Source organism: Oncorhynchus mykiss, chromosome 26, assembly GCF_013265735.2.
Source record: "Oncorhynchus mykiss isolate Arlee chromosome 26, USDA_OmykA_1.1, whole genome shotgun sequence".
NCBI lineage: Eukaryota > Metazoa > Chordata > Actinopteri > Salmoniformes > Salmonidae > Oncorhynchus > Oncorhynchus mykiss.
The window spans coordinates 28,170,655-28,242,743 of record NC_048590.1 but is presented as its reverse complement, the minus strand read 5'-3'; the positions used below and the strand labels follow the sequence as shown (position 1 = coordinate 28,242,743).

General features: G+C 42.4%; 3 protein-coding genes across 5 annotated transcripts in view; all 3 read left to right on the top strand.

The window, feature by feature from the left end:
- The window catches only part of LOC110506540 (cingulin-like protein 1), a 42,983-nt gene extending 20,413 nt beyond the window's left edge, over positions 1–22,570 (top strand). Inside the window, exons 9-19 of the mRNA XM_021586228.2 lie at positions 925–1,131; positions 3,476–3,580; positions 5,504–5,656; positions 5,794–5,964; positions 7,776–7,937; positions 16,952–17,041; positions 19,288–19,371; positions 19,601–19,725; positions 20,063–20,171; positions 20,261–20,424; positions 20,821–22,570. Of these exons, the coding sequence (XP_021441903.2) occupies positions 925–1,131; positions 3,476–3,580; positions 5,504–5,656; positions 5,794–5,964; positions 7,776–7,937; positions 16,952–17,041; positions 19,288–19,371; positions 19,601–19,725; positions 20,063–20,171; positions 20,261–20,424; positions 20,821–20,962 (1,512 nt within the window). The 3' untranslated portion in view covers positions 20,963–22,570. The remainder of the gene's footprint in view (positions 1–924; positions 1,132–3,475; positions 3,581–5,503; positions 5,657–5,793; positions 5,965–7,775; positions 7,938–16,951; positions 17,042–19,287; positions 19,372–19,600; positions 19,726–20,062; positions 20,172–20,260; positions 20,425–20,820) is intronic.
- A 7,095-nt stretch (positions 22,571–29,665) lies between these two features.
- Positions 29,666–66,177, top strand: LOC110506539 (myocardial zonula adherens protein). Of its 3 annotated transcripts, none has more exons than XM_021586227.2 (14): positions 29,666–30,147; positions 31,232–31,312; positions 51,253–51,339; positions 52,740–52,907; positions 53,117–53,209; positions 53,340–53,453; positions 54,015–54,167; positions 63,270–63,395; positions 63,897–64,025; positions 64,152–64,246; positions 64,338–64,443; positions 64,579–64,662; positions 64,993–65,054; positions 65,153–66,177. In XM_021586227.2, exons 1-14 carry the CDS (start codon positions 30,082–30,084, stop codon positions 65,565–65,567), a joined length of 1,779 nt encoding a protein of 592 aa, XP_021441902.2. In that variant the 5' UTR covers positions 29,666–30,081; the 3' UTR covers positions 65,568–66,177. The 3 variants fall into 3 exon arrangements, with proteins under 3 accessions (XP_021441902.2, XP_021441901.2, XP_021441900.2); XM_021586226.2 differs by having other exon boundaries at positions 29,667–30,147; positions 52,743–52,907; positions 64,948–65,054; XM_021586225.2 differs by having other exon boundaries at positions 29,667–30,147; positions 64,948–65,054.
- Positions 66,178–69,012: 2,835 nt separating this feature from the next.
- Positions 69,013–71,649, top strand: polr2m (RNA polymerase II subunit M). The gene is made up of 4 exons (XM_036964365.1): positions 69,013–69,365; positions 69,690–70,256; positions 70,385–70,616; positions 70,958–71,649. The coding sequence occupies exons 2-4, from the start codon at positions 70,228–70,230 to the stop codon at positions 71,099–71,101; spliced, it is 405 nt and encodes a 134-aa protein (XP_036820260.1). The 5' UTR covers positions 69,013–69,365; positions 69,690–70,227; the 3' UTR covers positions 71,102–71,649.
- The last annotated feature ends 440 nt before the right edge of the window (positions 71,650–72,089 follow it).

Genomic DNA, 72,089 nt, shown 5'->3' with positions numbered 1-72,089 from the left:
CAAGAAACTGTCAAACCTGTCATCTGGCATTCTGTCAAGCATTGCCTCATTTCCAGATATTCTCGTTTCTGAACAAATATTTGGGAGCCTGGCTGCTACAATATCTTCTTAAACGGTCACTTTCAGGATATAAAGTAAATTCCTCTCTGACAGCGTCATCACAGCAAAACCTGCTATCTGTTTTTCTATGCAAAACTTAATGCGGGCCTAGATAGAGTGCTGTGTGTTGTTGTCAGCTAAGAGGTTACATGAAGACAGAATTCAGGTTTCCCAGAGTGCATTGACTGCTCTCCCTTAGGACAGCAGCAGCCCAGACAGGCTAGCCAGGGCAGGCTCTCCATTGATAAAACTGGGCAGAGGCAAAGCACACAGGGACCTCCTTTCACACTGTCCTGCCACAGCAGCCAAGTTCATACAAAGACAGGCTGCCACCAACAGTGGGTCATCTAATTATGGAATTTGGTCATGTTTAGTGACAAGCGGTGAACAAGCGAGAGCCATGAGGCTTAAGCAGCAGCCCCACAACTGTACAACTCTGGCAGATAAAGCCATTGAGACATTGATGTTGGTCACGCTCAGGGGACTCAGAATGAAGTGGACGGATTTACTGGACTGGACCATTCACCTCAATCTCCCCAGCCTTTTGCGGGTGACATGCTGTCTTTGTGTGGGTCAAGCTACAGCAGTAGAGGCAGTTCAATGGGAGGTGAATGGAGGCTTAGAGTTATTGTCATGCATCCACCTCTTAAATCCCCTTGAGCTTGTCATGAAGGAGCTGTGAAGGAATTTGAGTTGCCTTGTAAATAAGACCGTAGACTTTTGTTTTTAACCAGTTGTCAAGCCAATATTGTGTCCTTTTCTGTACAACATTGCATCTTTCTACCCTGTATTTACTTTGCACTGACCATTCTGTCTGCTCTCCAGAGCAGTGCTGCAGTGGGCAAGGAGAAGGCTGAAGTGGAGGCAGCCAAGGGGGCAGTGGAGGGCCAGGCGGGACGTCTTAGCCAGGAGGCCGAGAAGCTGAGAAAGCGGGCACAGGAGCTGGAGAACGAAGTGGCCAAACTCAACCGTATCGTTGATGATGCCAAGCTACAGGAGAGCAAGCTGGGGGACAGAGTCGGCCGGCTTGAGGTGAGGAACAGAGAAACCTAATGTACTGTAACTACTGTAGCAACGGTCATAGAAATTGTTCAAATGTTTTTTAAACAATTTGCATAATTGCAACTGTTGGACAGTGGATGAAGATACTCCAAACTTTTAGAATATGTATAATCCATCACATGAATTACAGCGCATTAAACATTTACTGGCATGGACAAAGGGATTTTGGTGGGGATTCAGGTATTCAATTTATTGTCAAATAAAGAAAGAAAAACATAAATCCACTCATACTGTATATACATTATCTTATTGTATCAGTTTTTGTAGATATATACAGTTGAAGTCAGAAGTTTACATACATTTAGGTTTTAGTCATTAAAACTCATTTTTCAACAACTCCACAAATGTCTTGTTAACAAACTATAGTTTTGGCAAGTCGGTTAGGACATCTACTTTGTGCATGACACAAGTAATTTTTACAACAATTGTTTACAGACAGATTATTCCACCTATAAGGTTCATCCTTGGGTGCAATTTCCAAATGCCTGAAGGTGAAATGTTCATCTGTACAAACAATAGTACACAAGTATAAACACCATGGGACCACGCAGCCGTCATACCTCTCAGGAAGGAGACGCGTTCTGTCTCCTAGAGATGAACGTACTTTGGTGCGAAAGTGCAAATCAATCCTAGAACAACAGCAAAGGACCTTGTGAAGATGCTGGAGGAAACAGGTACAAAAGTATCTATATCCACAGTAAAACAAGTCCTATATCGACATAACCTGAAAGGCCGCTCAGCAAGGAAGAAGCCACTGCTCCAAAACCACCATAAAAAAGCCAGATTACAGTTTGCAACTGCACATGGGGACAAAGATCGTACTTTTTGGAGAAATGGTGGGACTGGTGCACTTCATAAAATAGATGGCCTCATGAGAAAGGTAAATGATGTGGATATATTGAAGCAACATCTCAAGACATCAGCCAGGAAGTTAAAGTTTGGTCACGAATGGGTCTTCCAAATGGAAAATGACCCCAAGCATACTTCCAAAGTTGTGTCAAAATGGCTTAAGGACAACAAAGTCAAGCTATTGGAATGGCCATCACAAAGCCCTGACCTCAATCCTATAGAGCATTTGTGGGCAGAACTGAAAAAGCGTGTGCAAGCAAGGAGGCCTACAAACCTGACTCAGTTACACCAGCTCTGTCAGGAGGAATGGGACAGAATTCATCCAACTTATTGTGGGAAGCTTGTGGAAGGCTACCTGAAACGTTTGACCCAAGTTAAACAATTTAAAGGCAATCCTACCAAATACTAATTGAGTGTATGTAAACTTCTGACCCACTGGGAATGTGATGAAAGAAATAAAAGCTGAAAGAAATAATTATCTCTACTATTATTCTGACATTTCACATTCGTAAAATAAAGTGGTGATCCTAGCTGACCTAAAACAGGGGATTTTTACTAGGATTAAATGTCAGGAATTGTGAAAAACATAGTTTAAATGTATTTGGTGTATGTAAACTTCCGACTTCAACTGTATATATATTTATATATTTTATGTGCCTCATTTGCATAAACACACAGGGTGTATTTGCATATATGGATACATTAACATAACAGGGCTTCAACTACCAAATTCTTTCTCTGTCTACCCTACCCTCACTCTGATGCGCTGTCTAGACTGGCTCATTAATTACTGTTGTTGTCAAGTTCTCTTGCATAATTAAACAAGTGTATCAATAGCAGGATATCCTTGGATTAAAAATCAACACACTTTGCTCTAGATTAAACATATCTAAAGATACTTTACATTGTTTATGAGATCAGACATAATATCACCATAATCATTTCAGTGCATGTAATTTGTAAACATTTCAACTGTATTCAATTCTTTCTTTCTTCTCTTTCTTGTGATGTAAGTGTCGAGGCGGTGCGTTAAATCCCTGATGAAGCTTTAGCATAATTATAGATTCAACTGAAAGACATTGTATTCCATTGACCCCATTTCAGACGTTACCAGGGTGTGTTTGACAGGTCATTACAAGCATTTCCGCGGTCGTAATGTTAACAAATAAAAAAGACAGGCACAAGCAAAGCATGAATCAGTCGCTAGAGTAAAATGAAAGCAATCAATTCAGCAAGATTTAAGTTACAAGTGTATTTTGCGTCCCTCTTCCACAGGAAATAGATGGCTGAAAAAGACAGAACCTCGGGTGTAACATGAGCTGCTAGTTATATAAAGGAGAGCCACTGTAAACTGCACAGGAGTGTCAATCAGATTGACAGCAATACAACTTTTCACATTGAAGATCAGATCTGTTACCTATTGTCTTATGCTGGTGTATGTTAATGTGTATGTGTAAACTCACAGATAGAGAAGAGGCAGCTGGAAGAGTCTTTGGAAGAAATCAAGGAGCAGGAGGAGGAGATGTCACGTGCCAACCGTGCTCTGACCACGCGGTTAGAGGATGTACAGGTAAGATTGACCAGGCTTTGACCACATGGTTAGAGGATGTACAGGTAAGATTGACCAGGCTTTGACCACATGGTTAGATGATGTACAGGTTAGATTGACCAGGCTCTGACCACATGGTTAGAGGATGTACAGGTAAGATTGACCAGGCTCTGACCACACGGTTAGAGGATGTACAGCTAAGATTGACCAGGCTTTGACCACATGGTTAGAGGATGTACAGGTAAGATTGACCAGGCTTTGACCACATGGTTAGAGGATGTACAGGTAAGATTGACCAGGCTCTGACCACATGGTTAGAGGATGTACAGGTTAGATTGACCAGGCTTTGACCACATGGTTAGATGATGTACAGGTAAGATTGACCAGGCTTTGACCACATGGTTAGAGGATGTACAGGTAAGATTGACCAGGCTTTGACCACATGGTTAGAGGATGTACAGGTTAGATTGACCAGGCTCTGACCACACGGTTAGAGGATGTACAGGTAAGATTGACCAGGCTCTGACCACATGGTTAGATGATGTACAGGTTAGATTGACCAGGCTCTGACCACATGGTTAGATGATGTACAGGTTAGATTGACCAGGCTTTGACCACATGGTTAGAGGATGTACAGGTAAGATTGACCAGGCTTTGACCACATGGTTAGAGGATGTACAGGTAAGATTGACCAGGCTTTGACCACATGGTTAGAGGATGTACAGGTTAGATTGACCAGGCTCTGACCACACGGTTAGAGGATGTACAGGTAAGATTGACCAGGCTCTGACCACACGGTTAGAGGATGTACAGGTAAGATTGACCAGGCTCTGACCACACGGTTAGAGGATGTACAGGTAAGATTGACCAGGCTTTGACCACATGGTTAGATGATGTACAGGTAAGATTGACCAGGCTCTGACCACATGGTTAGATGATGTACAGGTTAGATTGACCAGGCTTTGACCACATGGTTAGAGGATGTACAGGTAAGATTGACCAGGCTTTGACCACATGGTTAGAGGATGTACAGGTAAGATTGACCAGGCTTTGACCACATGGTTAGAGGATGTACAGGTAAGATTGACCAGGCTTTGACCACATGGTTAGAGGATGTACAGGTTAGATTGACCAGGCTTTGACCACATGGTTAGAGGATGTACAGGTAAGATTGACCAGGCTTTGACCACATGGTTAGAGGATGTACAGGTAAGATTGACCAGGCTTTGACCACATGGTTAGAGGATGTACAGGTAAGATTGACCAGGCTTTGACCACATGGTTAGAGGATGTACAGGTAAGATTGACCAGGCTTTGACCACATGGTTAGAGGATATACAGGTAAGATTGACCAGGCTTTGACCACATGGTTAGAGGATGTACAGGTAAGATTGACCAGGCTTTGACCACATGGTTAGATGATGTACAGCTAAGATTGACCAGGCTCTGACCACACGGTTAGAGGATGTACAGGTAAGATTGACCAGGCTTTGACCACATGGTTAGAGGTTGTACAGGTTAGATTGACCAGGCTTTGACCACATGGTTAGAGGATGTACAGGTAAGATTGACCAGGCTTTGACCACATGGTTAGAGGATGTACAGGTTAGATTGACCAGGCTTTGACCACATGGTTAGAGGATGTACAGGTTAGATTGACCAGGCTTTGACCACATGGTTAGAGGATGTACAGGTAAGATTGACCAGGCTTTGACCACATGGTTAGAGGATGTACAGGTAAGATTGACCAGGCTTTGACCACATGGTTAGAGGATGTACAGGTAAGATTGACCAGGCTTTGACCACATGGTTAGAGGATGTACAGGTAAGATTGACCAGGCTTTGACCACAAACTCGGGAGAATTTACTGGTGAGAATAATAAAGCATAAGTGCTGGTCCTCCTTACCATTCTGACCCATCTTTCTAAACTCTTTCTGTTACAGAGGAACTTGACCAAGCTGAACCATGACCACAGAGAGCTGGAGGAGAGGCTGAAGGAGGAGAGGAGTCAAAAAGAACAGTTCAAGAACACTAAGAATGAGATAGAGGACGAGAGGAGTCTGCTGGACCGCACAGTGGAGAAACTACAGAGGGAGGTGAGTGGACCAACTAAAGGCCTTCGGGCATCCTTGTTTTAGTCAATCAAATATCACACCACATGCATGTGTCAATGTGTGCATGCATGTCTGTTTGTTAGCAAGGCTAACTATACATTCTCCCTCTCTCCCTGTAGATGAGTGAGATCGTGGAGGCCTCTCAGTCGTCCACCCAGGAGCTGCAGGAGCAGATAGACGTGTACAAGGAGAAGAACCGTCGGGAGCTGGCTGAGCTTCAGAGGCAGCTGAGGGAACGGGGTGTGGAGCTGGACAAGTCTCGTCTGGCTTCTAAGTCCCTACAGGAGGAGGTGGGTTGGCCAGTGCTCCCCATGACAATGGAGGATGACCCATTGTCCTGACTCAGTGTGTTGTAAACCCCCACTCAGGGTCTGTACAGTGAGGTCATGGCTTTGGAATGTGTCCTCTCCCCTCTTATACTTCCCCTTTGCCCTGAACTGGACCAGAAGGCCACAGCTGTAGATGCCTGGTGGCCTGGTGGTATTACAGGGTTAAAGAGGTTAGATAATGTATATTTTCATAGATATCTGTGGTTTAGCATGAAGAGTTGGAGTTGTGGAGGGTGGTAAAATAAATCTCATTGTTTTTCTATTGGTGAAGCATCAGAATGTTTTAGCAATCTAGAACTTCAGACACTAGGAGGAATTTATGAACCTCTTTTAATTGAACAATATCAAATTATTAGCTGTGACTATCTTACATTACATCCATTGTTCTCATACATTAAGGGAGTTGTAGCTAGGTAGGCTTATGGAATTTGGATTGAGCCTCTGTTAAGTTCTTCATGGCATTTTGCCTCATTTAGGATTTCTCCAGCTAATATTTTTCCAATTACTGTGGTTCATTTTCACAATCTAGCTATAACTCCTTAGTAGCTGTGATCTGCACCACATAATGTTGTTATAACCCAGGGCCACTGCTCATTGGGTATGGTTTGACCTACTAAACACTTTGGAATTTTTGGAATGTTTTTGTTGAATATGGGATAAGCATTGTTTATTTGATCTAATAATGTCCTCCCTCATTGTGTGTCTGAGTTACTAACCCCTGCAGAATGTCATTAAAGAAAACCTATTTCCTACAGTAGGTTAAAGACAGGTGGCCAGACTCAGTCCAACACAGTTCAAACACCATTGGAATTGTGAGCCATAACATGCTCACTTTTTCCATAGAAATGTGTCCGTTTTACAGAAGAGAGAGGACTTGCTGCTAATGGTTCATCTTTGTGTTGTAGTCTACCCAGTGTAATGTATATGCACAGATGGGATAGGCTAATGTATCTTTGTCCAGCTGGTCTACAGGAAGAGGGGGATGTAGTGTCATTGTTGTGAGAGCAGGAATGACTGACCCCACATCCTCCTCCCGACCGACACACTCCTCTAAAGCCTGGTGATGAGGTCACTGTTTCATCTGCTTCAGATCTCCAGTCTGTCCCAACCCCCGACATCCATCTTATAAGCATGCCTATTAAGACCTGCTAAAGACAAATGTATTTTCTTCTTTCATCTTCTCCACTCACCAGGCTAGTGTTTGTGAAAGTTTCTCTTAAGTCACTATTGTTAAAGGAACAGATGGCATCTTGTGGCCACTGCTGAAATTGCATTGCTAAAGCATGCATGACAGGTATGGATGTTACTGTAACAGTATGACACGTGTGGTTTATTGTTCGCTGTGGTGTTGTAACGGCTTTCTTCGGTAGAAGGAGAGTCGGACCAAAATGCAGCGTGGCTATTGCGATCCATGTTTATTTAACAATGATGAAACATGAACTGTACAAAAACAATAAACGTAATGTGAAAACCGAAACAGCCTAAACTGGTGCAAACTAAACACAAAGGACAATCACCCACAAACACACAGTGAAACCCAGGCTATCTAAATATGGTTCCCAATCAGAGACAATGACTAACACCTGCCTCTGATTGAGAACCATATCAGGCCAGACATAGAAATAGACAAACAAGACACTAAAACAAGGAAAACACACACGAACGATGGTCAGAACGTGACAGGTGTACTGGTAAATGAGTAGGAGGCATTCACAAAACTTGTTTTCCATTCCCATTCTGTTTTAAAAGTATGTGTGGTGTGTGTCCTGCAGCTGAGCCATGTGGAGGAAGACCTGAGGCAGTGTAAGAGGGAGAGGGATGATTCGGTGCTCAAGGAGAAGGCCCTGGAGCAGAAAGTCTATGACCTGGAGGTGGAGGCAGAGACCAAAGCCCACTCCAAGGATGACAAAATCCGACAGGTCAAACTCATGGAGGTATTTCTTAATTATTCATTTCACATTGTCTCTAAACTATACATGTGTTCATGGAGACTTTTTGGGCTGTATTAATTGGTTATCTTTGAGTCTTCAGTCAGTGTATGCTAGTCCTTCCATTTCGTCTCTGTTTGTTTGTACTCCAGTCCTGAGAAAGGAACAGTTCCCAGCTAGCACATAACGTTCTGAGAACCATATGTTTCTTAGAGCTTGGTGAGAGCAGCGTTGTCCTATGGTTATTTTGCATACAACAACTTTCTGGGAATGGTGCAAGATAGTTACTTGGTTTTAGAACATTCCTGGCATATTTAAGGAATTTGACAAAATAACATTTTCTTGGGATTTCATTACTTGAACAGAATGTTTCCTAAAAGTTCAAACATGGTTACATTCAATAACATTTTTTGTAATGTTCTAGGAACATTCTCCAACTGGTTTGACATTGGGCATGTTCTTAAATAGTTCAAAGAACAGTACTTGTTGAGTGGACTAATTCCATGGATAGAGAACATAAGATTGTAGTTTGAGAGATAAGGAGCATGTTATTATGCACATCTGGTTAAAATGGTGTGCACGTGTTCAGTGTGTGATATTGGAAATATGGATCTGATTGGATGCGCCTAGTTTAATTGGCAGGCCCTCATTGGTTGTTGGCCAGGGTATTCAAGTGTGCAACCTTTGAGCGGGTGCAGATGAACTCACCTTGGAACCGGCTATGTTGTATCCGCTGTCATGTTAGAAATAAACCGTCTTCATGATGTTAATGTTTTATACTGTCAAGTTTCTCTTTGCAATAACTAAAAATAATCTGCTTCCTTTAACCGGGGATGCAACAGATTGGCAACAAGGTACGAGTTTTTGTCTGAAGGAGAACAGAGCGAGCAAGAAAGTGCAAGCTCCGTCGAGACAGTCTGTGTAGAAAAGCTAGCACCGACGATGATGTTCGGCAAGGCCGAGGATTTTCACTGAGGAAAGTGTCGAACAGATTTGAAGTTAATGGGCTCAAGTACCAGGATAAGTCAAAAGCCATTTTTCTTATTCTTGGCAGAAAGTCTCAATTTGTTAATGGACTTGTGCTCCACAGAAACCAAGTGAGAAAAAAAGTGATTGTCGGTCACACTGTTGAAAAGTCACTACGTACCGAGGACAAATTTAATTACTGAAAGATGAAAGTTTCAGTCAAGGAGTCAACTCAAGGGAGAGTCTATTAGTGAGTACTTGGCTAGTTTAAGAAAAGCATTAGCCACATGTAAATTTTGTCAGTTTGAGTCATTACGTGATAGATGTGTGCGGTGTTTAAAATGCAGAGCTGAGAAACTGTTTACTAAACGTAGATCACACAAAATACTTTTGAATTAAAGAAAGTGCACAGCAGTTCTCACAAAATACTTTTAAAGCAAATGCAGTCGCGAAGGTAAACCATGTTACCATTGCGCGGGAAAAGGGCACAAGCCAAATGAGTGCCGCTACAAGGATTGAGTGTCGGGAGTGCAAGAAGAACACATAGCCAGGGCATGTCGGGAGTGCAAGAAGAACACATAGCCAGGGCATGTCGGGAGTGCAAGAAGAACACATAGCCAGGGCATGTCGGGAGTGCAAGAAGAACACATAGCCAGGGCATGTCGGGAGTGCAAGAAGAACACATAGCCAGGGCATGTCGGGAGTGCAATAAGAACACATAGCCAGGGCATGTCGGGAGTGCAATAAGAACACATAGCCAGGGCATGTCGGGAGTGCAAGAAGAACACATAGCCAGGGCATGTCGGGAGTGCAAGAAGAACACATAGCCAGGGCATGTCGGGAGTGCAAGAAGAACACATAGCCAGGGCATGTCGGGAGTGCAAGAAGAACACATAGCCAGGGCATGTCGGGAGTGCAAGAAGAACACATAGCCAGGGCATGTCGGGAGTGCAAGAAGAACACATAGCCAGGGCATGTCGGGAGTGCAAGAAGAACACATAGCCAGGGCATGTCGGGAGTGCAAGAAGAACACATAGCCAGGGCATGTCGGGAGTGTCAAGTGAGAAAACAAATGACGAAGCAAACTAAATGGAACAAGCACCTGGATGCTACGGAGAGAGAGGCCTCCTTACTTCGAGTGCAGGAAGACTAGAGGCGCAACGATGATCAGCACCAGGGCAACGAACACCAGCGAGAGAGAGGCAAGAACGTCATTGCAACAGAGATGAGCATTACAACTCACATGAGCCAGACATCTGATAAAGGGACATCAGCTGTTTGCCACTGACTGAGTTGGGTAACGTAAAAGGAATTGAACTGTTTGCATTAAATACAGGTAAAGATATTACTAAACCGTACTGTGTATGTAAGGGTAGATGTGAGACCCAAAATGGAAGTTGATACAGGTGCAGCAGTTTCTATGATAGAGGTTGTATAACCGCAGGTTCAAGAAGGTGAAATTGAGCCCTGCTGTTACATACACCTTTGAGGGAACGCAACACCCGGCTACAACTCAACTCCCCGTGGAGTGGGGAAAAAAGGTACGTGATTGTAAGTGCGGATGACAGAGGCAAAGAATATTACCGTTTACAAGGAATTTATTCTTCCTTCACACGGTAAGGTGGGGAAAAGGGGCTGGATGGAACCAAAGAAAAGTTCATGTTCCCTCTCCTACCTTACCTGCCTACCCACTGGTTACCTATTCTTAGCACCACCTGGCGCACTAACCAAAATACGTGCTTCACGGTTGGGATTGTGTTCCTTGGCTTGCAAGCCTCCCTCTTTTCCCTCCAAACATAACGATGGTCATTATGGCCAAACAGTTCTATTTTTGTTTCATCAGACCAGAGGACATTTCTCCAAAAAGTATGATCTTTGTCCCCATGTGCAGTTGCAAACTGTAGTCTGGCTTTTTTATGGCGGTTTTGGAGCAGTGGCTTCTTCCTTACTGAGCGGCCTTTCAGGTTATGTCGATATAGGACTTGTTTTACTGTGGATATAGATACTTTTGTACCTGTTTCCTCCAGCATAATCACAAGGTCCTTTGCTGTTGTTCTGCGATTCTGGGATTGATTCGCACTCTCTAGGAGACAGAACGCGTCTCCTTCCTGAGCGGTATGACGGCTGCGTGGTCCCATCGTGTTCATACTTGTGTACTATTGTTTGTACAGATGAACGTGGTACCTTCAGGCGTTTGGAAATTGCTCCCAAGGATGAACCAGACTTGTGGAGGTCTTGGCTGTTTTCATTTAATTTTCCCATGATGTCAAGCAAAGAGGCACTGAGTTTGAAGGTAGGCCTTGAAATACATCCACAGGTACACCTCCAATTGACTCAAATTATGTCAATTAGCCTATCAGAAGCTTCTAAAGCCATGGCATCATTTTATGGAATTTTACAAGCTGTTTAAAGGCACAGTCAACTTAGTGTATGTAAACTTCTGACCCACTGGAATTGTGATACAGTGAATTATAAGTGAAATAATCTGTCTCTAAACAATTGTTGGAAACATTTCTTGTGTCATGCACAAGTAGATGGACCTAACCGACTTGCCAAAACTATAGTTTGTTAACAAGACATTTGTGGAGTTGTTGAAAAACGAGTTTTAATGTCTCCAACCTAAGTGTATGTAAACTTCTGACTTCAACTGTACAAACACACAACAACACGGAAACTGGGGAACATAACACCTGCAAACTTTGTGTTTAAAAACGTACAGTAAAGAGTCACAAGTTCTAAGAGGGAAAATCTCTGCACTTAGAGAAGCTGTTGAAAAACAGCTTGTCAAATTGGAGTCAGAAGGGGTCCTTACTCTAGTTAACTACACTGAATGGGCAGCTCCAATTGTGTGTATACTGAAAACAGACAATACAGGTAACTATCAATCCGTGGCTGGAAGTAGATCAGTATCCGTTACCAAAAACGCAGGACTCATTCACCAAGCTGACGGGGTGAGAAGTTCACAAAGCTGGATTTGTCACAGGCATACCATCCAGTACAACTAGAGGAGAGCTCTAAGCACTATCTCACCATGAATATGCATAAGGGGTTGTTTAAGGTCAACATGCTTCCTTATGGTGTTGCCTGTGCTCCAGCTATTTTTCAGAAAATAATGGATCTGATCCTACAAGGTATAAATGGGGTAATCTACTATCTTGATGATATACTTATCACATGGCGTAACACAGTAGAGCACATGAGAAATCTTGAAGAAGTGCTAAAAAGACTGAAATCTGAAGGTTAAAAGATTATTTCTTCCAGAACAGCATAGCCTATCTAGGTCATGTGATAGATGCAGAGGGGATGCACCCCATGAAACAGACAACTGAAGCTATTAGGCTCACATTCCTACAAACACCACTGAGCTCAGGTCTTTTCTTTTGTTACTTAACTATTATGGAAAATTAATTCAAAATCTGTCTACCATAATTAAGGCTGTGACCGCTCAACTGCAGAAAGGTGTCAAATGGGAATGGTCACAGAAAAGCCAAAGTACTTTTGAGGAAGCTAAGAGACATCTAAACTCAGCAAAAAAAGAAACGTCCCTTTATCAGGACCCTGTCTTTCAAAGATAATTCGTAAAAATCCAAAAAACTTCACAGATCTTCATTGTAAAGTGTTTAAACACTGTTTTCCATGCTTGTTCAATGAACCATAAAACATTTATGAACATGCGCCTGTGGAACGGTCATTAAGACACTAACAGCTTACAGATGGTAGGCAATTAAAGTCACAGTTATGAAAACTTTGGACACTGAAGAGGCCTTTCTAAAAAACACCAAAAGAAAGACGCCCAGGGTCCCTGCTCATCTGCGTGAATATGCCTTAGGCATGCTGCAAGGAGGCATGAGGACTGCAGATGTGGCCAGGGCAATAAATTGCAATGTCTGTACTGTGAGATGCCTAAGACAGCACTATTGGGAGACAGGATGGACAGCTGATCGTCCTCGCAGTGGCAGACAACGTGTAACCACACCGGCACAGGATCGGTACATCCGAACATCACACCTGCGGGACAGGTACAGGATGGCAACAACAACTGCCCGAGTTACACCAGGAACGCACAATCCCTCCATCAGTGCTCAGACTGTCTGCAAGAGGCTGAGAGAGGCTGGACTGAGGGCTTGTAGGCCTGTTGTAAGGCAGGTCCTCACCAGACATCACCGGCAACAACTTTGCCTATGGGCACAAACCCACCGTCACTGGACCAGACAGGACTGTCAAAAAGTGCTCTTCACTGATGAGTCGCGGTTTTGTCTCACCAGGGGTGATGGTCGGATTTGCGTTTATTGTCGAAGGAATGAGCGTTACACCAAGGCCTGTACTCTGGAGCGGGATCGATTTGGAGGTGGAGGGTCCGTCATGGTCTGGGGCGGTGTGTCACAGCATCATCTGACTGAGCTTGTTGTCATTGCAGGCAATCTCAACGCTGTGCATTACAGGGAAGACATCCTCCTCCCTTGTGTGGTACCCTTCCTGCAGGCTCATTCTGACATGACCCTCCAGCATGACAATGCCACCAGCCATACTGCTCGTTCTGTGCGTGATTTCCTGCAAGTCAGGAATGTCAGTGTTCTGCCATGGCCAGCAAAGAGCCCGGATCTTAATCCCATTGAGCACGTCTGGGACCTGTTGGGGTGGGTGAGGGTGAGGGCCATTCCCACCAGAAATGTCCGGGAACTTGCATGTGCCTTGGTGGAAGGGTGGGTTAACATCTCACAGCAAGAACTGGCATATCTGGTGCAGTCCATGAGGAGATGCACTACAGTACTTAATGCAGCTGGTGGCCACACCAGATACTGACTGTTACTTTTGATTTTGACCTCCCCTTTGTTCAGGGACACATTTTTCAATTTCTGTTAGTTGCATGTCTGTGGAACTTGTTCAGTTTATGTCTCAGTTGTTGAATCTTGTTATGTTCATACAAATATTTACACATGTTAAGTTTGCTGAAAATAAACACAGTTGACAGTGAGAGGATGTTTCTTTTTTTGCTGAGTTTACTTACTAGCCAGGTGTTAGCTCACTACAACCCGGAGCTACAGCTCATACTAGCCTGTAATGCTTCAGTGGTAGGTGTAGGTGCTGTGATTTCTCACTAAATGAAGGATGGTTCTGAGAAACCTATAGCAATTGCCTATAGGATGCTTCCCAAACAGAAAGGAACTATTCTCAAATAGAGAAAGTAGCAATAGGACTGGTGTTTGGAGTTTCATGAAATTTCATGAGTATCTGTATGGTAGGAAATGTACCATGCTGACAGACCATAAGCCTCTTCTTATGATTCTTGGTCCTAAGACAGGTGTCCCAACACTTGCAGCAGCTAGAATGCAGCGATGGTCTTTTATTTTAGAAACATGGCAGCATGGTAATGCAGATGCGTTGTCCAGACTCCAACTGGGTGATTGTAGGGGTCCTACACCAAATCCAGTGTATAGAGTGAAAATGGTTAAGCAGTATGTATTCTTTGGGGTTTCAGGGTGGTGATTCCACAAAGCCTGCAAAGCAGACTATTGGCAGAACTACATGAGTGATTGGGGTGTAGTTAAGATGAAATCCTTAGCTAGAAGTCTTCTCTGGTGGCCCACTCTTGATGAAAATATTGAAACTGAAGTAAGTCTCTGTGACATATGCAAGCAGAAGTGTAGCATGCCTGCGAAATTGCCAGTACATGGCAATGGGCATCAGGTCAATGGGAGAGAATTCACTTAGACCTTGCAGAAGACCACAAGCAATTGTTTTTGATTGTTATGGATGCTTATGCTAAATGGCCAGAAATTGTACACATGCAGAGTACTACTTCAGCTAAAACTGTTGAGGTACTCAGAAATCTGTTTGCTTCCTATGGTCTGCCCCAGGAAGTAGTCACAGATAATGGCCCACAATTCACTTCCTGTGAAATGAAAACGTACTTAAAATTGAATGGCATCAAGCATACCACGCCACCTGCATATCACCCAGCTTCAAATGGGTTAGCTGAAAGGCTAGTGCAAAATCTTAAGAAGTCGCTAGCTAAGAACAGAGCAGTAGGTGGTATGACGTTACAGTATTGTGTTGCTAACTTCCTATATGGCTACCACAACACACCACATACTAGAACACGCAAAACGCCAGCAGAGCTGTTCTTAAAGAGACAGGTTTGTACACGACTGTCCCTGATTAAACCATAGTTCTCGCCGAGTGAACAGACTGAGGGGTCAGTGGCAAACCACAGAAGGTCAGATCCTTCTCTGTTTTTCAAGAGGTCTTGGTAAAGAATTACAGGGGAGGGGAAATATGGTTGAATGGTTTGATAACTAAGGTTCTGGTTCTTGCTACATACATGGTTAATGTTGAGGGTAACTGTGTGAAAAGACGTGAATCAGATGTTGAACATCAAGCCAAGGAGACAAGGTGATGCTCTTGCACAGGGAGATGGTTCTCTTTATGTAGGAGGATCTTAGAACTATGATGTTGATGACATTGATATGGACAATGCGATCAATGTGCCTCAGAGCACAGCTGCTGAAACAGTTGAGATGCGCCTTGGTGGAAGCCTCAGAATGTTGTTCTGAGACCCCGTCCTGTCCGTAACAAACGCCCACCACAGAACCTGGACTTGTAAAAGGACTACTGGGAATAATTTTATTTTATTTTTTAACAAAGAAATGTGTAACAACTTGTTTTGAAGAATCCTGGAATGTTAACGCAGTAAATTGGTTATGTACTTAGGAGTTGTTAAAATAAACGTTGTTAAAGTTAAAATAAGAGAGTTGTCACGGCTTTCGTCGGAAGAAGAAGAGGAGTCATTGGACCAAAATGCAGCGGGGTACGTGTTCATCTTTATTAGCTCAACTGACTGAACACTGAATACAAAATAACACAAACATAGCCGAAACAGTTCTGCAATGTGCAACCAACACTAAACACGAAAATAACCACCCACAACTAACAGTGGGAAAACAGGCTACCTAAGTATGGTTCTCAATCAGAGACAACGAAAGACAGCTGTCCCTGATTGAGAACCATACCCGGCCAAAACATAGAAATGCAAAACCTAGGCTAGAATACCCACCCACATCACACCCTGACCAAACAAAAAATATAAACATATAAAACAATCTACGGTCAGGGCGTGACAAGAGTAAGGTTCTCAACTAGTTGAAGTGTAGTGTTTGAGCGATGTGCATAATAACATGTTGCTTCTGGTTAAAATGGTATGCACATGTTCAGTGCGTGATATCGGAAGAATGTATCTGATTGGATGCGCATAGCTTAATTGGCAGGCCCTCACTCAACTGGCTATGTTGTATCTGTTGTCATGTTGGAAATAAACCGTTTCCATGATGTTAATGCTTTATACTGTCGAGTTTCTCTTTGCAATAACTAAAAAGAACATCCTTCCTTTAACTGGGGATGCAACAATTTATAGGTTTGAATCTCACTGATGCCGTGTCACAATAAAAAATAAATGTGTTTGCATGATTAATGTCTAAGGAAATTCATTTCTATGTGTCCTATCTGTGCTAAAGAGTTAAAGCAAAATAAGATGTCAGTGTTATTAAAAGTCTTATTAAATAATTCAGTCAACATTTTTATGAAATTATTTAAAAACCTTCAAATAACCTATAAATTCTGTTCTCAGACCGTTAATAAAACCTCCCAGGAAAAAATTCAAGGAACCAGAATAAAACATTCTCAGAACCTCCCTGCAACCAAAAAATGCACGTTCCCAGAAAAGGCAACATTTTTACTTCTGTTCTCAAAACGTTTAAATAAAACGTTCAGTTTTATCGGTCAGGAAATGTATAGCTTCCCATAACCAATGTGAAATCAAAAACATACAATCCCACAACTTCCAAGGAACCAAATGTGCTAGCTGGGATCTTTCCTGAGTTTGTTATAGACACAAGTCATGTGTACTGCAGGCCTCTGGTGTTGACAGTGCTGTGATGGCAAACACGGCAGAAGGAAATCTAAAGCTGTCGTTCAGAAAAGCAACCCCATGTTTACAGCAAGGTCAAATGATAATGTCATTGGTATTACCATGTCAATGTTGATGCTGTGTACTGCAGGACAGGATCAATCAGCTGGAGCTGGATCTGGATGAAGAAAAGCAAAGTGGAGACCTGCTGATTGTCAGGATAGACCGAGGCAGAGAACAGGTGAGTCCCTTACCACTATCCCTGACTGACCACTCTAACTGACCTCCAGTCAGTGGGGCATTCTAACATTCATTAACCATGGTTCACCAATTTGTCTCTGACTCTATTGTGACCGGGAGTCACACTCCTAAACTTCATGACCTTCATTATCATCTGCAAAAGACAGAAAGCATTTCAAGTACAGTCATTCCAGAGCAGCTTGGCATAATGTGACATCTAAGCTTACACCCCGTATCAGTTCTTTGTGCTTGTCTGCCATCCCCTCCCGCCATCGACAGCTCAAATACCCACACACACAGACCTACACACCAAGCCATTCTTCATTGCGTGTGTGTGTGGAACAGCCACCCAAAAATCCCACTATCCTAGTTAATTTGTGTTCTGGAGAGAGCAGAGGGGTTATTGCCATGTAAGAGGATCTTGCATAATCGTTCAGTTTGGCAGGCTGCCTGCTCGGTGTAAAAGCGCCAATCCAATTTTCATGCATCAGTCACAAAATACCCCTTTTAATGCACCACCTCAGCCAAAATATGCACACTGCCAAACGTATCAAGTTTACGGCAATGGAGTTCACTTAGCTGTGACTGCGTCTCAGGGACAAATCCATTTCTTGTGGCTGATCATAGTTCTCACATCCTGAGGGAGTCAGACCTAAACACTGCAGCTTTCCTTCCCCTCTGATAAACCTGCTGATGTTGCCATTATAAACTCAGATTGAGATAAGAGTACATACTTCCTGGAGAAAGAGTTGTTGTCAGAAAGTGTTGCTAACTCAGATCAGGAGACTGTTGGTCCGGTGCTTTTTCATGAGGAAGTGACATTATTCCAGATACAATTCATGTACAGAACAAGCTTTTTCTTCTAGGATGTGTTTGTATTATTCAACACGTTCTAAGTGCATTTACCTCCAAGGATCTAGCCTGTTGCAATACCTCTGCAATTCACTGTGCTCTCATTGATTTACATACTGCCAATGCAATCATGATGCATTCTTCATGTCTAACAAAGATAGGACTAGTTATTTTACAGTCAGGTTCATTGTCCCGCAGTAGTAAGATTAAAGGGCTAAGTCTGCACAGTCCTCCAACATTGAAATGGATGAACATGTAAAGACCTGAACAAAGTATGAGAGGCCTAAAAGGAATGAACAAGTACTTACATTTCCTTAAAGGCAAGAAACTCCTGGCACAGAGAAAAGAGTAGCACTAGACAAAGTGACATTACCGCAACACTGGGCCAAGGTGAGTTGCCAAGGCAACAATGGAGTGGTGTACAGTCCTCGTGAAGTAGATGAGGTTAGGATAGGAGGATGTGGTGGTGGTGGTCAGGGGGAGAGGGGGACGGAGAGAGTGGGGTCTGCATGGCCATGATGGCTTGGAGTGAGGGAGGGGCCAGGGGTGGTAGGAAGAACACCTGCGTCTCTCCTGGCACCAGGTGCTCTTCTCCTGTCTAAATGAGAGTAATCTCTCCTCTCTCCTCCCGCCGTCTCTCACAAAGCAGATTAGTTTCTGCTGTATGTTCCAGTCTGCTGAATCAGCTCCCTCAAGCACTGAACTGGGCACACCAGTTATGTGGCCCATCGTTCATCAGAGCAGCCCACCTTCACACACTAATTGGCATAAAATATCACCCATACTAAGCTTCCCTCGCAAAAACAATTGTTGATTAGTTGTCTTTTTCCCATCCACATCTGTATTCCCTTCTCTTGAACTAGTCTGTCTGTCTCTCTCGCTCTCTCTCACTCTTTCTCATTCTCTCTTTCTCTCTGAGACAATGAAGTAGTTTGACAGTTTGAGTTTGTAAGTTTGAGTCAAAAGTTGTTTATTATTCTCAGTTTCTAATCTTTCACAGAAATAGTCAAGCTTAAAAGCTAACATTTACATTTTTCTCTGTCTGGCTTTTGGAAGAAGTTCAACTCCCTGAGGAATTGAGAGGCTTCAGTGCATTCCCAGCACTAGCTATGATAGGTTAATCTAAATATGACTGATTTATTACTCTGAGTCTATCTGAATGTAGATTACTGAGAGCTGACGTGAGATCAGTTCAGGGGAATGCAACCGAAATAAGAATATCCAAACCCCCAATTAGCTACAGGAAGGCTCCTTCCACCTTGAGTAAGACACTACAACAACTGCACACCTACACATACAGGAAGGGTTCTTCCTACCAACACATGAGCAGCCTCTCATAATAGTGTTCTCAGGTTGTGTAACTATTGAGATGAAGGTCTCCTCTCTGATTGACAGGTGGAGCAGATGAGGAATGAACTCCTGCAGGAGAGGGCAGGCAGACAGGACCTGGAATGTGACAAGATGACTCTGGAGAGACAGGTACACACGGCCCTGTTCTTCCCGCTCCTTCTTCCCTTCCTGTCTGGGGGGAAACAACAGCAGTCTATCTGTAAAAAGTCCCTCTAAAAAATCTCTGTCTTCTATCTGTCCTTCTCTGTCTCCATCTCTATACTCCTGCTCTGAAAATGTTATTGTTGACCAAAACATTACCTAATAAAGTAGAACTAAGACTGTGTATCAAAGTTGTTTCTCACACTGTTTCTAACAGAACAAGGACCTGAAGAGTAGAATAGCCCATCAGGAGGGCTCCCAGAAGTCTAACAAGGAGGGCCTGGTGAGCCAGCTGGAGAGCCGGATCCAGGAGCTGGAGGAGAGGCTGGAGGGAGAGGAGCGGTATGGTTAGGGTTGGGGTTGGTTTGGGTTCCTAGGGAGAGGTGGGATTGGGGTGGGGGTTGGAGGGAGAAGAGAGGTCCTGCTATAGGGACCAGTGCTGCCTACAGACTCATTACATAAGCTGTCTGGCTCTAATTAGGTCACATTGCACTTAACCTTGGTTCTTTGGGTTGGTTAGTTTAGTTTTACATTCTTTAGGTTATACTGCATACTATGTGTAGATGCAGTATGTGGCATATGGCCAATTAACTTGTGGTTTCCAGAGTGTTTTATGCACTGCTACAGTATGTGACATGTAGCAGATCGGTAGTCTTACCCATGATGCTGTGTTTTCTAGGGACCGTGCCAACCTGCAGCTGGTGAACCGGAGGCTGGAGAGAAAGGTGAAGGAGATGATGATGCAAGTTGATGAAGAGCACCACTCACTGCAGGATCAGAAGGACCAGGTCAGGATGCAACATACACACATATATACACACACACACACACACACACACACACAAAGCTGTTTTAACCCTCGGTGTTCCTCTTGCAGCTGAACCTGCGTCTGAAGGCCCTGAAGAGGCAGATGGACGAGGCGGAGGAGGAGATTGACCGGCTGGAACACGGCAAGAAGAAGCTGCAGAGAGACCTGGATGAACAGCAGGAGGCCAACGAGCAGCTCCAGAGCCAGCTCAAATCCCTGCGCAGCGAAATGAGGTAAAAATGCTAAATACACACGGCTAACAGAAGACGCTAAGAACATGCTCATTCTGCTTTGGCATTTGTTTACCTAATTAATTATAATGCAGCTCTAGCCAGCTGAAGCTAACAGCATGCACCAAGAAATTCCACAGTGTAAAGCACATGTTTATGAAGTTTCACAGTTGCACACACATTATGTGAACCCACTATAATTGATCTGAACACATTCCCTACCACTGTCCTGGGGGATTTATCACACCTTCCTGAGCAATGTAGTCTAACACGAACATAGTAAAATGCAATGTGTGTAGGCTTTAGCCCACTTTCTATCAAACTGTAACTCTTTCATACTGTGTAAACTACCTCACCCAGCCCTCCACCCAGAATAACACTAGTTTCCCCTCCCTGAAGGCGTAAGACCAACTCTGCTCCACTGGACGACGATGATGATGAGGATGACATCAGCACGGACGGAGAGACCTACTTCCGCTCTTCATCTGGCTATAAACGCTCCTCTAGCCAAGACAACATCCTGTCAACATTCTCTTTGTGAACCAACACAATGAAGAGAATGTTACTAAAACTACAGAAGGACCAAGTGGAGTGACTCCTATTCAGAGAGACCACTTTCAGGTCACGACGTGCTTTTGGAAAACCGGTCAAATAGCATAGGGATGTGTGTTTGCTTTTCCTTTTACAGTACATAGATTGAGAGGGAATGGCTGGATAATAGTTATTGATTAATTGCAATGTCTTGTAAATTATTGATTATAATTTAGCAATAGTTTAATTATCAGCACAATTTCTAAGTTTGTAGATAATCATTGCATGTGTCTTCTTACATCTCATGAATGATCCAGCAAAGAGATGTAAAGGGAATCCAATAATTCACCTTGTAATGCAATCTAAAGGACAGCATTCTGTAACCTCTTATGCCTTATTGAAATGTATCAATGTATTAATCCCACACTAGATTTTATATCTTTAATCAAATATGTTAAGCCGCTTATCAAGTCTGATAGCAACAAATTTCATTTGAAACATTCATTTTTGTATTGTGCATTAGAATATCAATTCAATTTTGTAATGAAGTCAGGCAGAGTGTAAGGCCTTAAATTGATTTGAGTGAAATATTAGCTATTTATTTACTTTTGAATATATGAAGAAATGGCTGAATGAAGGGCAATATGTTTTTAGGGAAATTTGTATGAGGGATTCTTCTTTATACAGATGCTTTTTTTGTATATTTTTTTTACCTGAATAAGGAATAGTAATCCATCCATAATGTTAGCGTGGTCTACAGAACACATCTCTGTTTTATCACTTCTGTTTTCAGGTTTATGACTCCTGACTTATTGCAGTATTCAACCCTGCCTTTATTAAAATTAGATACAGTAGAACTTTTATAAAGACTGGTTAGATCACCGTTCTCAAATCAAGGTTCTACTGTGTATTTTTAGTTGGGCTTTTCCACTAACTACTGGGACTGCGCTGTTACTCCTGAGATTATTGTTTAAATCGTCAATAATCAATTTTTTTGTATTATAGTAACAAACACATTCCTTACTTTTGTTTAAAATGATTCATCTCTGTATTTCATAGAAATATGACTTTTACCAGAAACATGTTACAATGTGAGAAGAAGCTATTTATGTTTATGGTATATCCTCCAAGAACTAAACAGTGTTAATATTGGACATACGAGTCAATCTAATGTAAAATTAACATTTATCTTTGTGTTGCCTACCTTTGTATTTGCTATGTGCACCTGTGGGAGCATATTAATATGCTATATGACCATACAGTCAGTACCTGTTATAAGCATCTGTTGTGCCTATCTAATTATCTGTTGGAGGGGACTGTCCTCTGTTATGCAAGTTTATATGATGAGGGACTTTCTACAGGTGAGCTGTATTGACAATCGATCTGTTTAGCTACACTGTGATGATTTGCACTGTCCGAGGGATTATTTCTGAAGGTGTCCAAGGCTGTTGCCATGTGGAATGAAGAAGAGGCCTTTGGCTGTGTGCCTCCTCCAGGCGTTTTGGAGTGGGGGGGTTGGGAAGAAATACTGCCGCTACCTCTCTGTATGTACACATCTGTACTTTGCTGAGACAAAAACCCTGCTAAAATGAAATAAAGTTATCCTTAGTTAATCTCACATGCTTATTGTCTCTGTAAATCATACTGCTGATCACATCTGTCTCTTCTAATCTATTTAGGTACACAAAATAAGCAACTTTGGAGAGTGTTTAGTTGTATGAGGAAGTTGAAAGGATTGACCTCAGTGGTGCATGAATGCTTTATGATCCTCAGTGTGACCTCATTCATCCTACTTATTATTTTATTGTCTGGCCAAAGCAGCTGTGTCAATATCAGCCCCCCATATTTAATGGGGGGCTGAGTGGGCCAGTATTTTCCTGCTGAAGCCTATTGATCCTGTGTCCAGCACCTGACACCAAAGCACCGCAGGACAGGTCCTCCAAGGTCTCAGGGGGAAAGGACATGATTGATCCCTTGTGTTAAAGAGATGACACCATATGTGAGAAGGTGCAATCCAGGCTTCATTAGGAGATATGACTACATTATTTTTAAAGGTATTTTACAGTTGACTACAGCAGAAGAAAGGGAGTAGAGACAAGGCTTTCTTATCCTCTCAGCAAGACTGGCAGGTCATTGTTCCCAGGTCGTGACCTGCATTTGTCGCCATTCTGTGGAGAACAAACAAATCAACCTTTTAAATGCGTGGGGATCATCTCTGGCCCCTCTGTCAGTCCAAGCAGCATACACACACACTGGGAGAGCATTGCTCGGGGTGGGGCTTTTGTGAGGGCTTTAAAGAATGACCATTCTTGAAATTCTTGTCCTGTGCTTGGGTGAACTCATGCAGTAACTGGTGAAAGATGGGAGTGGGGAGCGGGAAATGGTCATGAGGTAGTAACTTTACAATTGCAAAATATTAAGCTGTCATGGTTGGTGGCTGTAGTGATTTTCTGTAAAGTTGGAAGTAGTGGACCATGGCCTCAGACACTATTTTTTTTTTTTTTTTTTACCTCAGGTCTCAATTGTATAACTTTTAGAATGTTTTAGTTGAGATTGAAGAATATCTTGTTCTTTCAGATAATATTGAACAATGAAAATAAGTAGTCCGACCAACTATTGAGAACTTTCTCAAAACTGTACATGGTACTCTGCTGCCCTCTAGCTGTAGAAATGCTAAAGGCACACGTTAGAAGGTACGAGAAAGAATTTCAAAGACATCTGGAATGTTGGCTTTGTTTTGTCTGCTGTAAATTGTGTTCTCAAGTCCTCTTGATATTCTTCTCTAAGTTGGTAAAATGCATGCTTGCCTGTTGGTGAGATGGGAAAGAAGCATGACATGGTGATGATGAACAGGGGAGTCATCCACCCATTATTTTAGAAGGGGCAAGAAGTACATGAGGATGGAGGGAGGGAGGTCCAAATATCAGTAAATGTTGCATTTTTCAAACATCTGAAACAGTGTTTCTCTGCAATCTTGACATTAACCAATAATCCACATTGATTCTTTAAGAACTTTTATGCCTTAGGAGTTTAGTACAACTGCCACTGGGATGTAGTATCATAACCCAATAATTCAATCAATTTTTGTCTCTTCTAAATTTAAACATTCTTGCCAGCAGGCATGCCAGCTAAGATAGTTAGACAAGCAACTCTAACTTGACTGATAGCCTGAAATGGCTTGGTAAGGAGTTATGAGGATGGGAGATTGGGAACCTATCTAGCTGGCTAGCTAAAGCCAACTTTATAAAATGGCCAGGTGGCTAGTATTACAGAAACAAAAAAAACATTTTAGTTTTATTTATTCATCAAAAAATAATCAATAGGCTTCATAGCTGAATCAAATTCATTTACAGACATACAGTACCAGTCAGAAGTTTGGACACATCAGGGTTTTTCTTTAGTTTTACTATTCTCTACATTGTAGAATAACAGTGAAGATGTCAAAACAATGAAATAACACATATGGAATCATGTAGTATCCCAAAAAAGTGTTAAACAAATCAAAGTATATTTTATATTTGAGATTCTTCAAAGTAAACAACCTTTGCCTTGATAATAGCTTTGCATACTCTTGGCATTCTCTCAACCAGCTTCACCTGGAATGCAATAATCTCAAATTTGGACTCATCAGACCAAAGGACAGATTTCCACCGGTCTAATGTCCATTGCTCTTGTTTCTTGGCCCAAGCAAGTCTCTTCTTATTATTGGTGTCCTTTAGTAGTGGTTTCTTTGCAGAAATTCAACTGTCATGACGTGGCCCTCTTTGGGTATAGCGTGCCTCCCCCCTCTCTCTCGCTGCCAGGCTGCTGTTATCTCAGGTCGTAAATTCCTGTAGGAGACTCTCTTCCTCATGGCCAGATAGTATAGAGAGAGAGGAGGTTTCACAGGTGTCACGGCCATTAAAAGAACTGGACCAAGGTGCAGCGTGGTGAGCGTACATTTTCTCTTTTATTCTAAATGACGCCGACAAAACAATAAACAACACAAAACAAACCGTGATGCTTAAGGCATCAAACAAAGTACTTTTTTTTGTTGAATTTTTACCCCTTTTTCTCCCCAATTTCGTGGTATCCAATTGTTGTAGTAGCTACTATCTTGTCTCATCGCTACAACTCCGTACGGGCTCGGGAGAGACGAAGGTTGAAAGTCATGCTTTGGCGCGAACCCAGGGACTCTGATGGCACAGCTGGCGCTGCAGTACAGCGCCCTTAACCACTGCGCCACCCGGGAGGCCCATCAAACAAAGTTAACATCCCACAAACACAGGTGGGAAAAAGGGTACCTAAGTATGGTTCCCAATCAGAGACAACGATAGACAGCTGTCCCTGATTGAGAACCATACTCGGCCAAAACATAGAAATAGAAAATCATAGAAACACAAAACATAGAATGCCCACCCCAACTCACTCCCTGACCAAACCAAAATAGAGACATAAAAAGGATCTTGGCAACAGCAGAACAAAGGAACCTCTTCTCCAGCATAGAACTTGAGAACTGAACAATGTACATGTTTTGGAGAAGGTGTACACGGTCGGGGAAGAATCCAGCTACGACTGGTCCATTTCGTTTAATGTTTGTGAAACTCATGAGAGACAATACAGCCACATTACCGTAACTCTGTTTATACAAGAGTCTCAGTTATAAGGCTTGCATCTAATTGTTGTATAAAACGAATGAGTAAGGTGAAACTATTTATGAACTTATGTAATGTGATTTTAAACTGTTTAATGAACTGTCTGTGATGTATTTAAAATTCAAGGCACACTTAACCAGCATGGCTACCGCAGCATTCTGCAGCGATACGCCATCCCATCTGGTTAGCACATTATGGGACTATCATTTGTTTTTCAAGAGGACAATGACCCAAAACACACCTCCAGGCTGTGTAAGGGCTATTTGACCAAGAAGGAGAGTGATGGAGTGCTGCATCAGATGACCTGGCCTCCACAATCACCTGACCTCAACCCAATTGAGATGGTTTGGGATGAGTTGGACCGCAGAGTGAAGGAAAAGCAACCAACAAGTGCTCAACATATGTGGGAACTCCTTCAAGAATGTTGGAAAAGCATTCCTCAGGAAGATGGTTGAGAGAATGCCAAGCGTGTGCGTGTGCAAAGCTGTCATCAAGGCGAAGGGTGGCTACTTTGAAGAATCTAAAATCTATTTATATCTACGAAAACACTTTTTTGGTTACTACATGACTCCATATGTGTTATTTCATAGTTTTGATGTTTTCACTATTATTATACAATGTAGAAAATAGTCCAAATAAAGAAAAACTCTTGAATGAGTAGGTGTGTCCAAACTTTTGACTGTGAGTCCTGCCCATCACCGGCAGCTAAAAGCAGGACTGAGTTTGGGAAATCCTGGTAGAGTATCTAGCATCCTGCCTTGCATATCTTTTCTCTGTGGTGCACCTTGGAAGGAACCACTTACTATGGGGGTGGGGTACACCTTGCCTGGTCCAGTCAGTGTGCCCCCTCTTAAGTTTAGTAATTAATTCAACAAAACTAAAAAACTATTATTTTATTTAAGATGACAAATCTGAGGGGGCAAGTGCACTTGTGCCCCCTATGGGCATGACACCTCTGATGAAGTTTCATAACAAACCTCAACTACTTATTTATGATGGGAGAGAAAGAACATTTTACAGAATACATATTGAAGGACTGACACTGCTGGAAGATGAATTGTAGACAGTGTTAATGGGCAGGCATGCTGATTGATGTATGATCTCTATGGGTGAGAGCGTTAATGATGAGGTAGCTAATGAATCTCAATAGGGGGCTGTGGCCCCTGGCAGATGGCTTTAATCACCCAGCCTGACTGTCAGGAGCCTTAATAGACCCAGAGGGAGAGAGAGGGTGGCTGCCTTCCACAACCACTGGCCCCCATTCACACCCCAAAACCACCATTCACTACAAAGATGACTAAATCTTAAAGATGCCTCAGTTCTTCAGGAGTCAGATCTCTCTTTAGCGGTGTTAGTCAGTGTTACCCTATATGATGAACCTGAAATATAGTGAAAACTTCCTCATCTCATTTTAGTTTACACCTCATCATCACTGAGTCACTCTGAACCCCACAATGACTGCTTGTTTCAAACATATTTTCAACAATATGAAGGACACTTTAAGTCCTTCAAAAAATAAAAAATGCTTCCAACACAAGATCATGCCTCAAGGTTTACAGTAACATCCCACTTGGCACAGACATCAATTCAACATATATTCCAAGTTGGTTCAACGTCATTTAATTGAAAGGAGTTGGAAACAGCATTGATTCAACCAGTGTGTGCCCAGTGGGATCAAATAACATTACAAATGTCAAACAGCCAGTTTGATGTTCACTCACTCCAGAGAACTCCAACAACAGACAGAATAATTGTACAATTGGGACAGACTATCTGTGATACAAGACTGTCTGTCAGTGGGTGACGATTGGCTCTTCCGTGAGGTAGTTGCCAAAACAAAAGTCTATGAAATTCCACGGCTGTAGTGATGCAGGACAGACAACAGCTTTTGTTGTTGGTTACAACAACAACAGCCACCTCACCACGTCAGTAAGTATCCTCATAGAAGTGTAGTGACAGTCTTCTGAGGGTCTAATGCAGCCAATGGTTGATAGGAGAGCCCAATTCACTGAGCCTCTCTCTTACAAAACAAACAGAAAGCATCAGAAAGGAACAGACAAGCCTTCCGACATCAAACACTGAATTAACAAGTCAGTAGAATACATACATGTTTTGTATGTTGCCTTGTTATTGAAAGGATATGAACTTGTCATCCGTGTCTGAGTTGTCTGGGAGCTTTAGGGTCGTGTGGTTGTCATTGTATGCAGTTTGATATGCTGAGGATGCCAGGTCATGAGGGAATTAAATATTCTGGGCTTGAACTGTTTCTCCCTGGAGGCCTTCTGAGGTCTGAGCTCGACTATCAGATCGGCTCCGGTATGAATCTAGTCATTCTTGAAAGACCAGCCAGGTGGAAACAAGAGTAACACTGTTGAATCAAGTGCCTGCCAGAAGCAAGACACTAAGATCACAATCAACACACCTTACCTGACATATAGTACTCATGGGATAGTGAAATATGGCATCTGAGTTTGATATATCCCTGTGTTACTTTAAGAATTGATCAGTATAGCATGAAAGGTGACTTGCTGACTGATTCAGAAGTAAACAAAACCATGATGGTTAATGGTTAACCTTAAAGTGTGGAAACAACACTCATATTATTCAGACAATTGACTTACTTTACATATTGGCGCATTTTTGTTGAAACATATGATATATTTGCCTATGTACAACATGACCTGTTACGCAATTGGTTTTACTATGAGACCACAGAAAATACCCTGAACATTAGTTTAGTTTCTATGTGTCTGTTTCTGCTGAGGTAGGACATAGAGTTGTGACCATACCAATGCCAGGAGTGTGATCCCCATTTTGACATGGAGAAATGTGTCAACTACTTCATGCATTTTTCTCAAGGAAGGTACAGTAGTATATTTATCTATATTTTCACATTCAATGCAAACTCTGGAAGGATCAGCAACCCCTCTTTGTCAAAACCCCCTCCTATAATGATCAAATATCAACTATCACATTTTAAATGAGCAGCCTACCATATCATCAACACATTTCACCCCAAGCCTTAAAACACTATCGAAACCTGAATATAAGCAAACAGATACCTGTCCATACAACCTTACTGTAATTCAACTCACACATGATTTCCCACAAACCATTCAATGTCTATAATGCATACACTCAATACTGCTACTGTACCAGAAGCAGTCCTGCCTAGCTACCAGTTTACACCTGGTGCTAACATGCATCCTTTGTCCTGATCTTGTCCACATTCCAATTGTGCACACATTTTAAAGATAGGTGTAGACGATTAAAGGACGCATTGTGATCTGATTGCGATCAGATCTTTCGGACCACCTTTGGAGGTAGTCAGGGACCCATTGTATCTGGATATCAATCAAGTGTAAACAGATCTGGATGGTCAAACCATTTACCACTAGAAAATCCTGGCCTCGAGGGACCCCCATTCGAGCCAGTGATTAGTCTTTTGGACGTAAACATTCTAACAGTCTAATAAATAGATTTCATATATGCCATTGCAAAAATAATCGTTGGTCGTTGGTCTTAGGTAACAATAGAATATGAAAGAAAATGTATTTCAAATAAAACAATTTCATGTAACTGCATACAATAAGTACAAACAAAAAAATACTAAAACACCACAATTCAAGTGGTAAAATCCATTAAAAACACCATCATAAAGATCAGTAATTATTCATTTGTTAAGGGCAGGTCTTCAACAACATTTTGAAACGTCATTTTTTCCTTCTTTTTTTCTTCTGAAGAACAGAATGGCGTATTCTGAAATTAAATACATGACAATACTTTGAGTGATTTGCATACAGGGAGACCCCAGGAAATCTGGTCACAATGGGGACATAGTGGACGGATAAGAGCCACATTTTAAAACCATGTGTAGAACCAACAAACCTTGATCAGAAAGTGATTTGATCATATTGATCAGATCACGAAACCCACAGGTAGGGGGCAAGGTGTAAACGAGGCTTCTGTTGGATGGCCCATCCCCAATGTGCCATAGAGCTCTACCTGTCCATGTTTGTGACAGCCCAACCCAGGTGGGCGGCGCAAAGCAAGAGAGTGGGAGAAATGTGGCCTGACAGGTCTGATGGGAGGCTCAGGGAAAGAGAGAGAGAGGCAGTCAACCAGGTGGAGTCAGGTGCTGTCTACAGTCTGGGCTGGGACAGTGTCATAGTTCTATACATTAGTAGAGCAGTAGGGACTGTGTGGAGCTGGGCTGTAGTCTAGCCCCTAACTGACTGACTGGCACTCAACATGAATACCAGGCCTTGTTTATCAACTGGAAAATGAATTATACATAACACTGAAGAGAGAAACTTGTCAGAGTAGAACTTTCTTTCCCCTCCCATCTTGTTCATTCACTCTCTAGTCTCTCTCCCAGTGGCTGGAGCTGGGGGCTGTGTGAGTTTGTACAGTAGTCTGGAAAGAGAGTGAGAGGAAGAGAGGGAGGGAGAGAGGAAAAGAGAGAGCAGGGGAGTAGACAGAGGCCAGGGGAGACATGCTACGCTACAGCTCACCAGGATCGGTCATCACCACTGAGGACAGTCCAGAGCAGCCCAGTGAGGTAAGGAGCCCCAGGGGGCCACTCTGTCCCAGGATAGAACCCAAACATCACTCATTCACCTGTCAGATAAGTAGCATGGCGTGTTGGTTTGTGTAAGTCAGTGTGTCTGTAGACTATCTGGTGTTTGTTTGCTTTTGTCTCCGCTCCCCCCACTCCCCGTTCGCTTTTCTCTCTCTCGATCTGTTTTCCTCACGTCTGGCTGCTCAAAGCTAGTTTTCGTAGCATGTCTACATCACAACTAATCATTCTCACTTTTTGAGTGTTGCCGGTGTGTTGGAATTTTGCATGTGGCTCAGGGATATGTGTATCTGTTTGAGCTTGTAATGAGAGCCGAGTATCTGGGAGGCAGGGCTGTCATGTTTATTTGATCAGCCCAGAGCGCCTAGCAGACCACATCTTTAAACTGCCAATAAAAGCCATTCTCACAGCTAATGAAGTGACACCAAAGGATTTATAGCAAACATAAAAGCCAACATGGAGTTGGATTAATCCTTATGATGATTACAGCGTCATGTTTCACTCTCAACCAAGAGATTGCTTTAGCAATTAACACCTTTTAAGAAAGTAAATTATTCCCATTGACTTACAGTATGTATGACTTACAGTATGTTAATCAGCTCCTAGGGCACCTCCTAGGGCACCTCCTAGGGCACCTCCTAGGGCACCTAAAAGGGATGTGTTGTAAACAAGATAGTGCTAGGATGAAGTGGTATAAGGCATTTTGATGCTGTTACCTCATTGCAGTTACATTTGCATCATTTTTGTTTGTGGTTTCACAGTCTATAATTATAAATACTGATGGTGACCTGTTGTATTTGGACCCCATCAGAAACATTCCACTGCTTATTGTAACACAACAATCAGGCTCATTACAACACAAATGTTGTGCTTCACATGCTTATCACACACATTACATATGAACCGATCCATTTTTATGTCATAAAGAGTGACACTGGGTAACACAACACATTTGAGTTTTCATCCAACTATGACATTGATTACTGGTGCATGAGCTTGAACTGAGTGACCTTGACATTTTATTTTTATGTCTGTGTGTGTTTCTGTCTGTTTTTGATTCCCCCAGAGGAGGATTCGGCGACTCAGACTAACTCTTCATACAGGAGACAATGGACAGAATGAGACCAAGAAACCAACCTCAGACACAGTGAGTCCCAAAACACACACCCAGTCAGCCTCACACACTCAGTCAGCCTCACACACCCAGTCAGCCTCACACTTCTTCATCTTCACCACCCTATGGATCCTGGAACTTATCTTTTCCTTCTCTCCCCTCCCTTAATCGTCGCTTCCTCAACCTGTAGTCAGTGCGCTCTGCCTCACTCCCTTTCTTATTCACGGCCCTCTCTATCCCTCAAACACACACAAATCAGGTGGGAATGTTTGTGAACTAGGAACCAGCTTTTATCCAGTTTAAGAAACATTCCATGGACTGTCTACACAATACAGAGACGGAGAAAGGTGGAACCACGGAGATGTACTGCTGTTATGTTATCTGGGCTGTTGGTTACGCAATTGTATCCACACAGGGGTGTGTACACCACACACACATACATACACAGCTGTGTCTGATTTTCACAGCACTCTGCACAAATTTAGAAGGTGCGTGTCCCTTTTCATCTACAGTAGAACTCTCTTCAGCATGCACAAGTCTAGCTGACAACAGAATTACACAGAACCGCATGCTGTTGTCTGTTTTCAGATGTCATATATCATATATAATGTACACGGCACATGATAACATCTTACTGTAAAATTGTATAGGTCGTCTTATACAAATGTTTAGCCAATAAACAGTCACTAAACAATCATGGAACTCTTTTTATTTACACGGTACCTACTTAATACACATGGGTAGCCTACGCCATAATAAAGGCAGACATGTTGTTTGCCAGAGGTGGTTTGCCATTTTGCTCTGTTTGTGTTGAGAAGCTGTGGTCTGGCAAAGTTACATCAGCTAGTTTGTAATCTAAGTGTTTGACAGCACTCAGTGTGCTGCTTGGAATCACATTGAGGTTAGGGGAAGTATGGTTTCGGTCGCTCCTCCACTGAGACTGAGATAGTGACAGAAAGCAGAGAGATAGGTCCATGCTGTTCTTTGTACCTTGTACACTGTTTCTATAACCTGCCCCACCCCTTTGTCATCACAGTTCAGCTGATAGAAGTGTGACTAATGGTGTAATCTGATGGTGTTTCCCTTCAGGAGGCTGTGCATGTTTACAGCATTACTACTGATAAAAGATGACAACCAGGTCAGGGTTGACAAGAGAGCAGCACAGAGGAGAACAACGTTGGGCCCTAGTTAATTAGGGCCCAGAGTTTTTCCTGGTCTAGTTATGTGGTCTGGAAATACTCAGGGCCCTGCTGATGACACAACACATCTGTGCCAGTCGTATGGGGGCCGTGCCACACTGCCACGGCCAGCTGTGCACTCCAGTCTGCAATGTGGTATCAGTCTGTGCTGAAGCTAGGCCCACTTAACGAGCCAACCAGCGCTAACGAGAGCAGCGCTCCGGAGCGGCCAGGACATATTGCACATCACATTAATAATTATCCCAGCCCATTAACTTCAGAGACCTTACAGATAGAACATAAACAGAAGATTAGTATGTAAGGACGCACAGTGGGAAAGGAGGAGAGAAGGATGATCAAAGTGCCCCCCCTCCTACCACATCCCCTCTAGCTTCCCTTTATCTATTGACTTAGCAGGCATGTTGACTCTTCCCTTGTTGTCAGGGTTTCAGTCAGTAATGCCAATTCAGTATTCATCAGTACAGTACTTTGAGTGAATAAAGCAGTAAACAGATGACGTCACTACTACCGTTCAAAAGTTTGGGGTCACTTAGAAATGTCCTTGTTTTTGAAAGAAAAGCACATTTTTGTTCCATTAAAATAACATAGAATTGATCAGAAATACAGTGTAGACATTGTTAATGTTGTAAATGACTATTGCAGCTGGAGAAGGCTGATATTTAATGGAATATCTACATAGGCGTACAGAGGACATGTCACGTTCTGACCATAGTTCTTGTGTGTTTTCCTTGTTTTAGTGTTGGTCAGGACGTGAGCTGGGTGGGCGGGCATTCTATGTTGTGTGTCTAGTTTGTCTGTTTCTATGTATGGCCTGATATGGTTCTCAATCAGAGGCAGGTGTTAGTCATTGTCTCTGATTGGGAACCATATTTAGGTAGCTTGTTTTGTGTTGGGGTTTGTGGGTGATTTGTTTCCTGTCTCTGTGTTCGCTGCACCAGATAGGACTGTTTTCGGGTTTTGCCAAGTTTATTGTTTTGTAGTGTGTTCATGTTGAGTTTCTGTTATTAAAGAACCATGGACATTTACCACGCTGCGCATTGGTCCTCCGATCCTTCTTGCTTCCCCTCCTCAGACGAAGAGGAGGAGGAAAACCCTTACAGGCCCATTATCAGCAACCATCACTCCTGTGTTCCAATGGCACGTTGTGTTAGCTAATCCAAGTTTATAATTTTAAAAGGCAAATTGATCATTAGAAAACCCTTTTGCAATTATGTTAGCACAGCTGAAAACTGTTGTCCTGATTAAAGAAGCAATACAACTGGCCTTCTTTAGACTAGTTGAGTATCTGGAGCATCAGCATTTGTGGGTTCGATTACAGGCTCAAAATGGCCAGAAACAAAGTACTGAGAAATTAATGCTATTCCATGCGAGAAATTCCCAAGAAACTGAAGATCTCGTCCAACCCTGTGTACTACTCCCTTCACAGAACAGAGCAAACTGGCTCTAACCAGAATAGAAAGAGGAGAGGGAGGCCCCGGTGCACAACTGAGCAAGAGGACAAGTACATTAGAGTGTCTAGTTTGAGAAACAGATGCCTCACAAGTCCTCAACTGGCAGCTTCATTAAATAGTACGCGCAAAACACCAGTCTCAACTTCAACAGTGAAGAGGCGACTCCGGGATGCTGCCCTTCTAGGCAGAGTAGCAAAGAAAAAAACATCTCAGAATAGCCAATAAAAAGAAAAGATTAAAACGTGCAAAAGAACACTGGACAGAGGAACTCTGCCTAGAAGGACAACATCCCGGAGTCGCCTCTTCACTGTTGTAATGGCCGTTGGTGGAAGAACGTGAGGACCAAGGTGCAGCGTGGTACGTGTTCATCTTTATTTATGAATTGAACACTGAATGAAAAAACAACAAAAGAGAATGAACGAAACCAAAACAGTTCTGTCTGGTACAGAATACAAAAACACAAAACAACTACCCACAAAACCCATGTGGGCAAGAGCTACCTAAGTATGGTTCTCAATCAGAGACAACGACAGACAGCTGTCCCCGAATGAGAACCATACCCGGCCAAAACCAACGACATACAAAACCATAGAAAAAATAACATAGAATGCCACCCTAGTCACACCCTGACCTAACCAAAATAGAGAATAAAAGCCTCTCTATGACCAGAGAGTGACAACTGTTGATGTTGAGACTGGCCATTTTGAGCCTGTAATTGAACCCACAAATGCTGATGCTCCAGATACTCAACTGGTCTAAAAAAGGACAGTTTAATTGCTTATTTAATTAGCACAACAGTTTTCAGCTGTGCTAACATAATTGCAAAAGGATTTTCTAATGATCAATTTGCCTTTTAAAATGATAAACTTGGATTAGCTAACACAACGTGCCACTGGAACACAGGAGTGATGGTTGCTGATAATGGGCCTCTGTACGCCTATGTAGATATTCCATTAAAAATCAGCTTTTTTTAGTTTACAGCTACAGTAGTCATATACAACATTAACAATGTCTACATGGTATTTCTGATAAATTTGATGTTATTTTAATGAACAAAAATGTGCTTTTCTTTCACAAACAAGGACACCCCAAACTTTAGAACGGTAGTGTACATCCAATAATAAAGGTCAGCATCCAACATGGAGAGCAACTATTGTAAAAGTCTGTGGGCTGTCATTGACACTGGATTCTTTCATGGTTGAACTCGCTGTAGATGTTATCTTCAGAGGAATTCTAAATATAGGTAACTATAGGTAACACTCCCATATTGTGCACATATTCTTGGTTTGTTAGTCCCCTCAAAATGCCTTAGACATCTCTTTTGTCCCACCCCACACACATGTGGAGATCTCACCTGGCTTAACTGGTGCCTCTAGAGACGAAACCTCTCTCATCGTCACTCAACGCCTAGGTTTACCTCCACTGTACTCACATCCTACCATACCTTTGCCGTGAATCTATTCTACCACGCCCAGAAATCTGCTCCCTTTTATTATCTGTCCCCAACGCACTAGATGACCAGTTCTTATAGCCTTCAGCCATACCCTTATCCTACTCGGTTCCTCTGGTCATGTAGAGGTTAACCCAGGCACACTTCTATTCCCCCAGGCACTATCATTTGTTGACTTCTGTAACCGTAAAAGCCTTGGATTCATGCATGCTATTTAGGGATAGGCGTCCCATCAACAGGGACAGTTATAAATCACGATCACAGATTTTAGAGAAACAACAAATGTCGGTACATATACATGTAAGTTTCTTATATTGGCTGAAAGCCGATGACGCGGGCAGTCTTCACTTGATCGACTGTAACTGTGTCAAATAAGCACCAATCGGGGTCAAACAAAGCTAGATAGCCAATGAGCAGGCCAATGAGCCCCGTATATGCCGCAAAATGTAGCTGCTAACCTTGTGTGACAGCAAGCCTTTTCATTTTGGACAAAAATTATAAGAATATGGAGAGTTAGGAAGTTAGGAAAACTGGGAGTTTTGAAAATGTTGAACTTATTATATGGCTACTAATACTGGAAAAGCTAAATCCAAGTATACAGATTTGACAATATTCTTGCAGTAAAATGTAATGTGAATGTAAATGTCTCCTTCACGATTTGCCCAAATGTACCTGGGTGACTTCACACTAAATGTCATGTAGTTTGCTCATACTTCATGTTATCCGTCCACAACTTTGCACATACACTGCTGCCATCTTATGGACACCATAAGAATTACAACCAGAGTGATGGCTAGATGTGGGACCTTTCTGTAGCATTTCAAAGATGTTAGTAAAAAAAAACAAAAAAACGTTTTTTTTTCTTCTTTGCATTTTCATCTACCAGATCTATTGTGTTATATTCTCCTACATTTAATTCACATTTCCACAAACTTCAAAGTGTTTCCTTTCAAATGGTACCAAGAATATGCATATCCTTGCTTTAGGGCCTGAGCTACAGGCAGTTAGATTTGGGTATGTCATTTTAGGTGAATATGTAAAAAATGGGTCTATCCCTAAGATGTTTTAACATCAGAAGCCTCCTCCCTAAGTTTGTTTTATTTACTGCTTTAGCACACTCCGCCAACCCTGATCTCCTAGCCGTGTCTGCATCCTGGCTTAGGAATGCCACCAAAAATTCTGAAATGTCCATCCCAGCTACAACATTTTCTGCCAAGATAGAACTGCCAAAGGGGTTGAGTTGCAACCTACTGCAGAGATAGCCTACAGAGTTCTGTCATGCTATCCAGGTCGGTGCCCAAACAGTTTGAGCTTCTACTTTTAAAAATCCACCTTTCCAGAAATAAGTCTCTCACTGTTGCCACTTGTTATAGACCCCCTTCAGCCCCCAGCTGTGCCCTGGACATCATATGTGAATGAATTGACCCCCATTTATCTTCAGAGTTTGTACTGTTAGGCGACCTAAACTGGGATATTCTTAACACCCCGGCCGTCCTACAATCTAAGCTAGATGCCCTCAATCTCACATAAATTATCATGGAATCTACCAGGTACAACCCTAAATCCGTAAACACGAGCACCCTCATAGATATCATCCTGACCAACCTGCCCTCTAAATACACCTCTGCTGTCTTCAACCAGGATCTCAGAAATAATTGCCTGAGGCCGTAATGGGTCCGCGGTCAAACGACCACCCCTCATCACTGTCAAACACTCCCTAAAACACTTCAGCGAGCAGGCCTTTCTAATTCACCTGGCCCGGGTATCCTGGAAGGATATTGACCTCATTCCGTCAGTAGAGGATGCCTGGTTTTTCTTTAAAAGTGCTTTTCCTGACCATCTTAACTCAGCATTTCCCATTCAAAAAATGCAGAAATAAGAACAGACATTGCCCTTGGTTCACTAGAGATTTGACTGCCCTTGGCCAGCACAAAAACATCCTGTGGCATACTGCATTAACATCGAAAGACCCCGCGATATGCAACTTTTCAGGGAAGTTAGAAACCAATATACACAGGCAGTTAGGAAAGCCAAGGCTAGCTTTTTCAAACAGAAGTTTGCATCCTGTAGCACAAACTCCAAAAAGTTCTGGGACACTGTAAAGTCCATGGAGAATAAGAGCACCTCCTCCCAGCTGCCCACTGCACTGAGGCTAGGAAACACTGTCACCACCGATAAATCTACGATAATCGAGAATTTCAATAAGCATTTTTCTACAGCTGGCCATGCTTTCCACCTGGCTACCCCTACCCCGGTAAACAGCTCTGCACCCCACACAGCAACTTGCCCAAGCCATTTCTCCTTCACCCAAATAGCTGATGTTCTGAAAGAGCTGCAAAATCTGGACCCCTACAAATCAGCTGGGCTAGACAATCTGGACCCTCTCTTTCTAAAATGATCCGCTGCAATTGTTGCTGCCCCAATAACTAGCCTGTTCAACCTCTCTTTCGTATTGTCTGAGATCCCTAAAGATTGGAAAACTTTCTCGGTCACCCCCCTCTTCAAAGGGGGAGACACTCTAGACCCAAACTGTTACAGACCTATATCTATCCTACCCTGCCTTTCTAAAGTCTTTGACAGCCAAGTTAACAAACAGATCACCGACCATTTCGAATCCCACCGTACCTTCGCCGCTATGCAATCTGGTTTCCGAGCTGGTCATGGGTGCACCTCAGCCACGCTTAAGGTCCTAAACGATAACTGCCATCGATAAAAGACAATACTGTGCAGACATCTTCATCGACCTGGCCAAGGCTTTCGACTCTGTCAATCACCACATTCTTATCGGAAGACTCAACAGCCTTGGTTTCTCAAATGACTGCCTCATCTTGTTCACCAACTACTTCTCAGATAGAGTTCAGTGTGTCAGATCGGAGGGCCTGTTGTCTGGACCTCTGGCAGTCTCTATGGGGGTGCCACAGGGTTCAATTCTCAGGCCGATTCTTTTCTCTGTATACATCAATATGTCACTCTTGCTGCTGGTGATTCTCTGATCCACCTCTACGCAGACAACACCATTCTGTATACTTCTGGCACTTTTTTGGATATTGTGTTAACAGACTTCCAGATGAGCTTCAATGTTATACAACACTCCTTCTGTGGCCTCCGACTGCTCTTAAATGTAAGTAAAACCAAATGCATGCACTTCAACCGATCGTCGCCCACACCAGCTCGCCCGTCTAGCATCACTAATCTGGACAGTTCTGACTTAGAATATGTGGACAACTACAAATACCTAGGTGTCTGGTTAGACTATAAACTCTCCTTCCAGACTCATATTAAGCATCTCCAATCCAAAATTAAATCTAGAATCGGCTTCCTATTTTGCAAGAAAACAAAACAAAACATCCTTCACTGACTATTCTACCGATCCTTGACTTCGGCAATGTAATTTACAAAATAGCCTACAACACTCTACTTAGCAAATTGTATGTAGTCTATCACAGTGCCATCTGTTTGTTCACCAAAGCCCCATATACTACCCACCACTGCGACCTGTACGCTCTCGTTGGCTGGCCCTCGCTTCATATTTGTCGCCAAACCCACTGGCTCCAGTCATCTATAAGTCTTTGCTAGACAAAGCCCCGCCTTATCTCAGCTCACTGGTCACCATAGCAGCACCCTCCCATAGCATGCGCGCCAGCAGGTATATTTCACTGGTCATCCCCAAAGCCAACTCCTCCTTTGGCCGCCTTTCCATCCAGTTCTCTGATGCCAATGACTGGAACGAATTGCAAAAATCACCGAAGCTTATATCTCCCTCAATAACTTTAAGCATCAGCTGTCAGAGCAGCTTACTGATCATTGCACCTGTACACAGGCCATCTGTAAATAGCCTACACAACTACCTCATACCCATATTGTTATTTATGTTTAGCTCCTTTGCAGCCCAGTATCTCTACTTGCACATTCATCTGCTGCACATCTAATACTCCAGTGTTTAATTGATCAATTGTAATTATTTCGCCACTATGGCCTATTTATTGCCTTACCTCTGTCATAACTGTCCTGATCAGGTCAGGTTACAGGAGACCACAACCCTACAGATTATCTCTCAACCCCAACAGAGGAGGAGAGATCTAGGGAGATCTAGGGTCTGAAGATGTGGGGGTTTTATGACCCCTCACGCCCCTGGTAAATCTCAGGCCACAGACAAATTCATTTGTCCTGTTACTATGGAGAACCAGCCTCAGAACAAATATAGGCACTTTGGAACAATGGTTTCCGTCAGCCTCAATGGTGGTCATGACGATAGATGGAATATGAAAATGTATGTCATTTTTGTTTTGTTATTTAAAGGTTAATAGATGACGTTATTACAAAAACATTGTAACGTGAAGAGTTTTCCTAGTATATGTTTGATGTTTACACATTGTACATTGTGTGGAAAATTTCCAAATCAAAGGGAATGTTTTGGTAAAGATGAAATGTGAAGTTAGTTGTCTAAAATTGGATTTGAGAAAAACCTAGACCTTGCTCTTTTTGTAACAGTATTTTTATTGGAATTTCACAATTTTCACCCATATTAAGAGATACAACAACAGAGACAAAGCACACAGAAAAAAAACAAGAAAAACAGCACCCACTTACACATATCTACGCGTAGATATATATATATATATATATATATATATATATACACACACACACATATACATACACACACCCATACATATACATACACTCATGCATATACACACATATACGCGTACGCACACACACACATACACACCCATACATACTTACACCATTTTCCTCTTCCCGCTCGGTGCTTCTCTCACCCCATCACCATCATTGCGTCTCTCAATACATACATTTTAAACAAACTTACAAACAGAAATTAAACAAAAAAGCTCAGTTTAAACCAAGAGGTTAGGTTCCACACATGGAACGTACAGTGTAGTTCTGAAATACATAGATCCCCGCCATTCTACGAGAATCCTTGCAGCATAATAGCTGATACCTCAGGTTCTAGGTAATTTAGATAAGGTTCCCATACTTTGTAGAACTGGTCTGTTTTAGAATGCAATGTACATGTCAGATATTCCAGAGGCACCCATTCAAATAGTATATTATGCCAATCTTTAATAGAAGGAACCTTATCATTAATCCACTGTAAAAGGATGTTTTTCCTCGCTGCGAAGGTAAGGATGTTGTAAAGCCTCCTTTTACCCACAGAAGTAACATGCCTACTAGGGAGACCTAACAGTAAAGAAACTGGGTCCAATTCTAGATCAACCCCTAGGATCTTTTAAATTTCTTGCAGAACACCAGACCAGTATCTTTGTATTTTGGTACATGACCATAAACAATGTGTTAGGGTGCCTGTATCAGTTTTGCATTTAAGACACTGAGGGGAAGAGGAAGTGGGGCTAAAAGCATGTCTGCGATTTGGGGATATCTGCAATATGTGTATTATTCTTAATTGGATTGCTCTAGTACGATTACATATAGATATTGTTTTTGCATATCTCCAAATGTCCTCCCACATCTCTTCGTCAATAGTAACAGACAATTCTTTCTCCCACACTTGTTTCACCCTCTGTGTGTTGACAGCAGAAAAGGACCTTAAAGTATCATAAAACAGACTTTTTTCCTTTGTGGGAAAAAAAGCATTCTTTCAATGACAGACACATCAGGGTTACCAATTAAGGTGGTGCTCTTCAGAATATAATGTCTTACTTGTAGGAAACGGAAAAAGTCCTGCTTTGGGAGTCGATATTTCTCGACCATCTGCTCAAATGACAAAATCTTATCAGCAAATAAGTCATTTAGCCTGCGTATGCCCTTATTAAGCCAAAAGTTAAAGCCAGCATCCAGCAATCCTGGACTGAAATCTGGGTTGTTAAGAATTGGGGTAAGAGCAGAGGTTAGTTTGGACCTTCCCAGGAAGCGTTGAACTGACCTCCATACTTTGAGTGTGTTAAGTGTAACGGGATTATTGCAGTGATCTTCTACAGACTTGAAACTTCTGAAAAATAAAATATCCTGTAAGGGGTATTTTGAAAGAGAAGTCTCAATGTCTAACCAAATAGAGGAGTCATCATTTGTGATCCAGTCAGAAATATAACAAAGGTGGGCACACCATTGATAGAACCTGATATTGGGCAGGTCCAAGCCGCCCATAGAACTTGGCAGCTGCAATATTGCCATCGTAAGTCTTGGCTTGCGTTTACTCCATATAAAGGAACTTAGCCATCCATTTACATCCTTTATTACCTTATTGGAGAGTAATACTGGGATCATTTGGATTGGGTAAAGTAGTCTAGGTAAAATGTTCATTTTCAAGAGGGATATTCTACCCAATCAAGAAATCGGGAGAGAGTTCCAGCGCTCCAGATCCTGTCTTATTGTATCAAACAAGGGAACAAAATTGGCTTTGTACATTTGCTGGAATTTAGGAGTTACAAATATACCCAGATACATGAAACCTGAGGGAGACCATTTAAAAGGGAAGGGGGGAGAAGTATTAGGTACAGAGTGTAGGCTACCAAGTGGCATAGCCTCTGACTTAGTTAGGTTAATCTTGTAGCCTGAGAATTCGCTGAATAATTCAATAATATTAATAAGAGCTGTAATTGAAGTCTCGGGACTAGAGATGAATATCAGGACATCATCAGCATACAAGCTTATTTTATGGTGAACATCACCAATGAGCAGCCCCTGTATAGCAGGCGTTACCCTGATGGCCTCGGCCAGTGGTTCCATAACGAGTGCAAAGAGGAGGGGGGATAAAGGACAGCCCTGTCTGGTACCTCTGTGTATAGAGAAGCTATTTGACCTTAGCCCATTAGTAAGGACAGCAGCCTGAGGATCATCATATAAAACTTTCACCCATTTTATAAAGTTGTCACCCAGACCAAATTTATTTAGAGCAAATAATAGGTAAGACCCCTCCACACGATCAAATGCTTTCTCAGCATCTAGGGAGAGCACAAGACCATCCACAGCACTTTGTTGGTAAGCTTGAATTACATTAAGAAGCCGCCTGACATTGTTGCATGACTTACGGACCTTAATGAAGCCAGTTTGGTCTCCTTTCAAAATTAGTGGCAGTGAGTCCTCTAATCTTGTGGCTAGAATTTTAGAAAGCAATTTTCTATCCACATTCAGAAGGGAAATTGGTCTGTACGAGGAACAAGACTCTGGACATTTTCCCTTTTTGAGAACAAGTGAAATGTTGGCTTCTCTCAGCGTTTGAGGGAGTTGGTCATTTGAAAATGAGTGATTAAACATATCACGCAATGGCTCAAGGATCAGGCCATGGAACTCTTTATAGAACTCACTACAAAACCCGTCTGGTCCTGGGGCCTTACCATTTTGCAGATTCTTAATTGCGAACATTATCTCTTCCTTGGTAATAGGGGCATTAAGGAGGGGCCGTTGCTCTTCGGAGATAGTAGGGAGCTCAATCTTATAAAAGAAGTTCTCCATTAATTTGGGTCCATCATTTGGCAGTTCTGAGGCATAAAGATTTGTATAAAATGTCTTAAATGAGTCACATATCAATTTATTTTCATATAAATGATTACCATCAGAGTCAGTAATAGTAGCAATTGACTGAGAGTCAGCTCTCTTTTTAGCTAGGTATGCCAAGTACTTTCCTGGCTTATCCCCATGTTCATATAGCTTTTGCCTGACAAATCTCATTTTCTTTTCAGCGTCCTGTGTTAGGAGAGAGTCTAACGTTGATCTAATGACTGATATTTCCTTTAATAGGGCAGGAGTGGGCGTTTTAATGTAGTCCTTCTCTTTAGTTCCTAATTCACCCTCTAACATTTTTTGCTTTTCACGCTTTTTCCGTCTCTTAGTAGCTGTGTATGACATAATCAGACCTCTGGCATACGCTTTACAGGTCTCCCAAAGGAGCGAGGGGTTATCTGTTGATTGAGAGTTAATAGAGAAAAATGCTTTAAACTCTGTAATAAAATATGATGTGAATGTATGGTCTTTAAGAATGGTTGTGTTCAACCTCCAATGTCTTAACCGATTGAATGCCCCGTTGAGTTTTATGTCCAAGATAACCTCAGCATGATCAGATATGACTATGCTTCCTATCCTAGCAGATAGAACAGACTGCAGAGACGTCCTGGACATAAAAAATAATCTATTCTAGTCTGACATCCATGAGGTGCAGAGAAAAAAGTGAACTCTCTGTTGGAGGGATGAAAAGCTCTCCAGACATCTGCATACCCCAGATCATCACAAATAGCTTTAAGTGACTTAGCTTGAGGAGAGAGTGAAGCTATACCGCTGGGAAACCTATCAATAAGGGGGTTCAACAAGCAGTTAAAATCTCCTCCAACCACTGCAGTGTCCGAGTTTAAGTCTGAAAAGTCTAGAAATACCTTAGTGAGGAAATCAGGCGGGTGAGCAGGGGGGAAGTAAATATTCATTATAGAAATGTTCTGCCCTTGAAAAGTACCATTAATTATAACAAAGCGACCAAATTTATCTTTCACACAATTCAAGACCTTAAGTGGTAAGTTATTTTTCACCAGAATTGCTACCCCTCTACTTCTGGATGTAAATGATGAGAAAAACACTTGACCAAACCCCCCTTGTTGTAATTTCTGGTGCTCCTTATCATCCAAATGAGTTTCTTGCAACAGGGCAATATCAATATTTTATTTTTTCAAAAAAGACAGTACCTTCTTCCTCTTAATGGGGTTATGGCTCCCTCTAATGTTCCATGTACATACACGCAGTCCGTTACCTGCCATTGTATCTTGACCATTCAATATCCAGGCTGGATCCCACTGTAAAAGTGGGGTGGTACCTTTTTCCATGTGTGGAACTCTCCTCTATCTCACCGAGCATAAACAAACGATATGAACCCTGAACTCGAACTATACTAAACCCAAAAATTAAACATGTAAAGATCCAAAAGGGTTTTTTCCCACTAGCTAACATGCAGGGGATTTCAACTCTCCAATGTAGACTCTTAAGTCTGCATTGCCGCTCCATAGCCTCATCCTTTATATGTATGGAAAAGAAAATCAATAGGAGAAGATTGAGGCTATTCCACCTAAAACCAAGCCTGGGCACCAATATGGATTCACACATATCTCAGCCTGAGCTATAGCGGCTATTACTTTAGCAAGAAAAATAATAAAGATACAAATATTACTGAGCCGGAGTACGTGAGGACTCACGCCACTGTTTCATGATCAGATTCAACCAAAAATAAACAAAGTTATCCAATGCTGCTGAGGTGCAGCTTAAAAGTTATTTACCCGAGAGAGTCAATAAACGCAGCAGCCTCTTCAGGTGTGTAGAGCTTTTTAGGTGATCCGTTGACCATAATCTTCAATGTGGCCGGGTACAACAGTGCGTAGTCCATCTTCATTCTCCTGAGTCGAGCCTTCGCCTCAAACGCTTTGCGTCTTCGTACAACCGCAGTGGAATAATCATTGAAGAATAAGACCTTAGGACTTTTACGTTGTCTACCATCAGAGCCGATGTTTCTAGCCGTGTCCATGACGTGCTGCTTGTCGGTGAAGTTGTGGAACTTTATAACCACCGGCCGTGGGAGCTGATTGGGACCGGGTATCGGTGCTTGAGAGCGATGGGCTCTGTCCAGCTTCACACGACCAGCCTTAGTGTCCATTTGTAGGTAGCCAGGGATCCATTCCTCAAAGAATTTTACTGAACGTGTCCCTTCAGAATTTTCCGGGAGTCCCACAACACGAATATTGCATCTGCGTCCTCGATTATCCAAGTCGTCAATGTGCTCCGCCATTTCGCGCACCTGTTTCTCAAGTGCTTTTATCTTAGCGTCCATAGATGTAGTTGAAGTTTCCACTGCATCAATTCTTCCTTCCGCCTCAACAACACGTTCCACAACCCTCTGTAGTTCAGCTGAATGGCCTGCTATTGCTTCCAAGACCGTTCTTATCTTAGCATCGATCACTTTAGTAATGTTATCAGTCATCTTTTGAATCACCAGGTCCATTGTGCCTGGATCCGCAATGGTGCTAGCCTCGCTAACGTTAGCTAGCTCCTCATGCACATCCACATCCATGGTCGACTTCTTAGTAGTTCTGTTGGGCATGTTGTCGGAGATTTTTGCGAAATAGCCGTCAAGACTCATTATATGGTAACTTATTTAGCCAATTCTACCACTTTTTCAAGCTAGGAGATTAATGTAAAAATATAAATTTACGAATGCCACGAGAGCTCGCTGAAACACTGTTCTCTCTACGGCGCCATTTTCATCCCCCCTAGACCTTGCTCTTAACTTGGTACGCCTAGAGAATTGCCCTAAAGGTGGTTACGCCCACTTCTGACCCAAGGGTATAAAACCTGTGAGTAAAGAATTTACAGAGGAGACTACGTGACCCAAGCTGCAGCAAAGGTCTAAAAAGTCAACAAACCCAGAACGCAACACAAGTTTGAAGACAAAGAAATCTTTTTCTACCCAAGCTACAGATGTGTCTAAGCGGGTGAATTCAAGCCGGACCCCCTAGCATCCAATCCCAGCGAATCGTGCTATCTAAACGGTTTCATCCATTTGCTGTGAGCTCTGAGCTACAGAGTTGTCTGTCCTCAGAAGACCCTTTCCAGAGCAAGGGTGAGGGAACAGACTCCTAAGCCAAAACTTTTAATCATTTGATGAGCAACAGTCGTCATATTAACTAATAAAACGTCACGACACCTCCGTAATCTTACTACATTTGCACACACAGTATATACACTTTTCTATTGTGTTATTGACTATACGTTTGTTTATCCCATGTGTAACTTGTTTGTGTCGCACTGCTTTGCATTATCTAGGTCAGGTCGCAGTTAGAAATGAGAACTTGTTCTCAACTGGCCTACCTGGTTAAATAAAGGTGAAGAAAAAAAACAAACACTTGGAAGTGAAACCTGGGTAGCAGGAGACAACAAGACTGTGGTGCCACATAGAGATGGAGAGGACGAAGAAAGAAAACACGCATTACAAGATAGTTAAGTGAAGGAGGGAGGGAGGAAACATCTTACATTTAAGTCGGAGACATTATGTTTCGGGAAAAGGACAATGACGAAAGTGGTGATCTACCATGAAATTAAAAAGGGCGTGTCCTGTAACCCGACACCCTGCGGGAGACAGGCTTATCAGTGACTCTGACCTGGATGTGGTGTAATGCATCTGCTCCTTATGAACTGCCTGGAACGGTGGCACAGAGGTGCTAGACTGAAAGTTTACATGCCTGCAACATAAGACCCCCACTGCCACAATGTGCTTGAGTCAAATTATGGTGTTTTTGAAGTTAAGTCAATTCAATCAAATGGGTTACATTAGAAAAACGTTTTACTTCTACATGACATGTACTGTATAGTAAGTTCCACATACATGTCCTAAAGAAAGGAAATAAAGCTCAGGGCACAAAGCAGTATTAGAGGTATATAGCACAGTGGAGTCTGTCATTATGCAAGCAATTTTGATACACAGTTAAGCTTAGGTAACATTGTCAATTAAAGTAGTGAATAGTAAACTCTTAGAAGAAAAGGTGCTATCTAGAACCTAAAATGATTATTCGGCTGTCTCAATAGAATAACCCTTTGAAGAACCCTTTTTGGTTCCAGGTATAATCCCTTTGGTTCCAGGTAGAACCCTTTTGGGTTCTATGTAAAACCCTTTCCACAGAGGGTTTGACATGGAACCCAAGAGTTCTACCTGGAACCAAAAAGGGTTATTCCTATGGGGACAGCCGAAGAACCCTTTTTTCTAAGAGTGCAGAATATTACCCATTGCTTTTGATTTTGAGTTCTTCAGACTAGGCCTCTCTCATCTGGTTTTCCATGAATAAATAACACTGTCAGTTCAGTGAGGGTCACATTCCTTTGGGACATTAAAGCTGTTTTCACAGCCCCTTATCTGACTGGATAGAAGTAGAAAAATCCGTTTCTGTTACAATTCAGCTTCAAAAAATCCAGGACGAAACTGGAACAAAACTGGAATAAATACCCCCTCCGCAAACATGCTGAAACACCTACATTGTAATATTTAAAACGCAATTGAGGCTGACATATGAAGTTCTTTCAGAGGGTGTGTACAGTACCGGCCATAAAACATAATGACGGCCATTCTTCTCTCCCATCTGTTGGAATTCACATTGCCTATTTGGAGCCCCTCGTAATGTCAGCCTGCTCTCTCTCTCTGTGGATTATCTGGTGTGGAAATGTGAAGCAACGTCCAGCTCAGGAGGCCATGAAACAACAGTGGCGTCATTATTCCCCATCTCTTATCTCTGCTGGATGGGCGAAGGACGCCTTCTCTCTCTGGCTGGATGGGCTGCAGAGCAGAGGTCTTGGATGATGTTCCTCTGAGCTAATATTTGTTTAGTAGGGAAGCTTCTCTTTTCTCTTTAAGAAACAAGAGCTTTTTAGTTGTTGTCCAAAATATACAGTACCAGTAAAAGTTTGGACACACCTACTCATTCCAGGGTTTCTTTATTTGTACTATTTTCTACACTGTAGAATAATAGTGAAGACATCAAAACTATGAAATAACACAAAAAAGTGTTAAACAAATCAAAATATATTTATATTGAGATTCTTCAAAGTAGCCACCATTTGCCTTGGTGACAGCTTTGCACGCTCTTAGCATTCTCTCAACCAGCTTCATGAGGTAGTCACCTGCATTTCAATTAACGGTTGGGCCTTCTTAAAAGTTAATTTGTGGAATTTCTTTCCTTCTTAATGCGTTTGAGCCAATAAGTTGTGTTGTGACAAGGTAGGGGTGGTATACAGAAGATAGCCCTATTTGGTAAAAGACCAAGTCCATATTATGGCAAAAACAGGTAAAATAAGCAAAGAGAAACGAAAGTTCATCATTACTTTAAGACATGAAAGTCAGTCAATCCGGAACATTTCAAGAACTTTGAAGGTTTCTTCAAGTGCAGTCGCAAAAACAATCAAGCGCTATGATGAAATTGGCTCTCATGAGGACTGCCAAAGGAAAGGAAGACCCAGAGTTACCTCTGCTGCAGAGGATAAGTTCATTAGAGTTAACTGAACTTCCAGATTGCAGCCCAAATAAATGCTTCACAGAGTTCATGTCACGATTCTTCAAAATCGAACCCAGAAGCAGACCAGGACAAGGAGAGTAGGAAGAAGGTGAGTATTTATCTACAAGTGAATGTGAATGGGTAGATATATCCAGGTGGTGTAGCGGGTAGCGGTGGTGAGTTGATGGGAGTAAATAGGTGGATCCAATGGGGAAGCGGAATCCTCTGACGACCAGGCGGGAATGGGGTAAATGATCCGGGTGAGTAATGTTCATGGCTAATGATCCGGCAGGGAATGGATGTCAGGTCAGAGCTTTTGAAGGGGAGAGGTGATGATCAGGACAGGTGTGCAGATTACTGATGGGATACAGGTGCGGGTGAACATCAATCTCCCAACAAGCTAATTCGCCCGGCAACCAGACAGGGTGCGTTCCAGGACACCGGAAACACACTCCAGGACAGAAACACAGGCAAACACAGACTCAGGAAGCGGGATTCGTGACAGTTCAAGTAGCAGACACATGTCAACATCAACTGTTCAGAGGAGGCTGTGTGAATCAGGCCTTCGTGGTCAAATTGCTGCAAAGAAACCACTACTAAAGGACACCAATAGGAAGAAGTGACTTCCTTGGGCTAAGAAACATGAGCAATGGACATTAGACCAGTGTAAATCTGTTCTTTGGTCTGATGAGTCCAAATTTGAGATTTTTGGTTCCAATCTTCTTTGTGAGACGCAGAGTAGGTGAATGGATGATCTCCGCATGTGTGGTTCCCACCATGAAGCATGGAGGAGGAGGTGTGATGGTGTGGGGGTGCTTTGCTGGTAACACTGTCTGTGATTTATTTAGAGGCACACTTAACCAGCATGGCTACCACAGCATTCTGCAGTGATACACCATCCCATCTGGTTTGCGCTTAGTTGGACTATCATTTGTTTTTCAAGAGGACAATGGCCCAAAACACACCTCCAGGCTGTGTAAGAGAGTGATGGAGTGCTATATCAGATGACCTGGCCTCCACAATTACCCGGCCTCAACCCAATGAGATGGTTTGGGATGAGTTGGGCCGCAGAGTGAAGGAAAAGCAGCCAACAAGTTCTCAGTATATGTGGCAACTCCTTCAAGACTGTTGGAAAACCAATCCTCATGAAGCTGGTTGAGAGAATGCCAAGAGTGTGCAAAGCTGTCATCAAGGCAAAGGGTGGCTACTTTGAAAAATCTCAAATCTCAAATATATGATATTTATTAAAACACTTTTTTGGTTACTACATGATTCCATATGTATTATTTCATAGTTTTGATGTCTTCACTATTATTTTACAACGTAGAAGAAAGTAAAATAAAGAAAAAGCTTTGAATGAATAGGCTTGTCCAAACTTTTGATTGGTACTGTATATCAATTACCATCCCCTGTGTTGTTGAAGTCTGTCATTAAGTGCTTCTTCTTAGGGCTAGGCCCCTTTTTTCTTCATTTCCGTCTGAATGATGTGCCCAAAGTAACCTGCCTGTTGCTCAGGCCCTGAAGCCAGGATATGCATATAATTGGTACCATTGGAAAGAAAACACTTTGAAGTTTGTAGAAATGTTAAAATAATGTAGGAGAATATAACACAAAAGATGGTAGGAGGAAATCCAAAGAAAAACCAACCGGAAATTTTATTTTGAGAGACCATCCTCTTAGAATGGCAAGTAAAAGGTCATATTGAAAATTAGCTTCCTGGATGCAATTCCTATGGCTTCCACAGGGTGTCACCAGTCTATGTTCAAGGTTTCAGGCTTGTAACTTCAAAAGCAAATAATACATATCAGTTTTAGTACAGAGACACAGTCTTGGAAATTCGTGTTTGCGCCCGCCATGAAGACAGAACGCACCTGCTAAAATCGGTTTCCTATTGAACAGACTTCTTACCGTAAGAAATATTATAGTTTGATTACATTTTAGGGTATCTAAGGAGTAAATAGAAACTTGTTTTGACTTGTTGAAACAAAGTTTAGGGGTAGATTTTCGGATTCCTTCTCTGCATGTTGAACGAGTGGACTACTCAAATCAATGGCACCAACTAAACTGACTTTTTAGGATATAAAGAAGGATTTTATTTAACAAAACAACACTACATGCTATAGCTGGGACCCTTTGGATGACAAATCAGAGGAAGATTTTCAAAAAGTAAGTGAATATTTAATCGTTATTTGTGAATGTATGAAACCTGTGCCGGTGGAAATATATTTTGATGTGCCTTCCTCAAACAATCTCATGGCATGTTTTTGCTGTAATAGCTACTGTAAATCGGATAGTGCAGTTAGATTGACAATAATTTAAGCTTTCAACCAATATAAGACACTTACTTATATGTAACTAAATGTTTAATATCCATAATTTTTATGATTTTTTTTTTAATTGCATGCCCTCCAGTAGCGGGACGCCTTTCGTGCCCGTCCCGCTTGCGGGACGCCTATCCCAAACAGGTTCAGAAACTAGGCTCCTCCTAGCTCGTTCCCCATAAAGCATTGCAGTTGTCCAAACCCGTATTTTTAAAACATGTATGGGTTATGACTAAGATGTGGTCTAGAAAATAGTATAATGACTATTCCCAGTGATCAAAACTACAGTAGACTATGTTCAACAAAGATGGTAATCTGTCATCAACAGTTTGATGAGAACAGGTACAGGATCCATGCATTTAAACTGTACCCTTGGCCCATATCATTATCTGAAAGAGGGGAATACGTTATGTACATTGAAGCGCATAATTTGCAAACTAAATATGTGGCTTTAAAAAAACTGGAATTCCAAGCATTCAGTAACAATCAGGTTACAGGGTTGTGGAATATCTCCAGATATTGTGAGCACACAGTTCATTTGTTTCTGTTTGTCTTCTCAGCAAGAGGAGAAGGTTGTCAATGGAACATGGAAGAAGAACAGACTCATCCAGAGAGAGAGGCCAGCTGGCAGTGAGTCACCTGTACAGGTAAACTACCACAACCACAACACAAAAAGCTATCATGGTTTCCCACATAGAGGCTTTTGAAAGGGAAAGTTACAGAATGTTATGGTGAGAATATGGGAAGTAACTTCCTGAATTTGTGGTCAACTCTGCTATTGGCGTGTGAAACACAAATATTCAAGCTATGCACTGTATATAAACAAGAACATTTACAACCTTTTGTACTATACTTGATATAACCTATCCTCAGATAATTCCAAGCATTGATTATGTCGATATGTAGTATTGGGTACAACCCTCTGCCTCTGGTTGAAACAGAGGTCACATGGACCTGTGTGCACAACCTGGTCTATCATACTAATTTGAGTGTCCTGGATTTATTGTCAAAGGAAAACAGATTCACCTTTCATGGTTTATATTGGAATCTGTGGCATAGTAGGACAGGCCATTGTTTTGGCTCCTCTATTGTTGAATAATGTAGGGTGGATAAATGCGGGCTGGCTGCCTGTCTGATCATAACAATGGAAACGTATTGCTTCTTCACACAGTAAGACTTATTTATTATGAAACTTTGATTAGATTCTGTATCTGTCTGTGCCATCAGAGACCCTGGGTTCGTGCTCAGGCTCTGTCGTAACCGGCCGCGACCGGGAGGTCCGTGGGGCGACGCACAATTGACCTAGCGTCGTCCGGGTTAGGGAGGGCTTGGTCGGTAGGGGTGTCCTTGTCTCATCGCGCACCAGCGACTCCTGTGGCGGGCCGGGCGCAGTGCGCGCTAACCAAGGTGGCCAGGTACACGGTGTTTCCTCCGACACATAGGTGAGGCTGGCTTCCGGGTTGGATGCGCGCTGTGTTAAGAAGCAGTGCGGCTTGGTTGGGTTGTGTATCGGAGGACGCATGACTTTCAACCTTCGTCTCTCCCGAGCCCGTACGGGAGTTGTAGCGATGAGACAAGATAGTAGCTACTACAACAATTGGATACCACGAAATTGGGGAGAAAAAGGGCTAAAAAAATCTGTATCTGTGTCACTCAGTGGATTCCTCTCATATTGTATGTTACTGTAAGATAACATAAAGGTGCTAGAGCCACTTCCTGATGCTGCTGAGCTACAAAGGACCTGTGTCAGTGTGCACCTGTGCTCCTTGAGAGCCCTGTTGGAGAGGAACAATAGCAGGGAGACAGCGGGAGCTCATATACTGGGTTGCAGAAACATGACACCCTCACTGCACCCTGTTTCCATCCCTGCTTCCCAAACTCCAGATTCAAGTGCTCAGCAGCAATTCTTGAAATACCTGGGCATGCGCAAGTATGCAAGCGCACAAACACTCACATAGAGGCGAACACACACACACACACACATCTACAGGCTGGTAGAAAGTGTGCCTAGATAGAAACCTGACCGGGTTGATCCTGTCTCCCTCAGCAGCTCAGAGCAGCGACCAATGGGGAGCTAGAGACGTCGCTACAGCGGCAGCACGGGCCCAAGGTGTACGGTGTGTTGCAGAGGACAGGCTCGGACAGACAGCAGGAAGTGATGGCGTGCGAGTGGTCTGTCAATCACCTGAGGGATGAGATGAGGTACATCAAGGAGGTGAGTGGAGATGGAGAAGATAACGATGAAGCTGATCCAAGTTAAGGAATGTAAACAGAGCAGAGGCCTACAGTACAGTACACCTGACAGGCCTGCAGGGTATCCAAGAGCTAACACCAGGATTCTGTAACATGGACAACATTATGGATTTGCTAATCAAGCAATAAGGATGGATTACTTCAATCGTGTGTTATCTCTGTGCTGCACAGGTGAGAGATTCCCTGGAGAAGGTCAGAGAGAGGATGTACGGCCAGGTTGGAGGAATGCAACAGTCGATGCAAAAACTATCACAAGACATCAGGGTAAGACAATACACGAGGCACACATGACTAATAAGACAGCTAACAGCTGGAAATCCTTTCTCTTTCAATTTCTTATAAACACAAAATGGATACAAAATCTGAGAATTGGGTGTGCTATGTGTCTCTCCAGACTGCCAACTCCCAGAGGAAGACTCTGGAGAAAGAGGTGAGGGTTCGGACTGCAGCCATGGACAGCTTCGACCAGATGAACAACTCCCTTATATCTGCCAACATTGACCTCCAGGTACAGAATCAACGACTGTCAAACAGGCCTGTCACTGTCTCGTCACGGCCATCCCACTGGGCACAGATGTCAGTTCAATGTCTAGTTTTGATTTACATTTGTGAATTCAATGTGAAATCAACCAAAAATGTCACCCTGTCATTGGATTTAAGTTAAAAGTTGGCAAAAAAAATATGAAATTACCTTAAATTGATGGCTTTTTGCAAATCCAATCAGTTTTCCACTTTGATTCAACATCATCACATAGAATTTTGGGGTTGAAATGATGTGGAAACAACATTGATTGAACCAGTTTTTGCCCAGTGGGATGTCTCATAACCCCCCCATGGAAAGTCTTAATGCTCTTAAACAGAGATGTGCAGCACTATACTTCCTTCTTCTACTGATCTGTGGAGAGTGAAGGATATCCTATCTGGTTCATTATACATGTTTGTTTTATAAAGTAGCTCTAAACTGTTAATCTTAGTTTCAGTGTATGAGTCAACCTTTCTGCTCATGATTGCTGCATTCAATAATGTCCAGGGTTGGTTTGAGGAATTAAATAACTAGGTTCCTTTGCAGAAATCTCTTCTAGAGAGCTGTCACAATCGTGTGGACTCCCGGGATGAGATGAAGAGTCTGAGAAACTCCTTTCAACAGGCTGAGGAGAGGCTGAAGGAGAGGGAGAGGCAGCTGGAACTTGCCCAGGCTGAGAACCTCACACTCAAACTGAAGGTAGAGTACTACTGTAAACACAGCACACCAGCACCACACAGTGGATGGCACAAGCCTGGTAAGTGTTTGCTTTTTGTTTATGGCGCACAGGATACACCATCCTCACCCTGAACGAGTTCCATGAAGTAGCAACAGTCATCACAATTGTTAAAACAATTCCAATAAATGCAAAAGTTGGACAATGGATGAAGATACTCAAAACTTTCTGATTTTTTTTAATCAATTAGATGGATGGTCTAGTCTAATGGTTAGGATTCAGTGCTCTCATCGCCGCGGCCTTTGTTCGATTCCCAGTCAGGGAACACACTATTTGGCTCCCGAGTGGGTCCCGAGTGGGTCTCCCGCGGTCTAAGGCACTGCATCTCAGTGCAAGAGGCGCCACTACAGTCCCTGGTTTGATTCCAGGTTGTATCACATCTGGCCATGTTTGGGAGTCCCATAGGGCGGCAAACAATTGCCTAGTTAAATAAAAAATTAATAAAAAAAATGGACAAATAATTAATGTACAGGGATCTTGGTGGGAATTGAGTTGTTAAATTTGTCAAATTTGCAGTTATATTTATATATGTATACATTTTGTAATGGTGTCAGGTATTTTCTAAAAAATGTTGTGTTAAAATAAAGAAAATGATATGTGCTTCATTTGTGTAAATACACTGGGTGTATTTGCATATATAAATGTGCTTATAAACTAGGTGGTTTGAGCCCTGAATGGTGATTGGCTGACAGCCGTGGTATATCAGACCATATACCACGGGTATGACAAAACCTTTATTTTTACTGCTCTAATTACATTGGTAACCAGTTTATAATAGCAATAAGGCACCTTGGGGGTTTGTGGTATTTGGCCAACTAACCACGGCTAAGGACTGTATCCAGGCACCCCGAGTTCCTTAGTGCGTTAGAACAGCTAACCTTGGTATATTGGCCATAGATCAAACCCCCTCGTGCCTGTTAGCGTAATTTAAAAATGTCACATTGAGATTAAAAATCTCTTTTACAAGAGAGTAAACATATACGTTACAATAAAAACAGAACAATAAAACATACACATACTGTCACGTTCTGACCTTAGTTCCTTTGTTTTGTCTTTTGTTTTAGTATGGTCAGGGCGTGAGTTCGGTGGGTTGTCTATGTTAGTTTTTCTATGATTTTCTATTTCTGTGTTTGGCCTGGTATGGTTCTCAATCAGAGGCAGCTGTCAATCGTTGTCCCTGATTGAGAACCATATTTAGGTAGCCTGTTTTCGATTGTGTTTTGTGGGTGGTTATTTTCTGTTTAGTGTGTTTTGTCACCTTACTGTTTCGGTTTTGTTTCTTTCTCTTTGTTATTTTGTTTAGTGTTCTGAGTTTAAATAAATATCATCATGAACACATACCACGCTGCGCTTTGGTCCTCTCCTTCATCCAACAGCCGTTACAGAACCACCCACCACCAAAGGACCAAGCAGCGTGGTAACGGGCAGCAGCAGCAGCAGCGGCCGAAATCGCAAGACTCCTGGACATGGGAGGAGATTTTGGATGGCAAGGGAACCTGGGCACAGGCTGGGGAATATCGCTGCCCCAAGGCTGAGCTGGAGGCAGCGAAAGCCGAGAGGCGGTGGTATGAGGAGTCAGCACCGGCAGCGCGGCTGGAAGCCCAAGGGGCAGTCCCAAAAATGTATTGGGGGGCGGCACACGGGGAGTGTGGCTAAGTCAGGTAGGAGACCTGAGCCAACTCCCCGTGCTTACCGTGGAAAGAGAGGGACTGGGCAGGCACCGTGTTATGCCGTGAGGCGCACAGTGTCCCCGGTGCGCAGGCATAGCCCGGTGCGGTACATAGCAGTGCCTCGTATCGTGCCTCGTATCGGCCAGGTGCTCAGTGCATCTGGTCTCCGGTGTGTCTCCTCGGGCCGGGGTACATGGCACCAGCCTTGCGCATGGTGTCCCCTGTTTGCCAGCACAACCCAGTGCAGGCTATTCCACCTCACCACACTGGCCTGGCTACAGGGAGCATTCAACCAGGTAAGGTTGGGCAGGCTCGGTGCTCGAGACCTCCTGTGCGCCTTCACGGTCCGGTCTATCCGGTGCCACCTCCACGCACCAGCCCTCCGTTGGCAGCCCCCCGCACCAGGCTGTCTCTCCGTCTCCTTCCTACAGGTCCTCCCGCCTGTCCAGCGCTGCCAGAGCATTCCTCCTGCCAAGCGCTACCAGAGTCTCCCGTCTGTCCTGAGCCGCCAGAATCTCCCGTCTGTCCTGAGCCGCCAGAGTCTCCCGTCTGTCCTGAGCCGCCAGAGTCTCCCGTCTGTCCTGAGCCGCCAGAGTCTCCCGTCTGTCCTGAGCCGCCAGAGTCTCCCGTCTGTCCTGAGCCGCCAGAGTCTCCCGTCTGTCCTGAGCCGCCAGAGTCTCCCGTCTGTCCTGAGCCGCCAGAGTCTCCCGTCTGTCCTGAGCCGCCAGAGCCGCCAGTCTGTCCTGAGCCGCCAGTCTGTCCTGAGCCGCCAGAGCCGCCAGTCTGTCCTGAGCCGCCAGAGCCGCCAGTCTGTCCTGAGCCGCCAGAGCCGCCAGTCTGTCCTGAGCCGCCAGTCTGTCCTGAGCCGCCAGAGCCGCCAGACTGTCCTGAGCCGCCAGAGCCGCCAGTCTGTCCTGAGCCGCCAGAGTCTCCCGTCTGTCCTGAGCCGCCAGAGCCGCCAGTCTGTCCTGAGCCGCCAGTCTGTCCTGAGCCACCAGAGCCGCCAGTCTGTCCTGAGCCGCCAGTCTGTCCTGAGCCGCCAGACTGTCCTGAGCCGCCAGAGTCTCCCGTCTGTCCTGAGCCGCCAGAGTCTCCCGTCTGTCCTGAGCCGCCAGAGCCTCCCGTCTGTCCTGAGCCGCCAGTTTGTTCTGACCTTAGTTATTTTGTTTTGTCTTTTGTTTTAGTATGGTCAGGGCGTGAGTTGGGTGGGTTGTCTATGTTAGTTTTTCTATGATTTTCTATTTCTGTGTTTGGCCTGGTATGGTTCTCAATCAGAGGCAGCTGTCAATCGTTGTCCCTGATTGAGAACCATATTTAGGTAGCCTGTTTTCGATTGTGTTTTGTGGGTGGTTATTTTCTGTCTAGTGTGTTTTGTCACCTTACAGAACTGTTTCGGTTTTGTTTCTTTCTCTTTGTTATTTTGTTTAGTGTTCTGAGTTTAAATAAAAATCATCATGAACACATACCACGCTGCGCTTTGGTCCTCACCTCATTCCAACGACGATCGTTACACATACACTACCGTTCAAAAGTTTGGGGTCACTTAGAAATGTCCTTGTTTTTAAAGAAAAGCGTTTTTTTTGTCCATAAAAATAACATTAAATTGGTCAGAAATACAATGTAGACATTGTTAATGTTGTAAATGACTATTGTAGTTGGAAACGGCTGTTTTTTTATGGAATATCTACATAGGCGTACAGAGGACCATTATCAGCAACCATCACTCCTGTGTTCCAATGGCACGTTGTGTTAGCTAATCCAAGTTATCATTTTAAAAGGCTAATTGATCATTAGAAAACCCTTTTGCAATTATGTTAGCACAGCTGAAAACTCTTGTCCTGATTAAAGAAGCAATTCAACTGTCCTTCTTTAGACTAGTTGAGTATCTGGAGCATCTGTTAATATGGCCTGAGTTCTGTCGCTAAGATAACTCTGAAACCATAAACAGGCTGTATATCCCAGGCCAATTCTTGATAACTTCTTCTGCAAAACAGAATGATCGATCAATAAACAAGGAGGCACAGCTCTTTTTAGCATCCAAGGCATTGACAATATCATTAACAACTAGCGTGGCTGCTGTGGTAGTACTATGCCCAGGCCTAAACCCTGATTGGTTTACATTAAGAATACAATTATCAGATAAAGAGGAACAAAGTTGTACATTAATCAAGGATTCAAGAATCTTAGCTAAACAAGGTAGTCTTGAAATGGGGCGATAGTTGTCAAGATCATTTGTATCCCCACCGTAATGGAGTGGCCGCACATATGCGGATTTCCATGCTTCTGGAATACTTCCTGATAGCAATGTTAAATAAAAAATGTGGGCTACTGAGCCAGCAATGAAGGGATCTGCACACATAAGCAGACCAGGCTCCAAATGACCAGCCCCTGTGGATTTATTTTTGTCTAATGTTAGCATAGCATCCAGGACTTCTTTATCAGTGAATCTTTGAAAAGAAAACTCCTGACCAGCATTTTCAATATCATTCAATAGATTTTCACCATCAACATCCAAACTACTCTTTTCAAGAGCTGGCTTTGAAATACATTTAAATATCTAGCCTGCAGAAATAAAATGGTGGGGGGCCTCCCGGGTGGCGCAGTGCCATCAGAGTCCCTGGGTTTGGGTTTTGAATTTTGGATGAATGAGGTGCCCAATGTAAACTGCCTGTTACTCAGGCCCAGAAGCTAGGATATGCATATGCATGGTAGTATTGGATAGAAAACACTCTAAAGTTTCCAAAACTGTTAAATAATGTCTGTGAGTATAACAGAGCTGATATGGCAGGCAAAAACCTGAGTAAAATCCATCCAGGAAGTGAGATATTTTTGATGTGGGTACTTTTCTATTGAATTCCTATACAGTATCTAAATGGTTAGGACCCAGATTGCAGTTCCTATGGCTTCCACTAGATGTCAACAGTCTTTAGACATTGTTTCAGGCTTGTATTCTGAAAAATTAGGAAGAATGAGACCATTTTGTAAGTGGCATGCAGAATGAAGCAGAGCGCCGTTCGTTGTTTTTCCTTTCCATTGAATACGCTATTGTCCAGTTGAAATATTATTGATTATTTAGACAATAGACAACTTGAGGATTAATTATAAACATTGTTTTACATATTTCGACAAACTTTGCCGGTACTATTAGGATGTATTCGTCTGCATGTTATGACCGCCTTTGAGCCAGTGGATTACTGAACAAAACGCACCAACAAAACTGAGTTTTTGGGACATAAAGAGGGACTTTATCGAACAAAACAAACATTTATTGTGTAACAGGGACTCTTGTGACTGCAACCATATCAAGATCATCAAAGGTAAGTGATTAATTTTATCGCTATATTTGACTTTCGTGACTCCTCTACTTGGCTTGAAAATGTTTGTATGCTTTTGTAAGCGGGGTGCTGTCCTCAGATAATCGCATGGTATGCTTTCACCGTAAAGCCTTTTTGAAATCTGACACAGCGGCTGGATTAACAAGAAGTTGATCTTTAAGCCGATGTATAACACTTGTATTTTTATGAACGTTTAATTTGACTATTTCTGTATTTTGAATTTGGCACTCTGCAACTTCACCAGATGTTGGCCAGGTGGGAGCGTCCCACCTGCCCATAAATTTTACACAAAGATTTCTCAATCCCCCTGAAAGACTGGCAGTCTGTGCCTGAGTCTGTGAATCTAGCTTTGGCCCAGGCAGCATCTATGTTGTGTATGACTTCAGATAGCTCTGGACTGAACCAAGGGCAAGACCTAGTTTTAATTATCAGTTTTTAAAGGGATCATATTTATCTACAATACAATTGAAAACACTTGAGAAGTGGCATTGTTGAATACTCGTTTCTGATTGGCTTGAACGGCATTCTAGATCATGTATTATTTTCCTATAAAGCATGGTATATCAGCTTGGTAAAATTCAATGGCTATAGTTCATTCTTACATGTTCTATGTTTGAGCTAGTTGTGATGGTTTGGTTAGCTAAACCAAAGATTTGAATAACTTATCTCATTGTTATATCTGTGGCTAAACGAACAACTCTGTTTTGTTTGATTACCAAGGCAACTACTGTAGCTATCTAGTAAACGTGCTAGCTATAGTGGATGTTGAACACATTTCTAGCGGCAATAGCCATGGTATAAAAAGGATAATCAATTTGGGTCTCTATGCATTCTCTGGACAATAATGCAACTCTGGAATGTCCTAGAGTGGTGGAACACACCTTCCATTTCTTTGATTATTTTCCATATAACACATCGCCCCTGGTTGATTATTCTCTTGCATAAATTGGTGGAACGGGGCAATTATGCAACAGAACGTGACAACAACAGTCCGGCAGGTAGGCCTAGACAGAGCTAATTGTGTGTCAATAGCCTCGGATTAAAAATCAACTATTTGCGATATCAGACAGACATATCACCATAATCCAAGTGTTCATTTTCAAAAGTTGCTTTCATTTCAGCGCATCTAACTGTATTAAATTCTCAATTTTAAAGTTATCGTTCTTCTCTTTCTTTTGGTGTAAAGTCCAGAGGACGTGAGTTCCTCTGGAGGAACACCCTCCCCCCCCCGTTCAGCTCAAACGGTGGCGCATGGAACGCAAAAATATTCTTAAAAATATTTAACCTCCACACATTAACAAGTCCAATAGCTCAAATGAAAGATAAACACCTTGTTCATCTACCCAGCATGTCAGATTTTTAAAATGTTTTACGGCGAAAACACACCACACATTTATATTAGACCACCACCGAAACAAAGACAAGCGGCAGCCATTTTGTCCCAGAAAATATAAAATTATAAAAGCAGGATTAAAAAATAAATCGCTCACTAACCTTTTGAAAATCTTCATCAGATGACAGTGATAGGACATGTTACACAGTACATTTTTTTTTTTTCAATAATATGCCATATATATCCATAAATGTCCATTTACAGTGTACTCATGTTCAGAAATTACTCAAAAATGCCCGCAGGAAACCTAGGTAGCTCGGCAAGATAACGTAAATAGACATCATAAACTTTGGCTAAATATACATGTTCTACATATAGTTAGAAAGATACACTGCTTCTTTATGCAACCGCTGTGTTAGATTTATTTTTAACGTTACAGAAATCGCACACTATTTCATATGCTGAGGCAGCGCTCAGTTCCAAGCTACATTTCCACGTAATGTTGGAGTCAACAGAAACACAGATTTAAGCATAAATATTCCCTTACCTTCGATGGTCTTCGTTCAGAATGTTCTGGAAGGGTTCATACTTACCCAATACATCGTTTGGTTTCAAGTCTTGCGTCTTTGTATTAGCTACTGCTAATAACATCAGCTGAAATGCACCCAAAACGTCCTCCGGTCCGGATAAGTTGCGCATCAAAACTTCAAAATTACACATTATATGTCGACTAAACAGGTCAAACTAAGTGCAGAAGCAAGCTTTATGATGTTTTAGACGTGCAAAACAAACTTCAATTCAACCGGGCATCGTTTGCTCTTCCCAGGAGTGCTGGAACAAAGGAATGGCTGTGACCAATTCGCGCCCTAACGCACAGGTTTTTTTTATCGCGACACTTACTCCAATCACTCCTATATGGCCAATTCTCGCGCGATTTGAACGATTGAACGCTCCAAAGAAAGAGGACATCTAGTGGAAGAGATGGAAAGTGTCCCCAGATCCATAAGTGGTCGGGAAGGGTGGGGGCATGACGTCAAAGTTGCTCCAACTTTCATGGCCACAAAAACTAGTTTGGAAGAATGCATGCCCTGTGAGTTCTGCTATACTTACAGACATAATTCCAACGGTTTTAGAAGCTTTAGAGTGTTTTCTATCCAATAATAATTATTATATGCATATATTAGAAATTTTTTATATATTTTTTTTCAGTTTACTAGGGGTACCCAATTTCTCCAAAGGGGGCGTAAATCTGCCATGCCCTCAAAAGGTTAAAGCCATGACAAAGTTGCATGGCCGTCTGCATTGGCCATGCAGAATTTTGGGTGATAAGGCATCTGCAGCAGTCAGTGCATTCACACTTCTTGCGCAGAGCTGTTGTGAAGGAAGTTGTCAAGGAAGTGAGTTTGTGTTTATACAGGACCTTCCGCCCTCACCTACCGTCAACCAATCATGTCAATGCGGAGCGATAGAGCCCATTCTGTGTTTGCAAACATTGCTGGACGAGGACGATGTGTGCGAATTGATGGCAGAACAAGAGGGAGCCAACAAAAAAAAGCCTATATTTACATGTTGCTAATGAGTGCATTTCACACTACTTTTGGATTATAATTGGATTGTAAGGCTCGTATGAATGTACTGCTTAATGTAATGTTTGTATCATCATCGCAAATCAACTGCATTATACTTAAAACACTTTTTGGCTATATATTTGGCTAGCTTTTGCTACACCATATATCATTCCAGCTAACATCTGCTGCATCCAAAACAGTTATTTTGCAAAGATCAAAACCAAATATAATCTTAGCGTCTGTTCAAGTAAGAATCAAAACATAATTGTAAAGCGTATGAAAACTATCAAAAGTTATATTGTTTAGAATTAATAAACGCCTAAATCTAGGCTATGTTGAATGCTGATGGCTTTCTTACTGCCGCCAAGAGTCGCGTGACGTCCGTGTACTAGATTTTATTTAACTAGGCAAGTCAGTTAAAGTTAAGTACAAATGGCATATTGTAATCATGTTTGAATTACTGGCCGGGGTCCCCATTGATTTAATTAGTCAGTCTCACTCAAGTATCATATTAAAACCTGCAAATATTTCTCTCCACTTTATGGAAAAATTTGTAGAATTGCATGAAATTAGTTCTAAAATTACAAAATCTCTCCGCCCTACGACAAAATGTGAAGAATTGCAGTAAACTTGCTTTAAAACTGCAAAATTTGCTGTACGCTCCATTGCAAAATGTGTAGAATTGCATGAAATTAACTCTAAAACATAAACATTTTCTCTCCACTGTCAAGAGGGGCTGCTAAAATGTTTTTCTTGCAATATGATTGATATCTCTCTCTGGCTTACTCTGTTCAATTCATTTCCCTCTCTACTTCAGTCTCAAAATGCTCTGCTTGATTTCACGCACTTCACCCTCTGGTTATTTCATTCAACGTTCGATGTGACTCCCCCGATCCTTTGACTGATTGCCTTCTCTGACCTAGTTTGTCTGCTCTGACCGCTGAACACTCAACTTCAATTCTATGTGATGATGAATAACAGGTTATTGACAGACAGTTCAAGCTCAAAGAACCAGTCCTCCAGATTTGAACTATTAACATTCATGCCTGACTCACTAGAAAAATACAGAATCAATAGACATTTCTACATTATCTTTAGCAAGTCTTTGAATCGTCACATTGTTGTATGAAATTGACCGATGTGTGCTTGTGTTGTCCAGGTGGAATCGTCTCAGGAGGCCAACAGCCATGCAGTGCAGGAGGTGACAGCGAGGCTACAGAGACAGTATGAGGAGAGACTTCAGGAGGAGCAGAGGAAACACAGAGAGGAGATAGAGAAGCTACAGGTACTGCTGAGTCTCCTTCTGATATCACTTCACCCAAGCCCCTGCCTGAAGAGAAAGGGTGGTGATTGATTAATCATGTGGAAAGTAAGGATGGTGATGTTTTCACCATCTTACATGTTCATGAAAAGTGTATATGTAGACCACAGGAGGCTGCTGAGGGGAGAACAGCTCATAATAATGTCCGGAATGGAGCAAATGGAAGGGAAACCATGTGTTTGATACCATTCCATTGATTCTGCTCCCACCATTACCATGTTCTCTCCAATGAAAGTGCCACCAACCTCCTGTGATGTAAACAGTATAAAAGGTTCCAGTTTCACTCTGCTCATACAAGTGGTATGAGTCTCCCTCTAGTGGTACAAGTAACTCACTATGGTACTGTTAAATGTAGAGTAGTCTGACTTCCAAGTGTTGATATGATAATGAGCCCAGATTAAATTGTATGTTCTCTGCCTTAAAGCTTTTAATAGATTTTGTTTACCATCAATATATTTCAACTAGGCCCAAATTGATGAGTATATTAGGCGATTAGAGGAGGAAGAGAAGAATGCTAAGATTGCAGAGGCCAAGATTGCTGAAAGGGACCAGAGGATCAGTGAGGTGGAGCGCCTGCTGGACTGTATGGGACAGGTAAGACCCAGAATAACGCATGCAATAATGCATGCAACATTATCTTTATATCTATAGTATTTACTGTAGATGTAATATGTCAAATCCTTTGGGCAAGAATACTATAATAATATGTATTTTTTGTAGGAAAGGGGCCATCTTCAGAATAAACTGCAGGAATGTGAACAGCGTCAACGCTCAATGGAGGTGACATACAAAACAGATGCAACTGTAGCAAAGAGGTACAAATGCCAAAACAAAAATGGCATTTTACATGTTCCATCCCATTGAAATGATATACTGAAGTGATAACACTATAATTCATTATTACAGATCTCAAAAGTTGGAAGAGGAGGCAGGGGAGCTCCGTGAGAGAATCAAACACCTGAATGACATGGTGTTCTGTCAGCAGAGGAAGGTCAAAGGCATGATAGAGGAGGTGAATGACTAAGAAAAGTCTGTCTCTCACACACTCTTTCTGTCTCACTGTCAATGGAAACATGAGTACACTGACATATAAATGTTATACTGATATGCAACGTTTGTTTCTTTTTTTCATCTTGAAAATGTAAAGGTTGAATCATTACGAGCTAAATTGGCACAGAAGGACATGTTCATCTCAGAGCTTCTGGACAGAATTGCTATTGTGGAGTGTGAGGTGAGACTGGACTGCCACCACACTATGTACTGTCCACTTCCCGAACCATTATGAATGTATGGTGTGGTTTTCAAAACTTTAACTTTATGGGTGCATTCATGTCCAGCGTTCTCCTACGTTTCAGATTGTCAATCTGTTTGTTGTGCTTTGACATTACTCTACCTCTAAATTCAGTGTTGCACCTTTTGTGACATCATCTGTCTCTGTCTGGTCCACTTGGATTACATCACATCCACCTCATTTGCATGGATCTGACTTTGTTCCTTCCTCTTTTCTTCTTCCTAGAATAATGAGTTAGAAGACAAGCTGAAGTATTTTATGTCTGTACAGAGTATGCAAAGGGAAGTTGTGCAAACCAGAGAGATAGGAGTGGCCTGTCATCTGCTCCCAAGGTATGAACCACCGTTTCTACTATACATGTGGCTTCATTTCCTCTAGTTGGGTTTCTCTTTTAAATTTCTCATTCTGTTTTCTCATTTTACTTCCACAGACCTGAAATACAGGCGTATGAGGTTGAAACTAACCAACCCAGACAAACCCCAATCCGTCCCTCTTCTACAGAATACCTAGGACAGTCTAGGACATTCAGATCAGGTCCACCGCCACCCAGCAGACTGGAGTCTAGTTTACTGAGGTACTCTCCTCCTGAGTACAGCAGGTATCTGTCAACCAACTCAAGATCCTTTGGAACACTAACCAGTCCAACGCTGTCTTCGTCTGGCCCGCTAAGCCCTGATCAGTCCAGTACAGAAGAGTCTGCCTCAGTTCAAATCACAGATACAGCCTCAAGTCCAGAGGCGGACATTTCAGCCCCATCCTGTTCTCTCGCAAGATCAAGCCCATCCAAAATCAACACACCTTTCATGAAACTTATAGAAATAACAGCAAAGATTAACATTGAGTAATCACATGAAGAAATATTTTTTATGAAGGCTATTCAGTATACTGTATAAGGGACAATGTTGCATATTGTGTAAATAATCTATTGTTCTGTAAATAATACTTGAAAGTATCCTTTTGAAGAATTATGTTTGGTTTTGTTTACAGTGAATGTTCTTGTATGGTTTATGGAATTCTGAATTCACTATCATGTATGAAGGTTTATATTTATACTGTATCTTTTTCTGACATTTTTTAGTTTGCACTGTATAAATGAGAGGCAATATTAGTCAAATTATGTACAAAATATGTAAAAATATATATACTTTGTGCCTTTATTAACACTTCATTGATACTCCACAACGGTGATGATAATCGGTTGTTTTTTTATCTATTGGATAATATTTAACTATATCTGACAAACTGAAGAACTGTATTTCTACTGATTGCCATCCCTGAGCCACTGGTATAAGTCATTTGTCTACACTGCCAGGACTGTGTATATGAGAAGTTATGATAATCATGATGTGCCTTTCTTGAATGATACTCATTCAGTGCATACTAATGAAATCAGTGTATGTTTTGAAAATGTGCCATTTTACCATTGTGGTGTTTTTATAATCATTCATGAAAATGTTCACTGTCCAGTGGCTGATTGTTCATTTTGTGAAGCTTTCGGGTAGGTTATATGTAGCATACAATGGTTTATATATACACTAGATGACTATAGGGGGCACTGTGTTGAAGCCAACATGACTCAATCTTGCCACTCTGCCACCGTTTAAAATAATCGTTTTGGAACCTATAGAAATGCACTTATTAATGTCTACATTAGTTTTTGCCATAATTATTCTATTAGCGACAATGTAATGCATACTTTTAAATTATTTTATGTGGGCTAAACATAAAAGGTTAATATATATAAAACATTTTACTTAAAGTATATATAGTTTTAGATTACTAATATTTTTAGATTACCCACTACAACTAAATTCTTAAATTCTTAAATAAGTAATTTTGTCCTTGAGATATTTAATTTAAATATTGTAGAATTCCAAGCATTCCTAAGTAGCAGATGTATACCACCCTTCATCCCACTGCTGGCTTGCTTCTGAAATTTAGCAGGATTGATCCTGCTTGGTCTCAAGATGAAACACCAGATGCTGCTGGAAGTGGTGTTGTAGGGCCAGTAGGTGGCACCCTTTCTAAATATCACAATGATTGGGGACATTTCCCTGTGTAGGGTGCAATCTTTTGGCTGGGATGTTAAATGGGTGTCCTGACTCTCCATGGCACTTATTGTAAGAGTAGGGGTGTTACCCCTGGTGTCCTGGCTAAATTCCCAATCTGTCCCTAATACCATCACAGTCACCTAATCATCCCGTTTACAATTGGCTCATTCATCCCCCTGTAACTATTCCCCAGGTTGTTGCTGTGAATGTGTTCTCAGTCAATTTACCTGGTAAAATAAGGGTAAAATAAAAAATAAATGGAGGAATGCTCCTATTGGGGAGTGCCAAGCATCAGCAATCCAAGTTTTATAAAGTCATTGGTCGCATCAGTGTAATCTTTACTTCTCAACGCTGGGTGGCGCCATCTGATCAATTATCTGCGTTTCATCTCTATTTACATGCCATATGATATGAAGCAGCTTTGAAAGTATTTTACTGCAAGGTAAGCAAATACATGAATGTAGGTAAATAACATGTAGTTTATGCTATACTACTAGCTCCAAGAAAATATTCAAACACTCAAACGAAGGCTTGTGTGGAGCAGTAATTTACTATAGATTCCTAAAATGTAACAAACTTCTATGGTATGATCATTGGACACTGTGTTAACTAACCTCCAGACTGTCACGCCCTGGTCTTAGTATTTTGTGTTTTCTTTATTATTTTGGTCAGGCCAGGGTGTGACATGGGTTTATTATGTGGTGTGTTTTGTCTTGGTGTTTTTGTAGGTATTGGGATTGTGGTATAGTGGGGTTGTCTAGAAAAGTCTATGGTTGCCTGAAGTGGTTCTCAATCAGAGGCAGGTGTTTATGGTTGTCTCTGATTGGGAACCATATTTAGGCAGCCAAATTCTTTGAGTGTTTCGTGGGTGATTGTTCCTGTCTCTGTTTGTTTGCACCAGATAGGCTGTTTAGGGTTTTTTTAATTTTTATTATTTATACAATTTTTTTAAAATAGTTTATTCCACATTTATTGTGTTTGTATACTGTTCGTGTTTTCATCTTTATTAAATATGTATACAAATAACCACGCTGCATTTTGGTCCGATCCCTGCTACACCTCCTCTTCAGAGGAAGAGGAGAAAGAAAACCGTAACACAGACGAGCTTCAATGCCATACAACTCTCCTTCCGTGGCCTCCAACTCCGCTTAAATGCAAGTAAAACCAAATGCATGCTCTTCAACCGATCGCTGCCCACATCTGCCCGCCCGCCCAGCATCACTACTCTGGACGGCTCTGACTTAGAATATGTGGACAACTACAAATACCTAGGTGTCTGGTTAGATTGTAAACTCTCCTTCCATACTCACATCAAGCATCTCCAATCCAAAATTAAATCTAGAATCGGCTTCCTATTTCGCAACAAAGCATCCTTCACTCATGCTGCCAAACATACCCTCGTAAAACTGACAATCCTACCGATCCTCGACTTTGGCGTTGTCATTTACAAAACAGCCGCCAACACTACTCAGCAAATTGGATGCAGTCTATCACATTGCCAGCCGGAGACTCTTACCTTCCACACTAGCTTTAAGCACCAGCTGTCTGAGCAGCTCACAGATCAATGCACCTGTACATAGCCCATCTGTAAATAGCCCATCCAACTACCTCATCCCCATACTATATTTATTTATCTTGCTCCTTTGCACCCCTGTATCTCTACTTGCACATTCATCTTTTGCACATCAATCACTCTAGTGTCTAATTGGTATATTGTAATTACTTTGCCACCATGACCTCTTTATTGCCCTACCTCCCTTTTCTTACCTCATTTGCACACACTATACAGATTTTCTTCAACTGTATTATTGACTATGTTTTGTTTATTCCATGTGTAACTCTGTGTTGTGTCAAACTGCTTTGCTTTATTCTTGGCCAGGTCGCAGTTGTAAATGAGAACTTGTTCTCAACTTGCCTACCTGGCTAAATAAATAATTGTCGGTATTTGTCTGTCTTGCTGAATTTTGATGTCTTTTCCCGACAATGTCAAGTTAGGAAGTGTAATATGATTAGATAGGTTTAAAAATTGGAATGGGGTGGTGTGTTTCTATTTTTATAGAGGGCAAATAGTTGACAGGGCAATTTTAATTTTTCCCAATTTTGAATTACCGTATCAATAATTTGTCGGTAGGCGGTGAATGGCTTCACACACCAGTACAGTAGGTGGCGGTGTATGCACCTAAAGTTGGCGGATCGCCAACCAAATCCTAAACCAAATCCTAAAGCAAAAGAAGAAGAATATTGAAGGTAACGTACTTCCGGTTACAATGAAAGCGCGCCGGCTACGTAGCAACCAAAATACAAATTCAATCTAACAGACAGCTGAAGGTGAAAGTATATTTAATTGAACAACATAATCCCGTTAAGTGTAACGCTAATGGACTAACAAAGTAATGTTTTTATAGGGTAATTTTAGTTATTCGGTAAACTTATTTGGGCGGGTTTTAGACTAGTAGCTACTAGCTAGCTAACAATGTCTCGTCATCGTGGGCAGCTCCATCAGAACGCCAGGGGCAAGTGGGGGTTCTCAAAACCAAGAGCAAAGAAGAACTTGGTGAATTACTGTCACGCCAAGAAACTATTATCTAACAAGTATGTAACTTCATATCATTCATCTGACAGAAGCTTACTCAAATGATTAATTAGCTGCTACAACAACATTACATTCTTCTAGAAACTTCCAGCTGTTGGCTAGACAGTGGTGCCAGTTTTGGCGCATGTGTGTATATGCTATCCGCCTCAATGTAGGCTAGCTGATGTTACTTCAACTAGGGAAATGCGTTTTACCCTGAACCTGACATTCCTTTGTTTTTACTATCACTGCAAACTACATTTTCTTAAAGTTGAGCTGAAAGCAGTGGTTAGTTATTCGTTATTTCTTGTTGACAGACTGATTTGATATGTTGTTATCAACAGGGGGTTCATACAGACCCTTCCAGACAAAGGGAAGAAGATCTCAGACTTTGCAGAGAGATTATGCCTTGCTCTTGCCCACAATGAAGAAGAGGAGATGAAGCAAGATATGCTGTCATCTGTCAGGACAGAGCTGCAGTCTAAATACCAGCAGACTTTGACGTGGTAGCCAGAATAAACCAGAAACTTCCCAACATAGGAGACAAGCTGGGGACACAGCTCCTGGAAATGTCCAAGAATTGGACGTCTCACTTCTTGTCACCTAATGTTCAGGAGAGCAAAATAGTTGACACGTTGCAAGAAGACAGTGTGTCCAAATGGTGGTGATGCAGGGGCCTCTCTAGACTCTGACAGGACAAAAGACAGCGACCTAGCGGAGGCCTTGCAGAGGGTCACTCTGTCTGACCACTCAACTGGCTCGAGTGGATCCCCTAAAGACACATTCAACAGACCTGCTACTAGAAACCTCTTCCTTGGAAGGCAGCCACAGAAGAAACTACACTACATAGAAGTCCTGGCGAGGACTGAGAAGGACCCGGCTATGAGGAGACAGCAGTATAAGCCTAATCTGTATGTCCACTTTGTATGAAAGTATTTAAGAATACTGTATAGTTCAGTGATGCTGCCTTTAGTTATGGCAATGCACTTGTATTCTCACCTACTAACTCTTATATTAACTCTTCCTGTAATGTTTGCAGGTTTGCCCACAACACAGATGGCTCCTCGTCAGGGTCTCTGTCACCCAGCCAATCCCCTGGAGGCTTATTACCATCACCAGTGCTCTCCGTTGAGGCCAGGAGGGAGCAAGACAGGAAGCACATTGACGACGTCACTGCGGCCAGGCTGCCACTGCTCCACTACAGCCCTGCCCAGCTGCTGACACTGGAGCAGTCAGCTGACCTGCTACTCGAGCAGACCAGGAAACACCAGGTGAGTGGCCCCTGGGTCTGTCTGACACAACAGAGGAACATTAAGGTCTGTCCAACAACACCAAAATGCTCACTGCTCAAGGTAACAGTTACTCCTAATCAGATGTACGATCAGATTACATGAGGGAATTAAATGTGTTATAAGTGTTGAGGCAACGTCTACCTACCTATTCCATTATCACCACAAAAACACTGCTCATCTAATGATGAACACTCCCTATGCTACTTCCATTCATGGTATAGTATAGCAGCCTAATACTTACTGCTAAGCACTTGCTAATTTTTTCAGGTTAATTACCCTATCAATGTCAGCATCTCTCCTGTATTGTGTGTTTCCCTCAGGATTTGCAGGCCAAGCTGGCAGCCCAGAAGCTGTCTGAGGGACTGAGGTTCAGCACTGGGAGCTATGTTGTGGAAGGGGGCCCGCTGGGCGCCTACAGGGAGGTTCATGACGACGTAGCCCAGCTTTCCTCAGAGGAAGACTAATCCGGGGGGGGCCGCAGCAAGGAAACTCAGGTGACCCCTGACCTCTGAGACAACAGTCTCTGTGCCCTGCATCAGGGCCTATGGAAGGAAGGGGATTGGCAATTCAAAGACGAGAGGCCTGCCTGAGGAGATGGAAAGGGTCATGGGCATCGGGTGGTTTTGAAGGCACAGTGGGTGTCCCTGTCTTGTCTATCCAGGGAGGTGAATTGCGTGGGTCTTGGTTCACCATCAGTAATTCACTGAGTTGTCAGCATCCTGTCCAGTTTATCAGAGCTGCCACAGAACCTTAGGCCTCCCGTTGGGTGATGTGTTAGCCTCTTGCAGGGAGCATTAGGTATGCTATCTCACCATGTTGTCAGAGAGTAAAAGATCAGTTGTGTGATGAGGCTGCTACAGTATTGTCTGGTATTGTTGACTCCCATGGTGGTTGCATTTCCAAAAGACAAAAGTATTGACCGTATGCATGTGAGAAATATAAATAAAATATTTTTTGTATGATCTTTTTCTAAAGTGTTTCTGATTGAAAATAAAAATCTGTTCTTACCATATTTTGGTTGATCATATTCTTGAAATGGGAACAAATCATCATAGCCCTAAGTTCTGTGAGCTCTGAAAATAAAGGTGGTAGTGGTTAATTGCGGTCTAAGACGGAGCAGCGTGCTGACATTTTCCAGCAGAATGTTTTCTTAACCCTGCCACAGTTTGATGAGAGCTATGACTCCGCTGTCATTTAAACCCTGTGATGTTATCAGTGGAGAAATCTGTGACACGCTTTAGAAGATTAATATATGGTCTAGTGAAATATTGCAGCTTGATGGAATCTGGCCCAATGGCTGAAATACATCTGGCTTGCATTTGGCTCATCTTACTTCCCGGAGTGGCAGGGTATGATGGGATGGCAGCAGACTGACATACCATTTTTCAGATTTTTTCTTACTAATGCTGATAAGGAGTGCCAGCAACATTAAAAACTCTTCCCAAACATCCA

Excerpts from the sequence above, each read along its gene's own strand:
- LOC110506539 (XM_021586225.2), top strand. The coding sequence starts at position 30,082 with ATGCTACGCTACAGCTCACCAGGATCGGTCATCACCACTGAGGACAGT. Across the intron at positions 30,148-31,231 it reads GTCCAGAGCAGCCCAGTGAG|AGGAGGATTCGGCGACTCAG; the intron begins GTAAGGAGCCCC and ends TGATTCCCCCAG. Across the intron at positions 31,313-51,252 it reads AGAAACCAACCTCAGACACA|CAAGAGGAGAAGGTTGTCAA; the intron begins GTGAGTCCCAAA and ends TTGTCTTCTCAG.
- polr2m (XM_036964365.1), top strand. The coding sequence starts at position 70,228 with ATGAGGAGACAGCAGTATAAGCCTAATCT. Across the intron at positions 70,257-70,384 it reads CAGCAGTATAAGCCTAATCT|GTTTGCCCACAACACAGATG; the intron begins GTATGTCCACTT and ends TAATGTTTGCAG. Across the intron at positions 70,617-70,957 it reads AGCAGACCAGGAAACACCAG|GATTTGCAGGCCAAGCTGGC; the intron begins GTGAGTGGCCCC and ends TGTTTCCCTCAG.